The sequence below is a fragment of the Perca fluviatilis genome, chromosome 23 (genome assembly GCF_010015445.1).
Source record: "Perca fluviatilis chromosome 23, GENO_Pfluv_1.0, whole genome shotgun sequence".
NCBI lineage: Eukaryota > Metazoa > Chordata > Actinopteri > Perciformes > Percidae > Perca > Perca fluviatilis.
Window position 1 is genome coordinate 14,178,369 of NC_053134.1, and position 72,089 is coordinate 14,250,457.

Consider the following 72,089-nt stretch of genomic DNA (forward strand, 5'->3'; position numbering starts at 1 on the left):
GCTGCTCTCTCATTGTTTGTACTCCTACCTGACGGGCTCATAAATGAGTCTGCCCTCAGTTTTTTTTATCAAATCCAGTGGGAGATTTGAGTTAAACAGCCTGACTTTCAAGAAAACGCCTCTTGTAAAACTGGAGACCTCATGTTTGCATTAGTGTGTACATTTGGGGCGTGCCTGTGTGTGGCATTTGGAACACACACACACACACACACAAACAACACACACACACACACACACACACACACACACACACAAACCACACACCACACACACACACACACAACACACACACACACACACACACAAACACACACACACACACACACACACACAAAAGCAGTTTGACAGACAAATGAAACAAGAGATATGCAGCAGGTTGAACAGGCGTGATTCATAATTTATTGAGCAGCACTGACGTTACAACAGGGAACAAATGAAGCAGAGAACACAAAAGAGCATTATTTATTACAGAAAGAAAGTGTAGCCTGAGGGCGGTGGATACAGTAGTACAACACTCATACATTAAGCCTACTGTACACAAACACACTACATTATTGCAGCTGTCAGATGAAAAACCCCCATTACTCCAATTCTGATGAATTTCATGATTTTACCTGAACTTGAGGATTATGTGACCTTGTATAACTCCATCAAGTTTCATAACCTGAGGACTCCATTGCATGATTTAAAAAAAAAAAAATGCACGGCTGTCAAAGTCAAAATGAGGCTGTTTTATTTCGCCGAACATTTTGACATTTTGGAAATATGAGGTTTATAGCAGTCAGATCAAAACCGGGGGAACGCAGGAATAAGGCGTATACACCCTCGGGCAAAAAAAACAGAGGATGGCAACAATCTATTCAAACACAACTTCCCCTTCATATGCCAGAGCTGTTTTAAATAATTCAGGCTCTTTCCCACAGATGCCACAATGGTTGATACCCACCTTTAGATTCCCATGGATCCCCGCTGGTCCAGGATCAAATCCTCTCTCAGCCTCCTCCTATGTGTCTCTGCTATTCTCTCAGACCTCCTCATGTCTCTATAAAGAACTCTATGTAGGAGTGAGACCTTGAAAAATAAATTGAACTGATAATGCAAGCAAAAGAAACTTCCCATCCCACCGCGCTGAATATTAGATCATAACAACTTACAGCCTTGAATAAATCATTAAACCTCAGCAGACCATATCTATTGCAATTTCATCTTGAATAATTATCCACCTCATAACAACGCAGAAGTAATGTCACACAATTGCAAGCATGTGTCACATTCTTGTAATATCCCAGGACTACTAAATCAGCTTATGGTTTCCGACAACAGTCCATTTAGGCTTTATTCAGATTCTGCTCAGGAGGAGAAAGTGAGGAGCTTATTTTTTACATAAAAAACAAACAGGAGGTTGACATTTAAAGTCAAACCCCACAGCACCCAACTGGACCCAACAGGAGCAGGATCATTTGAATATCTTGCTTAATTGGTTGACACTGAGTTCAGTTCAGGCATAAAGTTACTGCTGATAAATACCATTATTAGCCATTTGAGCTTGCCTGGATCTAATTTATGAGTAGACAGGAAGTTTAGGGGTTGCACACTGAGCTGAGTTACGCTTCTCAGTCTAGTGCTAAAAGCTTTAAAGAAACAGTGCTGGTCTGAAGAGATCCCTTATATGAGCATTTGCAGCATTTAGCAGCTAAAGGGGTCAGATATTTCTCTCAAGAGTTGGTGGAGACCAAAACAGAGCTAAAAGTTGAGTAAATATTGAACTGAATTGGACACAAACGTGACTACAAAGCTGAAAACTGAACACAGGACAGCAACAGCATGTGGAATTCATATTTCTGATGTGCAATAATTCCAAATATGTCCAAAATGTGACTTTTGTTTGTATGAAATTATTTATGTGAAATGTGTGTCATGTGTAGTAAACTGTGTGCTTTATTTCTAAGAGAGGGTTTATTTTCACACTTCTGTAGGTTGGTAAAAGAGTCAAACGATCCTGTAACAGCTTGCTGTATGTTCTCACCTTCGCTTTATGTGAGACTAGGTAGTCCCTTCAGATTATGGACATTATTAAACAACATTGATGACCTACCTCTGCAAGTTGTTTCATCTCAATTGTGGCATCCACTTCTCCTGATCTCTATTTTGAGAGCTATCCAGCTCCAGTTTTGCACAGCGACCTCGGGGCAGAGGATTGAGTTTGAAATTCAGGGCACGTGCAGCCAGCATGCAGGTGGAAAGTCTTTGTGAAAAAGTATGTCTGTTCACAACTTCAGATTTGCTCAGATTGATTAGTCAGACCACCCGTAGCCTACATCAACATTCTGCTCTATTGTCTTAAAACCAACTGTTCAATGAAGTATAATAACCATTTAATTAAGTCATTCACATAACAAATCTGGTCTGAAACAGTAGCCACTCCCTGCAGTGAATACCCTGGACTATTTTTTAACTGTGTGCATATTCTTGGTAATGGGCAGGGCCATTGATGTGAACATGGCAGCTGTCATAGCCACGGGAAGCTCGCTGTGTGTGTTGGCCAGCGCGTTGAGCACTCACCGCGTGTTTAGTGGCTTCTACTCCTACATGAACCCATCTACCATCACGTAGGAATAAAAAGCCATAAGACACAACAGCAATCTTACAGGAGGGAGGAAAAAGAAGGAAGGAGAAAGGGATATTAACGGAGGAATCCGCATTGTCAAAAAAAAAGAAGGAGGGATTGTGCTGTCATCAGGTAGGTAGAAAGTGTAGAAAATGATCTCCAAAAAGGAAAGGGAACAGGGATAGCATGGTTGTGGAGAAAAGGTGGATTTGAAGAGGAAGGGAACAAGGGAAGGAGAGAGAAAAGGAGATGATTTCACAGTCATTCAATAGTCAGAGGTAACCCAAGTATTGACAAAAACATGCCCTCTGTTTGTCTTTCTCTCTGTTTGATTATGTGCTTCGGAGTGCAGCAGATGAATATGTATATTCCTCTGTGTGTAAACTATATTTAATATGCTCGAAGCAAACTGCTCTGATGAACCTAACCAAACTCCATCTGCTCGGTTTCCAAATACACACATTTTCTTGGTCTTACAGGCAGCCGCACTAGCTTTAATATATAGTTTATGGCAAATGCTAACTCGTCTTTCTTCAGATGTTGCTCAAATAAATATCTATCCTTTAAAACTGGTCGTGCTTCTACAATAGTAACATCCACTTCATAGTGTCTGTTCACAGAACTCCTGCAGCAGAAAGACAGTCACGCCTGTGTGTAAAGGGGTTACAGTATGAGTGTATGCACGTACAAGTCAGGCACGTCCAGATAAATATGTATGCAGCGCGGTAGGTTTCCTGCTTTGTATGCTAATGATCTTATACAAGTTTAATAATGCAACCGCGTTGCACTGAGGGTGGGTGGAGGTGGAGGAGATGGTGGTGGGCCGACACACCGAAGAAAGGACCTCACAAATCCTCCGTGAGGCCTCATGAGACGAGGCGTGAGTAGCGAGGTAACAGATTACATTAAATCTGACTAATTAAATTGCCAAAAGCCTGGATTTTCATGCACGATTTCACGAGTGTAAAGGTTGCAGCTACCCTTATATGTATTTTAGTTTTCAACACCAAAATCATCATTTGAAAGGCTGTTATGGTGCTGTTCAAATATAAGAATTTAATGCAATTAGGTGATTTTTATTCTATGTATATTCAAGAGGATTTTACTAGTAAAATAGTGTAATTCATTGCATCAGTTATGAAAAGTAACAATTAATTTAATGCCTGTCAACTGCACTACATTTCAAGGAAAAATATGGTACTTTTTGGCTCCAACTGTATGTATGTATTTGCCAGCTTAATAACACTATTAAATTAGCTATTCTGGATAAAGAGAACTTTTACTTGTGATACTTGAGTACATTTTGCTGATACTTATGTACATTTACTTCAGTAACATTTTGACTGTGGGATTGTTCTCTTGTAATAGAGTTTCTTGCCACTTTTTCGTGAATAAAGCATGTGAATGCTTCTTCCACCACTTAACTGCTTTACATATTGCAGGTTAAATTTGTAATCTAACCAGCAAATTCTTCTGTAGTTCATCTGGTGATACTATGACTAAGCACTAAGCAGAGGCTGGTCAAGGAGAATAGTGATGGAAAAGATTTTAGTTTGGTTAAATAGAAGGAAGTATGATGATGGTGTATGTTTTATCTGCACACTGTGTTTTCTGAAACACTTCCTCGTGTCAGGTGAACGTGGTCAGCAGCGTTCAGTTTCCCGGTGTTGCAGGTCTCCGCATCAACTCCTGAAGCATCCTGCGACAGAAACAGAAGAGAGGAGACGTGAGGTGTGTTCCCAGAATGAGAGTGAAAAACGTATTACTCCACTGTGGCTGTTTGGTTATTTATTGAGTCAATCTAATGGCTTTGTTATTGTATTAAAGGCCATTATCTTTTGTACCTCCCTGGAAAACATTTCTGATAGTTTCTGCTGTCAATCTTTAAAACTTCTGATGTCTTCCTGAGACAGTGTGAGGTCTTAAAGAGCTCATACAGCGGTTGTGCAGACACACACGCACACACAACTTACAGCTTCAAACAGCGATTAACCACAAACCAATTACGTCCCTTGTTGAGCGGCAACTACTTCTTGATGACTAATGCGGTTTACATTGCCTAATGAAAAGTTAATACTGAGCACATTCCAGCACCTGCTATCGTCTCCACTGAGGTGAAAATTGTTGACAGTGGGTGAATTCAGCATTAAAACTATGAAGCATATGGGTAAAATACTCCAAAATATGCCTCTAAAATACTGTACCTACACATTTTGCAGAAAGGAACTGACCACCCTCATGGACACTTTTTTTTTTGCTTTATAATTTATCATCTAAAAGGCTCTGGAAATTGTTTAGGAAAACACTCCACACAATGAGCTGTGACATCTTCATTGAAAAATGATTGATTGGGCTGCCAGGGAGAGAGGCTGTTTGAGAGACAGATCACTCAAACAGCCAAGCTGTAAAAGCCCAATAATATGATGAATGGTCTATTTACCCAACAGATGAGGAGAGACTTGCATAAAGATTAAATGTGTGGTTTTGGACATGTCCTGGTCACAGAATAGATAGAATTTTGAATAATATGTCTGTGTTCTCTGTCAGGGAGCAAGTTGGAAATGAATTTAAGAAGCGCGTGATTTTCGACTGCGAATAATGCAGCTTGGCTCGTTTATCACCTTGGATCTTCTTGCAGCAGGAAAAAAAATGGGTTTATCGATGATGAAAACACTCGGTATACCTGTGTGGATTTTCACCTGCACAAATCCCTCAAACAAAAGCCACCAAGGGCCCACAAAGAACATGAAAAAGTGTGGATATTTTGGATTTATTCCCTCCACTTTGAACTCTTTTTCTTTGTGCAAAAAGAAAGTTTGAGCCCCTTTAGCATTATGGCAATGCCATGATTAGTTACACATTATTCTCCTTCACTGGAGGCCTTTGTGTCTATTTACTCATGTTTCATAAAAGGACCATTTAACACTTATAAAATGCACAAACTGTAAGTCAAGCAACTAATCACTTAACCAAACAATGTCTCTGAGGATCGAGAGCGCATGTTGCTATAGGGACCCTATTTTTTACACATAGCATCTATAATTGATGTGCAATAGATGTAGCAGCCTCAGATCTGATAAGGACTTGGCTCTGATGGATCTCCAGATAGGCTTTCGTGGGGGGAACAGATGTAGAATCGTGCATCAGAGAGGGATGGGGTTGCCTGTGATCATTTCCACCCTGCAGCGAACAAAATAGCCCTCATATATCCCTGTAATCTGCATTAGCGGCGGAGCACAAGCCAGGAGACAGCACAGAGGGGGATGAGTAATGGGGCTACCACTGATTTGGCAGGCCTATATTACACCTCAAAACTGAGGCATGCCCAACTGGCGAGAATATGAAATGAGGATATCACAAATGAACATCATCCCCCTAGAAGGGCGAATTTATCAGCCTATATTACACCCAAAAACAAAAATACTTTTCCTATGTTCTTCCAGTGGCTTGAGTAACATTTAACTGAAATAGTAGTGCTTCCCTCAGTGGTGAAAATAAAGTAAGTATATTTACTCTACTTAAGTAGGCTACAATTTGACAATCACAATCTCCATTTTATGCTACTTTATTCTGTACTTCTACTCGCTAACATTCAGAGGGAGAAGATGTATTTTTACACCACCACAGGTGTAATTATTATTTTATATATATAAAAAAAAAAAAACCTAACCCTTTGGGACATTTTACAAAAAGTCAGTTCTGCTAACAAGAATGCTTGGGAGGACTTGTTGTCTATGAGTGTAGACAACAAGTCCTACAAATAAAACTACAAAATACATAGTTTGTCCATGTCCTCCAGAACAACACATAGAGCGTTTTCTGATCTGATGCCTCACCAACAGGACATCATTTGTCTGTTTCTTCCCAACAACACCACTATGGTTAAGGTTTGGTCAGGTTCAGGCACAACTTTAGGTTTAAGGAAACACTCTGGTTGGGTTTAAAATAAGTACTTTGTTAAGGTTAGGGAAGCTTTGTCATGGTGACAATAATAAACACTTGATTAAGGTTAGGGATGATTGTGGTCATGCTGTTAGTTGGTTTGTTGAACCATCCATCCACCCTGAACGACTGATGCGGTCATTCTTCTTGGGATGTAAGTCTCAAGCACTGATACCCCCTCTAAACTTCTCAGATGGTTTCATTTAAATAACTGTTTAAGGTCAGAAAGCAAAGATTAGAGAAAAGTCCAAAAAATAAATACAGATTTCTGTAGCAGAACTCCGACCCCTAGGCAGGGAACCCCTGACTAAACTACCTAACTGTATATGAAGTAGTAAAACCAGCTCCACCTCAACCAGCTACAACAATAAAATGTTAATTACACATTTATGTATTGGCATCAGTCTAATAATGTAATATCACAGGTGCCATTTTTCTGCAAAACTAGTGTTTAAACTTTTGTAAACTTTACTTTTAGCTGGCAACACTAAAGTAGTTAAGTATCTTTATATGTTTGTACTTTTAGGGTCTGAGTACATCTGGCTTCTCTTGCCTGGCACATTTCTGCCCGCTTTCTATTTCTGCCCAGTTCTCAGTAGGTTGTGGGATGAGTAATGACCTAACATTGCTTTGGCATCTTCTGTCTGTATTACAACCAAAAAAACAGCCACGAGCAACTCTCTGACTGGCGAGAGCATGAACGTGAGCCCGGAGCCAAGGCAAGAAACAAATGCTTCTGTCCGGCAGCCACAGTGGTGTGCACATCCTAAAAAGAGTCACTTCCAAAATAAAGTGTATTTCACACCAGACCCAGAGGGTAAAAGCAATTAGTTACAACTACTTTATGCCTTTAACAGAGGAGAAAGAAGCAGTGAAGTCATTTTCAACTAAATGTTTTTAATTATGCAAGTAAATTTTGCAAGACAAGAAACTTTAGCTGTAACCCAAATAGTAGAAATCTTTTCATCTCGTCACAAACAGAGCTAAATCCTAAGAAGTGAGGATATAAAATGAGAGCATAACAAACACAGCGCCTGGCATTAAACTCTTGTAATGGCTTGTAACAGGATATGCTTACTTGCTATCTGAAATTAGAGAGTAGATATAACATCCCTTGAGGCCAATCAAGTAGTTATGTGTATATTCTGCTGGGACATTAATGTACTCCTACGAACAGTGTGTTTGTGTGTTCAGTTTCTACATGTTTCTATGTGTGTGTGTGTGTGTGTGTGTGTGTGTGTGAGAGAGAAAGTATTTATATTTTCTCTCATAATTCATGGTTTCCCACATTAATAGATTGATTCTAGTGCACTTGTGTTTCTATTTACAATTAAAATACCTTATAAACAAAACACACAGCTCAGGGACAGAATACAGTATCTCTGCTTATGTTATTAGTTTTGCTCCACTTTGAATAGAAATGTGATTATCAGAAAGAAAGAGAGATAGCGTGCCGCAACGTAAATGTGGCAAACTTTTTACTTCTTCATCAGATACAACGAGCTCATATAATCCAACTAGTCCTCCAAACCATCCGCCCCTAGAGGTGGCCGGAAATATGACCCACAGGAGTGTTTTCCTAACCTGACGCGCCAAATGGTTGGATGGCTTGGAAAGAGCAGGCACTTAGCCGGTGATTGGATGAGCCATCTATCACGTCCGCCATTGTTGTTTTGAATGAACATTCGCGGCCATCACACACACCTGAACCCCTCCTGTAGGTGATATTATGAATCCCACTATAAAGACCCGCCTTTCAATAGCATTTATTGGCCAGGCGTCCATGAGAACGTAAGATAACGTAACCCCATTTGTTCAGGTCCTATCTCCTGACCAATCGGCTATCCTAACCTTAACCACTTGAGGTGAAATGCCTAACCCCAACCAATCGAGCTGTTTCGTAGGGTGGGTCTTGGCGTGGCCATAGTGGGATTCGTAAATTTGCCGCTCGTAGCTGCCAGTAGCTCCTCACCGGACCCCGATTGGTTCGGTCGGCTGCCGTTCGGACACAAACGCATTATTTGAAGCCTGACTAGATGGATTTTCTTGTGATGTGTGATCCCGCGATTTTTCGCAGATCTCATGATACTGCGAGAACCCAGCTGCCGTGCAAGCTAAGCATTTTTCCGTCCTCACATCTTAACCTAGAGAACGTAACGGTTGCGGTTTTAAACTTGTACTTAACGTTGTGAAATGGTTGCAGTTTGGTTAGATTTAAACAAAAAAACTACTTGGTTAAGTTTAGAAAAAGGGCTTTGTGTTAAAATATTCTGTTACATTACTAAACTTCTGTGACGCAGAACGTAGTTCCGTTTGGTCTGTTAAATTACATATTTTTTTTTTTTTCAAACGGGACCTTGTTGAAAGTCCTGTGTTTGTTTGACCCTTCCACCATCACAACCTGCAAATGCTGATTTGGCACTCTCATATTTCATCACCTTACTTCCTGCTTTCTCCAGTAATAAATAGGAGGAGGCCACTAGCGGGCACTGCACTATAAACGTAACTATGAGTCGTAATTGCCGCTTGAACCAATTTATGGGAGCGTTTATTTTTTAATCAACACTGGTGCGGGAAAACATCAGCATATGGTGGCATTAAATTCACATCATGGAGTAATGTGCACATCCACCCACAAGTTTTCTGCAGCATTTACCGGAGGATATGTATGTATGTATGCAGGCTGCTGTTGCGTGACTTTTCATTATCTGAGTGACAAATCAGCAAAATGGAAATGTTGAAGAGCTGAGAATAATCAGAATAATAAGTCCAAACAATAAGAGCAGAAGTGCTGCCTCAGATAATAAGTCCAGGAGGATGAATCGGTATAGCATTAAACCTAATCTTTTGTGCTTTTGATGTTTCAAGGACTTTCATTCGACAACCTGCTTCTACAACAGCAAATTCAGTCTTTATTGAGCTTTATACGTACAACATAGAGGTTTGAGTGTCATTAGGGCATTTTCATTAAGTTATTGTTAATATGTGCACATGTGAGATTCCCTCTCCAGTAACCTTTACTCCCGCTGATAGCCTCTACGTTTCCGCTGCTGCTGTTGTTTTTTTTCCCCCACTGCAGGGGTATTAGAAAATTGCGTTTTCTATTTTCTATGTCTGTACGATAAAAAAAAAAAGTGCTTGTGGAAGCATTTTGTAAGCGAGTAGAAGATTAACTCCAGATTCCCTGTTCGAGTGCAACATCTGACTGACTTGCAAAAGGTGAAAGGTGTTGTTAATGTGTTGCACTACTTTGTGAGATGCCTTTTAATGAGAGCGTAGGTGTAAGCAGCCGTAGCATTGACAGCTAATTGGATTGAGCTATTATCGCTGATTGGATAACTGTATATTGTGTTGATGTAGCTACTGTTACACTAGTCTGTGTTAAAGCAGAGTTTACAAAAGCCTTAACAGTGATGTAAAACATCAAACCTCCCAGAACTTAATTTAAAAAAATTAACCAAATAAAGCCTAAATAAAAAGGATAAGGCTGTCCTTTTTGTATTGCGGTCTTCTGCAATGTAATGACTGCAACTAATAAACTGCGTCACACGTTTTTTGTTTTGTATTAACAGCCATTGTACATTTCTTCCTCTGTTGGTTGCCTTTAACTTTTTTATCCTCTGTCCATCTGCTTCATGTTTCGCCTGCTTTCTCCTGTCGTGATTTTACATTATGTTTGTTTTTATTGTTGTTTTAATGACCAGCTTAACATCTGGCCATGGGAGAATTGTGAAAATGAGCCTTTTGGCGAATACTGGCACATCTACAGTGGCAGTAATATTGATCAGTGTGCAAATAATGGAGAGGATGATTCGCTCCCACAGACAAGATCAGAAAATAAAGATAGACTACTCCGGAGCATTATATAGATCTTGATATAGATGATAAAGGTGTTCTTGAGCTTATGTTCAGGTCACTGAGCAAGATAAAGGCTCACTTTCTTCTTGCCAGTATACGTTCTTCACTGTAAAGAAAGGGTGTTTATTTAGGGCAGCTACATGAAGAAATTATTAATGTTCTAAAAATCAAAACCACCCTCCCAAGTATGCAACAAATCACGCTTATCTGCTCCGTCCTTTCTCTTTTTCTCGCACTTTCATTACTCATTGAAGCCTTTCTCTCTCCCGTTGACTCCAAACTGAGAACATTTTTATGAAGGCAATAAAACGCTCATCAGCAGAGGCCTGAAATTATTTTTTAATATGACGACATTTTAATGAGGACTGAAGGAGATGGCTGGTTTGGCTGATGGCAGCGCCTCTTTATCAATGAGTGGCAGGCAGGAACTAATGGCACTAAGACAGGCAGCTATAGTCTCACACACACACACACACACACACACACACACACACACACACACACACACACACACACACACACACACACACACACACACACACACACACACACACACACACACACACACACACACACACACACACACACACACACACACACTTCTTTATTTGCATAAACTAAATTAAAGTTTGCCAGGATTCAAGTATTAAAAAGATACCATTGTTTCCTCCATTATGCCATCTATCACTATTACTGAGGGAACTGTATTTGGTCATATTTGACCTTTTTTAGACAGTTAAATACTCCAGACTCTTCTCCGTCTGTCCTTTCTCCATCTCCCTCTTCGTCCAAGTGTTTACGTGTTTTGTCATTGATTGGAATTTAATTTGAGGACTTTACAGTTTAGCTGCTCGAGAAGAACGGTCAGATGTGAGTGCTGAGATGGAGTGAGCTGCCAAAAGGTTGTGTTATTGGACTGGAGAGGTTATGATGAAATTGCAGATAGAGCCACACAGGGTTCAGTGTACAAAATACACAAGTCATGAGAAGTCCACATCTACTTGCCAAAGAAAAGAAAACAAGCCTTCTGTGTCATCTGCATTGATATTCAGGTACAAAGTAGCTTTTCGTGTTCAATGCAAATTACATGCCCTTTGTAAGGATGACCCAAGCCTTAAAATTGTAATACAGCTGAGACATATTGTAAATTAATGTCACAAAGTGGTGAAAGTATATATATTACTGCCAAGATGTGCTAAATTACTGTATGACTTTTACTTGAAGCCTTGGACCTAATGAGTTGTCAAGCAAAAGAACAAGTAAAGGCTTTGAAAATGTAGTAAAGTTATGATAAGCAGCAAATTAATGTCAGAATAATGTCACTCACCTAGATGCTTTTCTCATTACATGCTGTTATATAACACAGTGTGATAAATAAAGGGCTTACTACCTATATTACACACTGCGTTGCTTTTACTTTATGATGTCACTCCAGTGAGTGGTCAGACTTGGCTGACTTTGCTGTCCAAGGTCAGGACGAAAGCGGTTTGTGGAGGAGAGCCCCCTTCCCACCAGACGCTAAACTAAACCACTTCTCTGCCTCTTTTACCATACAAGGTCGTCTCATGCTGGCTACGCCTCCGCAATTAGCATGCAGCCTGTGGCGTGGCCTGTCTGGAGGCGTCCTGCTCTCTTAATGAGATGCCAGTCAGTGAAGGTGCCAGAGGGACTGTGAAAGTGAAAGAAAAAATAAAAAACCTCCCGGGGTCTTTGTGCACCACCTCATGGGTGGTAGAGGAGACTACTGAAGTTCACACAGCCGGCCAGGGCAGGGCAGTGCCGACAACTCACGTAACACACACTATTTGGTGGACGCTTTCATCCAAATCGTGTTACTCTACCATGAATGCATGCATTTTCAGCAGGTGTAGCCCCAGAAGGTATTGTAGCCTCAACCCTTGCTTTGCTTTGAGCTTTAGCTAAACAGGACGTCACTGGTCAAAATGTCAGTGGATGCAGCAGCTGTAAGGGCAGGAAAAAAAAAGCCAATAGAGTTGTGAACTCGGAAGGTTTTTCCCCAATTTGAATTCCCATTGCAAATTTGTCTTTAAACAAAATTGTCATTGTAGTCTCCATCTCCTGCTGGTCGTTGTTTTAAGCTCATTGATTGGATATTTCTTGCCGAAAAGCACCTTGGGAGTCGCAGTTAACTTTCATTCCTAACTTTTATTCACAGCCAAGCTATCTGTGAATAGCAGCTGCTAATTAGTTCAGTTATTAAGAACAATTTATTAATTTATAATAACTACAGTAGAGGTGATAGGTAAAACTGTAAGAATATGGAATACATTTTGTTGGTGCATCTCAAAGAATCAACAGGCTTCTTCAAAATTAGAACAGGTCGATGGCATTTGACAGCGTTTTCCCCCCACAATCAAAAGAAATATGGAGGAAACATCAATGGACCCTATGGTAATAAAATATGAATCCCACCACTGGCTAAGTTAGCTTTTTACTGCATGGCGCTTCTGTGCAGATTTAACTACTTACATACAGTGCATACTGCTCCTCAACACAGCATGAGGCATAAAAATCACATCGCACATTTTCCTACAGTGAGGAAGTCATTTTAATGCAGCTAGTCTCAAAAAAAGAAGCTTTTAGGATATGTATCTGTTTAAAAACTTAATGTCACAACAAAACTGCTCTAAATAGCTGCAATTAGGTTCCATATAAACCCACAATATGAACAACATTACCTCTACAGTATATGGAACATTAAGAGCAGTCTTTCTTCACAAAAGGCAAACAGAAAGGTTTTGTTTCTGACTCAGATCTGGGTCTGATCCTCTGAGGCATTGTGTATACACAGAGTGTGCCATGTTTTGACCCAAATTGCTTCTTTTTGCAAAGGGGATTGATGTAACTAGGCATTTGGAGAGATCTGTACTAGTTGTTTTACCTTGTTACATGACATTTTTCTTTAAGTGCTAGATTTTTTTGCGGATGGATGAAAAGCTCATCCTAAATGCCAACACTCCCCGATCCGTCCGTCTGTTTGTCTGGATGAGCAGTGTACAGCTGATCATACACATCTTAAAACAGCCCTGGGGGTCAAAGGCGTGAAGCAGCGACATGCCTCACCAAGCCTCGGTGCCTGCTAATGGCCCCCTGTTTGTAATGGCATCCGTATAGCACCGCTTGACGAGCTGCCAAAGGGGGTGTTCTGTTATTGCGGAGCCAATCACCCACTAAGTATTTGCTGGCTCCTATTTCCTCTCTGCTAATGTGTGAGCCTCCCCAATGCCGCAGCTAAATCGACTCTTTACGCCTGACTTGTCACCCTGCAGCGACGCACAGAGAATCCCAAAGATGCATCGTCGGAGGGCTGCCCGACGTCTCTGTTGCCATGGATACGTCCATGGGCAGGGATGTGGTTGGGCGGGTTATGATGCTTTGCTGCAGCCCTAAATCACTGAAAGTGATGGTGTTCTATGATTAGGATGATAAAGCTGACATGACCTTTGCAAGGGTGTTGTTGGCGGTGATTGCTCACTTTAATGTGTCTTTGGATCCACTGTGTCAGATGGCGTGTAGGACATGGGTGTGTATTTGTAAACTGTGGATTTTGAAGAAGTCCGGCGTGGAAAGAGCAAAAATAGCAACTAAATAACATTCTGTTGCCAGCCTGTCCAATGTGAAGATTTGCTTTGCTGCATTTCTTTGTCTTAAAAGACATGCATCATTTTCGGGTTCATGTAGTTTGGGTTTTTACTGGAACATGTTTACATGCTGTAATGGTGTTAAAAAAAAAACACACATTCTTTTTCTCATACTGTGTGTCTAAATATATACCTGTAATCATGCCTGCCATTGTAAGACTTAACTTTTAGCTAAAATTGATATTATTAAATTAAGTAACAAATTCTTTCATGGACGACTTCATTATGTTGTCAGAGCTACTGGCCGAAAACTGCATCACGTTAAACAAATTTATCCATTTAGTTTTGATTTAAGTTGTTTTCTTCTTTTTTTTTCGGAAGTGGTAGCTAAGTTTTTTTGACGGGAGCAGCTGCCAACTTGCTGCTTGTACTTAGGTATTCTCCACCTCTGTAGAAAGCCATTGTTGTTCATGCTGCTTGGTTATCTTTATAATTATATAAAGCTTAATCAGTATAAGTATAATGAAAATATATTTACTGACTATTACAGTTCTGTGAGAAACCCAACAGACATCCAATAAGACAAAGCACTAATGAGGATAACAAAAAAAATGAAAGCCACTTAATTAAAGTTAAATTCCAACATACAACAGTTCTGGATAACTTTCTGTTAAAGTTTCTGTGTAAGCACAGACTTTGTAGCCTGACGGCCTCATTATAGCTACAGTTAATCTAATTCTGTGATGATTAATGACCAGCATTTTTTTTTCAAATGGGGTATATCTCATGCTGAAAGGAAAGTTTGTATAGATTTTTCCAGTCAGGTAGCAATGTCAAACTCAAAAATGCACCTGCACGGTAAACAGAAAGGTGCCCTGCTGATAAGAGCAGCAAAAGGCAAAGCTATGAAAGTGAGAGGCAAATAAACCCAGAGAGATGGGAGTCCTCAAGAGGTCTGTGAGGGAATGAGTAATATGTGAAAGCAAGTCGACGGCTAGAAATCCCAGACATACTTTGCCCCCCGTTATCGGCATGGGCAGATGTGCCTCAGTCTTCTCTGCAGCGCTCCCATTCGCCACATCCATCACAGAAGTGCACCTTGGGAGATTGAGAGGATGGTGCAAGCGCCAAGCCCACCATCTGCCGTCGTTTAGAAATAAATGACAGGCCCAAACCTAGTGGGAGACTGTCTCATTCCACTGCCAGCGCGGGTGCGATGACGGGTCTGCCCAAGCTTCCCTTTTCCCTGAAATCGATGTGTGAGACCCCTGCCAGTCATGCTGGATTGTGCCTCGGAGAGAGACTTGGAGTGGATTTGGTCGGTGAAGCACAGCCCTTTACTCAGGGGAGCGGGCAGGTGGAACAGCGTGGTGAAACCAGCTGTCTCCCCACTGATTACAGCAGCCAACGTGGAGAGTTGGAGAGCTCCTAGACTCGAGGTGGCTCCGACTGGAAAGCAGCTCATGCTCGGCTTTATTTGATGAGAGGTTTATTGATGATCTACAGATAAAGACACTCTGACTTACAACAAGCTAGGCGTTTTATGGGCTGTCTGCAGGTAGCCCTTTTATTCCAACATATTCCTACTAATTGATATTGCACAAACACACGTGCAAAGTCCACTGCAGAGGGAAACAAAACTGTGCAATTTAGCGGTTCTCCCAAGGTGAAGATTAAGGGAAATGAAGTAGTCAAATGAAGCAAATGGACAATCCAGCTACTCTGCGAATGATAAATTAAGCCAGAAAAATCATAAAACTAACACACAGTTATAACCCTCATCAGGAAGAAAAACTGCAGCCCAAATATCATTTGCCTAAAAGACAAAAAAGCCTCCCCCTCCTTGTCTTTAATCTCCTAGAGGATGATTTCCTCAAGCTTTTCTTTGCCAACACTATAAGAACCGGCAAAGAATTACTTCACTTAGTTCTCGTACGTGACAGCTAATATAAGTTTGGCCCTAGAACTGAGAAGGGAGGTAGACTTTATTAATTTCATGGATTTGGAAATGAGCCGTGGTGATAAGGCTATCACTCTCTTATCTGGGGATGGCGGGGGCGTAATTAAGCCGATAGCCGGCGATGATGAGGAAGTGGTGTGAAAAAAAGCCTTGGGGATATGAGGGCGGAATCTTCAGGGCTCGTTTACCAGAGGGATGATTAGATTGGCACTTAATTGCCAACCTTTTCTATTTTTAGGGTGGGAGGTTTTCTTATGAGGAGCCCTCCCCCACTTCTTCGATTTTTGCCTGTCTTCGTGTGGTCAAGGTCAGTTTAAAGAATAGTTTGAGTGCTAAATGGGCTGAGGCTAAGTCAAAGGGGTTTGCAGTGGGTTAGATTGAGGAGGGGGAACGTGTCTACCTTCCTCGCCTGTGTGGCTATCTGGGAGATTGGGGTCAAGAGTAGTTGGACTGCAGTGTAATAGCACAACACAAGAATGTTTGCTAGAAATGGTTAAGTTTCATGTATTGAACTTTACCAAGAGCCTCAAACTCTGATAATTGTTTTGCAGCAACAAAACAGGCTTACCTATCAGTTTTTATTGATTCCTCGCCTCACTGTCTCACTATACTAAAAGTCCCAACTCAAAGCCTGGACATCTTCTGAATCCTATTTCATGTCTGATAATAACCAGGTACATCGGACCAGACCTACAGAAAATAGTTTCAATATTCTCTTTGCAGTGGCGGAGGTATAAAATATAATATATACTTCATTCCAATCAGAATCTGCAGCACGGAGAGTTTAAACGGCTCTACTCTTCACTAACAATTACTGTCAGGGTAATCAAGATCGAGGCGGAGGAGCTGTACAGCGAAAGTGGATGCACTGCCCAGCTCTCAGGCATGAAAATGTTTAGCTGTCAGAAAGTGTGAAACCACAACTGAAACCAAAAGTGGTTAAAAAAAAAAATCATCAAAAACAATTAAATCCCTGCTGTAACTCCAAAGTCCAGTGAAGTCCAGTCACCTTTAGCATTTTGCACTTCAGTAATTTCATGTTTCTCACTGAATTCAAGGTTTGACGGTTTGTCTTGATTACGCACCATTCCTAATCTCATGTAGCAAAGGCGCCCATTTAGACATACAAGAATCACACTGAACAGCATCATAACCCTATTCTCTCGTACGGGTTATTCGATCCCAACAATACCCAACAACGCATTAGTCTGTCTCTCCATACTTTCCGACTTCCCCACCCTGTCCTCGTTCCATCTTTCCTATCAAAGATGTAAATCTTCAAAAACATGAATCATGAATATCTACTTTTATTTAAAAAAAAAAAAAAAAAAAAGGCTTACAATTTCTTCAAACACCTGGGCACCGTTGTTTTTAGCAAATGTTTCTCAAACAGGAGGAAATAGCGAATTTGTGGGGGACTACTTTCAGCTGAAGTTTGATACATATTTGGAGCTTTCGTGAGTATTTACAGCAGCAATACAGTGTATTTGACATCCAGTCAAATTTAACTTGTAATAAAGGAAAATGTCAGCCAGTGCAACAGTGTGGCTCATTGTTGTGTTTTTGGAAAACAATGGAGCTCTAGGGCGCAGAGGAATAAGCTGCATCACGCACTCAGACTTGTTAGCAGGTTAAATCCATTGTTGGTTGTGTTTTTCATGGGATTTGTTGACATTTGCCAAATTATAGTGTTTCTAATTCCGGCTGTGATGTAGTTGTACAACACCTTTGAGCTTCTGGACACAAAGGTGTCTGAAAACAAATTATACATGGCATTTCTTTGGGATTTGTTTTGTATCCTTGGAGTGCAGAAAACTTTGATAGGGTGACTTTAAATTACCTGTCCACTAAGATATGATTGCACAACAAGAAGCAATGCTCAAATCTAATGAAGACCTTTGTGCGAGACAGATGTGAGAATATCCCTCTGGTGCCCCCTGACACCTTCCAGTGTAAACATCTCAGTCTGCAGAAAGGGGTCTGCAAATCGGCAAAGCCTGCCTGTAAAACCATAATCCCTGCTCCTCCGACAGATGCACGGGAGAATAGAGTGTTATCACCCTGGTTGACACACTCCTGTGTTTTCTCCCAGCATCCTCGGGGGTTTATCATTCCAGCATTCATTCCATTATCCCCAGCACACCGGGGCTGTCCTCGGAGCAGGGGAACAAGACGACTTGTCAGGGTCGCAGAACAAAGAGGGAGCATGTCGAGTAGTGGATTAAACTGGGAGAGGAAGTGTGGGGCTTCAGGGGAGGGAAATCAAGGAAAAAGTGATGCAGGAGGAGAGGGAACGTGAGGAATGTACGAAGTAAAAGAAAGGAGGGAAATAGAGACTTTTTTCTTCTTTTAAAGCTATGATGTTGATTTTCCCCCTATGCTGCTTCTGCCTGATCAAACTTCCTGTTTTGTATTTAGAAAACCTCCTACGTTCTTTTTTTCTTCACATTTATATGTTAGATAAAAAAAAACATGAGATAAAGTGGTATTGTTCTGTTAATTCTGTTCTTCTGCAGTGGATGCTGCTTGCTGTGATTTGTGCACCACAAGAGTAAGGCTGACATTGTGCAAAGGAAGAAGATGTACTGACCTATAAAAGGAGGTCTGCAAGAATGACAAGAGCACAGGGGAGTTTTATGTTGTTAGAATGGAAACTTTTTGCCTTTTGTTAAGCATAATTTTCCCTCCTCTTAGAGATCTACTTCCTGTCTCACCTAAAAGGTCTGCTTCGTTCTTATTTTTTTTTGCTCATTATAGCTTAATATTCTACAGAAACAATAATATGTTTAGCTATATAGTAAATATATAGTAGTTGTCTAAAGGTGTTTACACTTTGCAACATCAAGGGCCGCAACAAATTATTATTTTCATTATCGATTCATCTGCCGATTATTTTCTCTATCGTCAGCATCAAAGTAATGTCTTCAAAAGTCTTGTTTTGTCCAATCAAAAGTCCAAAACCCAAAGACATTCAGTTTATTATCATAGAAGATTTAGAAAATCAGCAAATATTCAAAAGTGGAACCAGAACAAAGCTGTAGCTGGTGAATTTCTGACATTTTCAGATCGTTTCAGCTCTCATAATATTTACTATCTGTACTATAATGCTGCAGATACATAAACGTGAGATTATAACTCTTTCACTGACTATAAATGCCTCAAGTTTGATGTAATTCAGTTGTGGGCGGATAGATAATGATTACAAATGCATTCATTTTAGTGTTGAACTTGACTACAGCTAATATGCAACCTGATACTCTAAATTTAAATTAATATGTTTTTGGTATTAATGTGTTCAACCTGAATTTAAAAACAGGACTTTGGGGTTTTTTGTTTGTTTGAAATTTGAAGATGTTCTTTGAGGTTAAGATACAAGACCACATTGCAAAACTACAATGAATATCTTCAACATATACTGTAATTCCGGGGTTACTTATAGGGAGTGTAAATACTGTAATCCATCTGTAGGTTTTGTCGGGTTTTTTCTTATAGTCAATCGATTACGCATTCAAGTGAAGCTTCCTGGAGACAAAGACCTAATTTTGTGTTTAACCACAGCAGACTGGACCTTACCATCTGCATGTAACACACATACACACACGCAGGTGACACATCATCCCACGTTACATCCAAAAAGCTATAAGGCGCAGACAAGCGCACGCGGCAACCCCTAGATCCCACACTTCATTACACGTCCAGCCAACCCTGACTGGAGTAAATCGATGCAGGATAATAGCCAACTCCCTCACCCCTCCATCACTCTCTCTCACGTCTCTCCCTCCTCCATCCCTCTATCCCTCGACCCATCCACCCCTTCATACCACTGCTCATCCATTCATCTTGCCGTTTCTACATCCATTCATTTTCCTCTATTTCTTCCATCCCTCTTTTTCTTTCTACTCCCTCCATTTAACTCCATATCACCCCACCATCCTCTCGCTAACAACCACTCTACATACCTCTGTTTTCCCTCCACCCATCCCTTCTTTCCTCTCTATCTCACCTGTCGGTTTTCATCACCACTGTGGATCATTCCTCTTATCAGGTGCGGCTCCTGTAATACCGCCGTCGTATATAACATGTCTGTTGTAATCACTGACAGCTTGGCCGTGCTGGATTGACAGTAACAGGGATAATAAGCTCATTTTGTATGCGTTGCTGTGTCACTTCTGTCTGTCTGGGCTGCTTCCTATAATTTAGGTCTGCTGCATCTCTGGGGAAAGAGGCGTTATTAGTCTGCTGAGGATTGGCCGGGGTGTTTAAAAATTCCATTTTGTTAGGGGTGTTGATTTACACGCAAACAAAGAAGTTGCACTTTGTAATGGCTAAATTACCTTCATTTAACAAACTAAATTGATACTGGCTGCCAGTGGAGGGGTATAAAAGCTGCTGGAATGGTCAAAGTTTTTACAATTCTTCAAACTAGCCTTGGAAATAATTTATTGGTTAATGGCTCTCTGCAGGCGTGTTGCATACAATTAAAGCTGTGATCCATTATCGCTAAAACCAACAAAATGGCCTGTCATGCTTGCTTTGTTCACATTCATGAGGTCCAGAAATGAGGACCCTTAATCACTGTCCTTGGACTGTAATCTGCAAAAAGTACAAAATTAATTTGTATTTTTGTATTTTCAAGCATATTAAGCCACTTTAAAAACATGTTTAAAAGGCCCAAGTATAGAACGATTACCTTAAAAGGCCATGTTAATCCATATTTAAGGCTTTATAACCACAAAAGGTAATTTTTAAATGTGACAGCAGTATTATATATGCATTATGAACTATTACAAAATGTGAAAATGCTCAGTTCATGTCTATATCATTCACAGCAGGCGAGCTACAACTTCACTTTTCTCTGTCAGTCAAACCAAGTACTCAAAAACACTGAATAATTAATAATTAAGCTTTAAACAAGGACTTGATTTGTGAGACACAAGATTTTCTGGTGACTAAACAATGACAGTGGTTTGAAAGGGGAGGAAAAAAAGAAGATGCATGAAATATTCAAGAGAACTGTGATAAAGCGAGGCTCGAGCAAAAGGCGGAAGACAGCTCTCTGAGAAAAATCTGACATCAAAGACCTCAAACCTCCCCTGCAATATTTCACACATTCAGGGTGCAAAACATTCCTGTGGCCTGAATCAAAATCACTGCTCACGAAGTGCAATACGTTTGCAGAAATTGGTGTTGATGCACCGTGCAGCACGCACAACAGAGAATGGAGAGATCATCCAATTGAAAAAATGGACACGTTAGCAAATGTCTGAAATCTCTAAAGTAAATGTCAGTCTTGAGTTATTAATGACCTTTGCTCAGTAATAATTATGTGGTTGGAATCTAGATCATGAAATAATGAGTGTCGATACTAGTACTTAAAAAGTTTTTTTCCCACTCAATCTTAAAACTGTTGTATGTCAGTCTGAAAGCACATTTGTTCAATGTGTTATTGTCTCTTTTACAGCAGACAATTTAACTTGTCATCGTAGTTAAAGCACAGGTGTTACTAGTAACATTAACGATGGCTCTGTTCTATTCAAGTGCAATACCAGGACCCTGAAACTGAAGCAGCTAAATGTCCAATATTCACTCTCTTTTATTGGTTTTTGGTCTCCACCAACTCCTGAGGGAAATATCTGTTTCTTTAGCTGCTAAATGCTGCACTATGTTCACCAGCTAGTGTACAGTGGGCTTTTACAGTTTTTTCGCGGTAAGAGCGGTGAGAGTGAACCAAAAGTTGCATGGAGGACAGCTAAACAATAAGCTGAAACTGGCTAGAAAGATCTGAGGGCTGCTGCAGCTTCAGGTGCGATATGCCCTTTTATATTGTCACATTGTTTTCCCATTGTTGTGATACATTTAGGCCTATACCATAAAAATATAGCCACTTTAACAATGGAAAGAGTCTTTTAAATTTGCTGAATCAATTGTGTGTGATATTGGCAGAAATTGTGACTTTGCATAATTTTGTCACAGGTTTGTTGACACATGTGTAGTTTTTTTTTTCCACAAACTGGGAGATATTGCAACTGTCAGAAGTTGACATGGCCAGATTGGACAGATAGTCTAGCTAGCTGTCTCAATTAACCCTGCAGAGATCTGAGAAGCAGCTAACCATAGTCCTCATAAATCAAACGGAGTTTAAAATTCCAACACAAAGAAAGCGGAAGGAAACGGACATCGGCGAAAAGACATGCATCCGGCGGAATTTCCTGCGGCACCGGAGCAATCCCGGAAGTGAAACGTCGTGGATATAGACTAAAAATAATGTAAAATTTGGTTAAACAGCATTATACCCACGTACAGACTGTGCCAGAGTTGAGTCTAAATAAGTGGAATTTTTCATCCTAAGTGCCAACACTCAAATATTTACTTACTTACTCCCTCAGGGTGTGTGTGCCTGAACTTAAACCATCTGTTCACATAACCGAGGCTCATGCTATCACACACTGGGTCTCTATGTGCTCCAGCCAATTTTAGGTGACACTATTAGAAGCCACACGTAAGTGTGTGTGTACCAGCTACCGTGGGTCTACCAATCTGAAAAAGTCCATTAATTTTCCACACCTGGACTAGATGATGGGTACAAGAGGTATCACAAGCAGACATCATATTTGGAAAGGAAAAGTTGTCTGTAGCTTAACTATTGGGCAACATTTCCCATCAGTTCATCATGTGATGAGCCGTACACATGCGTTACCTCATTTACCGCCTGGAGTCCGCAGCAACACTGGCTTCTACAGCGGGCAGCTATCAGCCAGCAGGTTATACAACAGTGTGAACACCACTAGATGTCTGGAGGAGAAGACACATTAAAGTTTACAGTTGAAAGTCTTTAAAGAATAGCAGGTGGACAAAGTGACAAGAACGTTTCTAGGAATGAATGAAGGCAGATATGGATGCACAAACTCCACGCTCAACTCTGGTGTTGACAGTATTTTGTGATTTATTTGGAATCGCTTGTCGGCTCTGAGACACATTTTCAAAGCAAACAGACTACATGATGACACTGATGTCCACATTTCCAAAATCTATACATCTCAGCTGTCTTAAGATTGAAAAGCAGCCGCCTTCTTGTCAAGACTGAAGCGAATAAATAAAAACTATGTGTGACTCTTCATTTCAAGAATTCTTCTTCTTCATCTGACCAAAGGATGTAGTGAGAAAGGCCTGTGGACCAGTATAAGATAACACAACAACCTCTTTAACTATAAATGTCAATAACAATCTCAATACTCATGCCAAAACTTAAAATGAACTTCAAACATGTCGACCTGAAGCGTACTGAGAATCAAATATTCATGATCTCACCATAAGAGCAACTACGGATCAGTCACACTGATGCTAACAAGGGGGGTATGAAGTAGATGTAACAGACGGTGGGTGAGGCAGAGCAAACACTGCGGCAGCAGCTGCTCTCTGCAGTACAACCATTAAGATGGGAGGAGGCGACCCTCCTAGGAGGAGGCGCATAATGAATGTGCATTGGTGGCGCGCCTCAACATCTGTGCACCCCAAAGCCCCGCCATACCTTCACCTTTTTGTAGATACACCCATCTTCTGCTTCTTTTTTTATTTGTTCAACTTTCATGTTCTTTTTAACTGCATTTTATGTGAAACCGACGGCGACATGAAAAAGGTGGTAGAAAGTTAAAACACTAAAGAGATAGAGACAGAGAGGGGGGAAGTGTTAGGCGGAGGAGGAAGAGCGTTCCCCCCCCCCCCCCCTCACAACTTTTCTTTGGGGGCTTCTTATAAACCAACCATCTATCTCCATTATGCCCCCAAAATTGCTATTTGTCGCTTTGCGGGGAAGAAATAATCAATATGTCTTGTGGGGGCAGCGAGCGCATTAGAGGAAGCAAATTGATGTCTCTCGCCCCAGCGCTCCTCACCCAGCACACTGCACCACAGCTAATGGGAAGCCTCGCTGGCTGGCAGACAGGGAGCCAGCATGTGTGTGCGTATGTGTGTCTCAATGCACATGAGTGAATGAATGAGCGAGTGGTCAGGCAATAGGGAATTTGTTAATGCAAAGTGAATGCCAGTGTTTGGCTTTGTGTTTGTGTGCTCATGTGTTTGTGTGTGTGGGCAAGTACACCAGCATCCAGTGAGTGTGTGTGTGTGTGTGTGTGTGTGTGTGTGTGTGTGTGTGTGTGTGTGTGTGTGTGTCCTGTCTGTTTGTGTGTGTCCAGTGCCGACACAGCCTTATCTCTCCCAGCCATCCGGTTTTAGGTCTTTGGGCTGTCAGAGGCAGATAGCCCTGTCACTACCGCAGCATCCCCTTCCCCCGAGAGCCTTGAAGGCTTCCTATACCGACTGACACTTGCAGAAAATCCTCACCTGATAAGTGCATTGCAGACGGACGTGACTGGCCCAGTAGTCTATCTCCTCTGCCCGGCTTTTATTTCATTACACTTCTCTATCATTCTCGACCACAGGCAAGAGAAAGTTAAACATCCTTTTCTTGATTTCGAAAACATCTGTTTTTCATCCAACAACTGCAATTTGTTTAATCTGCTGTCTCGATGTTGTTGGTTTGACCCTCGTCAGTATTGGCTGAGTGTTAGAAGAATTTTATTTGCAGAAAAATGTATAAAACTTAAAAGGTGAATGCAGGGGCTGAGACTCGTGTGCTGGGTATTAGTGATGAGTTACCCCAGTCATTTTTGCATTTTATATTTTTGCATTTAACTGCATTTTATTGCATTGCACCCACAAATCTATATTTAGTCTCTGGATTACACAAAGCACCTTTTTCTAATCAACGGCTGCAAACTGCAACAAGTATTATTCCGTTTGAGATTTTTCTCTTCATCTATGAAGGACAAACCTCTCTTGTTCTATCAAATTTGGGCATAGGTACTGAGAAGGCCTAAATACCAGGGTTTCCAAGCTATGGGGTATAGCTTTATATCTGTAGGAAGCACTGTGAGCTACAGTACTGGATACTGTTTGGAGACAACTTGGTCAATTGCTCATTTTGACTTCTATTAGTGTTTTTCTGAGTTTTTTTTTTATCCATTTATCTTTTCAATTTCTTTGTTCATTTTCTAAAAGGTTTAAGTGAGATTCAAATCTTGTGCGTCCCTGCTTGTTCTTTAGAGGTCCACTGTAAATGCAAAAAGCACAAATGCAAAACTGATGCAACAGAATAACATCACTGTCACTGCATTATGATATGAAAAATGAATATGTAAATAGTGTGACTGATACTATGAAAGTCAGAGAATACATTAATCTTTCTGTCACACACACACACACACACACACACACACACACACACACACACACACACACACACACACACACACACACACACACACACACACACACACACACACACACACACACACACACACTCTCTATCTCTGGCTGTGTCATCGAAGTGCTCAGATGGCTATGTGTCGCATTTCAGACAGAGGACGGGGGGCATCACAACAGGATTCTCGATTATCCATTTATTCGCTGCAGAGGGCATTAGGGGCCTGTCAATCCTCATTTACCCAGGCTGCACTTGCACAAAATTAGAGCCATGACCACACACAAATTCGGCATTGGCTGATTTTGTGATTTCTTTAACACAGTTTAATATTTTTATGTTCTTTTCCTTATGTGTTAAATCCAAATGTATTCTGATTAAGAATTAAATTAAAGGATACTAATCCCATGAAAAAACCAACAATGTTTTAGTCTGTCTCTCAATACTTTCAGACTCAGCCCCAAGATGTAAATATTTAAAATTGGATGACAAATGTAAATTTCTATATTTAAAAATAGTCATAGCTTACTAACACTGCTGGGCACTATAGTTTTTGGCAAACATTACTCAAACTGGAGGAAATAGTGTATTTGTTGGGGACTGTTTACAGTTGCAGATTAATAATGTATTTGAAGCATCATATTTTGAAGCATCAGGACGTTGGGACTGACTTAAATTACAGTGCCCATGTTCATTATAGTCACCCAAGTCAACATTGTCAACACTAAGTTCCCACTATTATTCAGAAAAGGACAAATATTTGGTTTGAAAATTCCAAATTTTTCCCATTAAGACATGTGGGATATGCCGGTAGGAGTATGCGTCACAATTTGGTTTGTTCCCGCAGTTTACGACCTCCTGCCAGTTTACAACTTACGGTCAGCTATGTGCGTTGCTATGGTTGTTGTACACAAACCAACCAGCCAACAGTTCGCAAGGCTTGGGTAATGATGAGTGCCTAAAAGAAAAGAAGGAGAGACGCACCTACATTTAAACATTATGAAAGACTTTGATATTAACAGGCTTTTGCATATGCGCAAATTTCGCAATGCCGACCTGTTCAAGAAGGTGGTTAAAGGAATGAAAGAGGGAGGCTGTGTTCGCACGGTCCAATAAGTCCGGACAGCTACGTTGCACGGCTGCATGGAAACGGGAATATTAGTGGTATATTCATTTTCATTAGCCATGTGAACAGCTCAGTAGAATAATATTGTCTTTTTCAGAACAAGTGCAAAACCCCGAATATTTTCAGCAAGCAAACGTAGTCAGTGTGACTTGATGTGTTTTTGGACAACAATGGAAGTCTGAAATACATTCGCTGGCATTAGAAAATGTTACTGGTGTGTATTTTTGGGACCATTAAGCTCGGCAGCATCCAGCGTTTTGCTTTGTTGCAATATCTTTGTTGTGGTGTCTTTTCACTGCACTTCCCAGAGTTCACCTGTCATTCAGTTTCTCTTAAAATTTTCTTTTGATTAACTTTCTGTGTAGAGTTTGCCTACTAGGTTTCCTCCTGGTGCTCCTGGTTTTCTCCCACAGTCCAAAGACATGCTGATTAGGTTAACTGCTTATAGGTGTGAATGAAGGTGTGAATGGGCCTTTTTCTACAAAATGTCTGCCATTTTGACTTGTCATAGTAGATAAAGCACAGGTGTTAATAACATTAACGGTCACTCTGTTCTATTCAAGCGCTAAATTGAATCCAGTCAGCGCTTTTCCTCCTGGACATGTCAAAATGTATTTTCTGCCTCTAAAAAAAAGGCCTATGGCTTGTCTATATATGTCAATTCTGTGATAGAGTGATGACTTGGCCAAAGTGTATAAGGTATAGATACTGGCTAGATGTAACTTGTTGATGAGTTTCGGTGGGTTCTAAGGCACTGTTTTCATTTCAGATGCGTTTTCTGCAGGTGAGAGGAAGCTGCTCACTGTTCAGAAATTCTCCGTCCTACTGTAAAACTTACTACATTGTCTCCTACAATGTAACAAAAAAGTGTTAGAAGAATCATTCCACTACCAGCTGCATATGACAAACACAACAATTGTGCGTCGCTGCAGGTAATTCATGGCTTTGACGGATACCGAATCAAGGCTGTCACTGCACAGAAGAAACCATGGCAATTAGAAAAGCCCTGTGTGTGAGTTGGCTGCTGCATGCACCGCTGGGCATAAATGAGTCTAGCAGCCCAGGCAACGTAGGCAGAGCTTTAACACAACCACGGCAGACACGCCTAAGACTCCCATTGTGCCTCTCGCTAATCCATTTCCACCCTAACAAGCTGCTGCCTTCGAACCCAGCCATCCAACCGCAAGCCTGTCCACCGTCTGCTGGGCTTGGTACAGCTCCAGTATTCTGACTTTCAGCAGCCATTTTAAGCTCTCTCTGGCAACACTCGCCCTCCTCTGTGTTGAAACAAAGCTGTAATGGTTTAGCATTGAAGTGCTGCTACTGTACTTGTTTAGAATGCATGTGTTGAAAGTGGCTGGCCGTGAGTGTGTCTTATTAATCTGTTTATTTTTAGTCAGTGTATCAAAAGTGAAATTCTGGCATGTAATAGAGGAAATCGGTGTCACATTTACAAAAGATTTAGTCTCATAGAAACGTACATTTGAAGATTGGCTGAAATAAAATGGTCAGAAAATGCAGACAGCAGTATTATACTGTATTGTCAAGCCAGAATAGAAAGCTGTCCTCTGCATTACCTTAAAGTCTTATATATTTTTCTCCCTTCAAGACTGCATGTTGATTACTTCACTCTGTGTGGAGCTCAGGAGACTGTTGTCACCAATAGAGGTACAAACGGAAAGAAAAAAAAAATAATAAAGCAGTGGAGACACCACAGAGAAATGAACAGTGCATTTTCTCTATTGAGCTGAAAATTGTGGAGGCACTTGAACATCACTATTTATTGTCCTCGCAGCCGAGAATGTCACCTCAGCTGAAAAGAGCGGAGCAGCGAACAAATAAACAAAATGAATACGAGCATTCAAACCCTTTCTGTGTGTGTGACTGCTTTAAATAAGGTTGTTATTGAAAATCTCGGAAGAAATTAAGGAGAGTTTTGTTTAATTCTTTTTAATACTTTGTGGTTTGGTAGGCGTTTTGTGTCTTAGCCTGACTGCACTTCTTATCCCACCTGTTATCAAAGTGACAAACTTCCCTTTGGGCTTGAGCACCGGCATACTCCCACACAGAGACACTGGATGTGATGAGATAAAATGAGATGGGAGAGATGATACAATACGTTACAGGGGGAAGCAGCATCAGGTGACTCAGCTTACTGAGGAGTCGCTGTCTACTCTGTAAATGCAAAGTCTTAAAAGTAAAACTTTTTTGTTGTTAGTTCTGCTCTCTTTCATCTTTGTAATAAAGTACAAATACCATTCAACTAATCTCAGGGCAGTTTCCTAGAAATGTTAGTGTGTAGGGGGATTTCTTTTTCTGAACCCTCTCTAATGAATCTGTAACTCTTAACGTGTAAACTAAATTTTAAATAGTGAATGAAAGTCAGTGAAACAGGAGCCACAGTAAAATGTGTGTTAAACAAGATTGCTAATGGAAAATAGGGTTCAACAAAAATGTGTTTCTTCAAGCAACTGACTTTCATAATTTGTCTTTTTTTAAAAAGGCATTTTGCCTTCATTTAGATGGATAGAGGTGACAAGAACTAAGAGAAGATGGATAGCACGCAACAAAAGGCCTCTTGTTGGAATCAAACCAGGGACATTGCACACATGGTCAGCATCTAAAGCCACCAGGAAACCCCAACTTTCACTTAAATTTTCTTTATTGAGAGAGATGACCGTACAGTACAAAGGTGACAGGAAATGCGGGAAGAGAGAGGAAGCAGCAAAGGTTGGGCCTAAACCAGTAGATATTGCATTTACATAAGCGTCTTAAGATTTTTGCCCCCCTAGGGCACCTTGAATTTAACATTTCAAACACAACATGGTCTTTTATATAAGATTAGGCCTGTTGTATCGCCACAACGCAACAGGACATACTTCTTTTTCCAGCCACAAGCAGCAAAGCAGTTCAAAGCAGTGTGATATTTTTCAAATGAAGATGAAAGTCAGTGGTTGTTTATTTCACCTGCAGTTTGACTGTCTGCATGTACGGTAAGACTAAAGCAATGTTTTTTTGTTTTTTTACAATGTTTGAATTAATAGTCACACAAAATAGAAATTCCATATAAACCTAGCCTACTCTGCTGCTGAAAACAAACAAAGAGGCGTTTAAGATCAGTATAGTAAGGATTTTCTGTCCTGCTACTGCTAGTTTAAAAAAAAAAATCTACTCATATTCAGACTGATAGTAATATACAGTACATTATTTTAAAATGAGATATTTCTCTTTCATTCAAATGAGCTGCAAATATTCCATACCACACATGAAAGAAAGAGAAGAGTGTTTTATAAATTTATGGAGAAGATGTAAATACAAGTGTTGGTCAAATGCTCACAGCTGACCATTATAAGGTGTAGAGAAGAGGTAAGAAGAAGCTGAAATATGGTTGTATAAATGCCCTTTCAGATTGGTTTTGAGTCCCTATAGCTTGAAACTTTTGTTAGTGACCGGTTGCAAGGTGTGTGTAAGTTTTTCAATCTGAAAAATACACCTCAAATGTGTTTCCTTGTGAAATATTACTTTGCAAAGTTTTAAAGCAATCGAAGAATTCAAGATAATGTTTGAGTACTAAACAGACAGAGCATTAATGTGATTTCTACAACATATTTTTTGCCTCAAATTTGCACAGCTGCACCCGTGTCTCGGAGCCCTTCAGTGTCAGTCTGTTCAAAGTAACTGCTTCTTAGCACAAAGGCAGACACAGTGAATATGAACAGAATAAGCTTCCAGACAATAAAAAGGCAGCACATCAATAACTGCTGGGCTGGGCTTAGTGGGGGGGCTTATTGGTTTAATTCTCAAAATACACTGAGATGGGAGACTGCATAAGAACAAACAACTGAAGGGGGTGTAAGCTTGTGCTCAAAATCCAATCTAGCATCTTTTTCAGCACGTACAACAGGCCTAGTACAAATATTAGCACTACTATTGGGAAGCAATCTGGCTGTCACCATATTGCTGTTGTTTTTTTTAGCAGAAGCGTCAGTAAACAGAGCTGAACAGACACTGAATTCTGTTTTGCTGCTCTAGGAGAGGTTGTACTGGTAATGAGCAGTAAGTTCAATGGCTTCCATCCTTACTGCCGCTGTGCCTCGGCTGGCTTGTGCAGCGCCCTGGAACAATGGCATTGTTTGTGTGTTATTTCAGTTGAATGTCATATTGTCTAGAGTGTTAGCACACTGAGCAGAACGGCGTGGAGGGTGGCATGTTAGAGTAATCCCATTACTTCTGTGTGGCAGCTAATCGTCCTCTATAGCCATGTTTCCATCCACCGGATTTTGTTTTTAGTTACATTTCTGAATTGAAATGCAATTGCTTCAGTTTTCCTCACATTCGTTACATTTAGCAAACACATGTTTTATCATGAGAGACTTTGTTCAGTATTTATTTCAGATAACATCAGAACATGGAGAGATGTTTGTTGGTAGAATTGAAACAGAACCTGTGATGTGTCCTCCAAACACTGGAGAAGTAAACACTAAGACAAATAACACTGGGAGTCAGCCAGAAAGAAAAGCAGACAATCCGACACTGAACAAGAGAACACATACAGGTGGTAACGAGGGACAGGTGACATTAGGGCTGACGAGGAACACATCAGGGCGGGGCAGACAATCAAAGGCGGGAAAACACACAAGGCAGGTAGACAAACAAGACATAAATAAAACAGGAAACTAAAGCCTACCTCACACTAGAAGACTTTGAAAAGAGTAAAGTCTGACACCATCTCACATCTAAAGACAATCATCTCACATCTAACGTTAAAGACTATCATAAAATCTACGATAATATCATAAAACCTACGATAATATCATAAACGTTTGATTTTGTCGGAACGTCAAGATGGGAAAAAGACTGACTCGGACTGAGTTTTATGACCACCTCACACCAAACGATTGACGATGGGAGCGCTTCCCAACTTTAGCAAGACTCTCATGATTTAATTCCGATATTGGCAATACTGCAAATCTGCAACAGTGGAACCACTTAAAAAGTAATTTGGTGTCAGGTCGGCATAACAAAACCCAGGATCATGACAGATCTAGCTTTGGATTTTAAAGCAATAAGCAAACACCACATTGGCAGGGCTGTAGCTACCACTGAGGAGTCATGTACTCTGTGATATCCATTTTATTGTGTATAATGACATAGGATACAGATATTATATGTTATGGATTTTTAAGGTTCATTTAAAAAAAAATTTTAAACATAATTTGACTGTTTTTAGGTGCAAAACTAATGTAGAATTTAGGAATCTCCACCAGAATTACACAGTTGGAATCAGACAACGCGTTCTCACTCCCAACTCGTCATATACGGCAGCTTGGTCAGTGGCGCTCAGCGTCTGTACAGACGCACAAGGAACCCTCAACTGCTCGACTGTGTGAGATAGCTGAGTTTGGTTGGTAGTCAAACTTTTTTTTTTTATACTGAATGGGTTCTTTTGGGAGAATTTGACCATACTATTTCTAAAATCTTGGCTATGGTCCAGCACAGTTGGCAGCACAGGATTACAACCACTTGTTACTTTTTAAAAATGTTATATATTTGTTACTCCCAAAGTGGCACTGGTGAGACTGAGAGCAGTTTTGTGTTGGTAAACCTGCCATTTGGGGGAAGCAGAACAACCTGCAAACAAAACAAAAATTATAGGCAAACGTTTTCGTTAACAATTGCCTAATTAAACATCCAGCAGATAGGGAGCAACTTCAGCATTTATTTGGAGTTGTGTTTTTGACCACCTCATGAATCTAAGTCCAATATTCACTCTCCTACTCCTAATATCTGTTTAAGTGGGCCATAGGCTCAATTACCATTATGTTACCTCATTCGGCAATAGATAGGGACTTAACAGAATTTTTTTTTTAATTAAATTATTTGATATCATTACTTTTAAAAAGTAACTTTCCCCAACACTGGGGACATATTGTTAATAATCTGAATATCTATTTCTAATGCAAACACACACCCATACTGATGTGTACACACAGGGACATCTTGGTAAACATGTCTCTGGATTCTTGCCCTGGATAAAACCGACGAATTTCCCTCAGTGATAATTTAAAGCCTCTCTCTTAGGCAGGAGCACTGACGTCTATTAGATCTATAAATCATGTCGGGCGAGAGGGGTAGTAGTGGGGGGTGTGCAGTGAGAGCTCAGGGTCGTAAATCTCATTACCTGAGACTGCTGCCGACCCCCACCCCCTGTCCTCAATCTCTCCTATTATCAGCTGACCTTGACCGCCGAGGCAGACACTTACACTCAATCAGGGCTGCAGAGGGTGCGCGTTTGGCGCTGTGTGTGCGTGTGTTTACCTGTCACATTTTTGTCGTGATATTTGGAGCCCCCACGTCCCCCTCCCTATCTTAAATGAGGTCCCAGGAATTTTTTAAATGGAAATATCTGTTTATTTTTGCTCCTGTCATTGGCTTCTTTCCATCGAGCTTGCCCCTCACTGGCTCTTTGAGACACACACACACACACACACACACACACACACACACACACACACACACACACACACACACACACACACACACACACACACACACACACACACACACACACACACACACACACACACACACACAAATATTTTAGGACTGTACAATCAGAACTTCTGTTGAATTGAAAAATATGCCTCATTCGCTCAATTTAATTATTTAAACATTATTAAAACAAAATAAATGAGAGCACCTGTAAAGGCTAGTAGTCCTTGATAAAATGATAATTTATCATCACAAATGGCCTATATGGTGAACTTCAGCTTATGAGTTTTTTCTTTTGTGAAATAGGTTCAATTTCTCCCAAAAGCCCAAAAAATAGAGCAGGCTCAGACTTTTTACTCTGGTTACTGGACAGATTGAGTCTGTCCTCAGTTCTGGATTGCTGAGTCACTTTCCGAACTGCTGTAAAACGGCTAATAAACGCACACCTGTAAGCACACCATGGTTCATTTAAAGTCTAATGATCTGATGTTAAAACACAGTGTAACACTCATGCTTTACCTGTCTGTCAGAGAAGAACAGCAGAATATGATAATGTATCCTTATAGCATCATGCATTTATTTTCTATCTATTACTTTTGACTTTTCAGAAGCAAAAATCAGCATTATTTTTTAGCCATGCTTGTGGCATGGCTTTACGGATGGCAATATCGGTCTGTCAGTTGGTCGGCCGACCACTTTGATCCAGACTCAAATATCTCAACACAATGTTTGAAATTTTGTAAAGACATTCATGGCCCCCAGAGGAAGAATCCATGTGACTTCGGTGACTTTTCCTTGTGCTACCAGCAGGTTGACATCTGTGGTTTTAAGTGAAATACCATGCTAACTATTGGATGAATTGCAATGGCATTCCCCATCAGCCTTTTTATGATTTAAAATCAGGTCTACTGACATAGCTTTAACATAAGCATTGTTTTCTTGTAAAACTCTGAGCTTGTCTGTTGAGCAACGCATTTTTCAAAATGAAAATCTAAAATGATACTTTGCTAGTATATTTTCTAACAATGGTTGTGTCTATTGGTTGAAAAGCCTAATATGTAGTCAATTTTTGTACAACCTGCTTTGGCAGTACTGTATCAACATACTTGTTGAAGCCAAAAAAAGCATTCAAACCACAAATATTGTAATTACATAGCGTGTGCTTTGCCAGCTGTGTGCTGCTGTTCTGTCTTTCATTACAAAGTGGTATATTACGGTTTATAAAAGCAATTATTCAGTTGAACTTGCCGTGGTTTTCTGCTTTTTCGCAACGCCAAGCAACACTTCTGCTACTACTAGAAATACGTCAACCCTCGGCTTCTCACTGCAACTTTAGTTAAGTTCATAACTTGACACCTGCTCACATCACAAGTTGGATCTCTAATCACCACAGATGGAACGAGCGCAGGTATATGTACGACGGCCAGCAATCACAGCTCCTGCTACAGGAATATTTACCTTTGGCTGCAGCAGTTACATAAACTTGGCAAAACTTCGACAAATGAGAACAATAGTCCTGTCCTGGTCACATAGGGTGAAATTTCTTTTTGTTGTGTAAATCAAGCCTCTGGCAGCGCCCTTGGTTTCTGTGCTGCCTGGCTGAGATCTCCTACTGCGTTTTGACTACCAGCACCAGTGAAACAGACATAATGAATGTTAGACTTCCAAACAGAGTCTGGCGCTGCTTGCCGTCTCCATATTTCTCCCACTTTCTGTCAGTTGTTTGTTTGTTTCTCTCCCTCCTCCTCCTCTTTTGCTTTCTCTCTTTCTTTTGTGTTTTCTTGCTAACCCTGTGCACCTAAGCCTCTCACTTCCTCTCTAAAAGCACACATTGCTGTGATTTTGTGCCATTAAAAAAATCATTCCGCATAATACCACGTGTCTCCTTAGGAACATGGCAGTATGTCCTCAGTATGTAATCAACTGTAGTCTTTCAAAGAAACAGAAACGATTAAGCTGCTGACAAAAATCATTTAATTAGAATTCATCAAATTAAAAGTAACCTCATGTAGAAGTGGAGATAATTCAGTTTGCAGCCTCTTCCTCCTTACATCATATCTTCAACTCCGCTTCCTCCAATGCATCTTAATGGGTTTTCATGCCTGGAGCAGATTGAAGGCTGGAGTTGGAATCTGCAGTATTGTGGTATATATCTGGCTGTTTCAATAATAACTCATATGACAACACTCTGGGCTATCACACAACCCCCAAACTGTCACTGTTCTACCAATGTGCCTTTGGGTCGACTCACCCTGAATAATTTAGCCACAGTAGTCAGCGAGTGAGTTTGCCCAGAGGAAGTTCCTGAAAAGTACATCATGTCTGGCCCGAGGCACGGTTCATGGGATGGAGACAGCTTCAGTGAAGTTTGCTGGCTGAGGATGTGCCCAGCACTAATCACTAGTAAATCCAGATATATCAGGACATAGTCTATATCCATGACATTACACTTCTGGGATTCTTCAGGAAATTCCGCCAGATGAATGTATTTTGCGTTTTCTTCCGCTTTCTTTGTGTTGGAATTTTAAATTCGGTGGATTTATGAGGATTATTGTTGACTGCTCCTCAGATCTCTGCAGGGTAAATTGAGACAGCTAGCTAGACTATGTGTCTGATCTGAGTTTTCTCTCGCACGACTATTTTGCAGCTGCTCTGTGTGGAGCTTAGCACCGTCCATGACAATTCGGATTGGTTTAAATAAATGCCATTAAACCAGAGCAAGTTTTCATCCCATCCCCAAATGCTATGTGGAGTAGCCAGACCCTCCTTCAGCGTGCTTTGTAGGAGGGTCTGGCAAAGCGAGACTAATCAGGACATGACCCGGGGCGAGTGTCTGTGTGTTCGCAAACACTAACATGGAGATAGATTCTGAAATAATCATTCTACCTGGATGGAAACGTCTCAATATGTCTCATTAATGCTGATAGAAACATGTAAGGTTATTTAGGCTGGAATTATCGTTCACACACAAACATCTTTGTGGGTCTATGCAGAGAAGGGTGTTATGGGTAAAAGTAGCTAATAACGCATCATACTTGTTCTTTTAGAATCAAATGTTTTTATTAAATGTAATTTAAAGCGCCCATGGGTTGAATTGGAAAATTGACTGTCTGAAAAAAAAGACACTGAGGTTCACACCAAGGTTATTATAGTTTAGCATTTTTCATAAATTTTTATTATGTTTTGACTTTGTTTTCAAATCCAGTTTAGTTTTAATTAGTTTTTAAAGCGGGTTTGCAAGTTTAGTTTAATTTTTCTTTTTAGAAAATGCTTAGTTTTAGTTTAGTTTTTATTAGTTTTAGACTTTTGTAATATGGGTTATTTGTCAGGGGCAAGATTCAAAAAGGTCAGAAAAAGTACTGTGTAATAATAACTCAACAAAAACATACAAATTTAGAAATATGTATTCACAATGTATTCAACATAACACAAGTACATAAAATGTACATTTGATGAGTACAAATATGTAAACAGTCTACACAAGATGCTGCAGTAAGAGAAAAATGTGTAAGTGACGTGTGCCAGGAAAAAACCTAAATAGCCAATAGACTAAAGAAGACGTACATGAACAGGTGTTTTGAACTTTGGTTCGAGTAAAGTGGCGAACTTTTTGAAGTCAATCGACTCACACAGTTGTGTAGACATCCCAGTATCAATACACATATTAACCCACGCTTCCTCCCGCTTTTGGTGTTCCTGCGTATTTACTAACCAGCAGCTATCGGGTCGACTCACCGGTGAAAGCCCTCCTGTAGTGTTCTCTGTCCTACGGGTGTCTCCGTCATGCTGCCTGGTCCTGTACCCATACATCCATGCCCTGTACCGGGGTTAGCTTCTGTTTTGGGGAAAGGGGGCTTTGCGTTCTCCTTTACCTTGTTTATCTTGCTTCGCAAATGTACTTTAAAATTCGTAAGATTTTTCCGTTTAATAAATTGTCCACATATTTTACCACCTTCCACTGTAAGGCACTTGCTTTTATCTGACACACATAAGTCTATGGTCGGAAATGTCAACTCTGAAAGATATAACGTTATTTGCGCTATGAAAGACATTGACAAAGACGAAAACTAAGGACATTTACTTTTGTTTATTTTATTTTAGTTAGTTTTGCAAACAGTTTTGCCTTGTTTTATTTCAGTTAACGACAATGTTTTGTCCTACCTAGTTTTCGTTATTTCGTTTTGTTTTCGTTAACGATTATAACCTTGGTTCACATCAATTCCCCCTTCCACATAAATCAAACAAAAATGAAATGGAACAAACCAATTTCCACCTGGATCGTCTAATTTTTTTCTATAAACAAAAGAAATCCTATCTTATCAGAATAATTTTAAAGATGCAACAATCACATGAAGAGCTCTATGTGATTACTCAACACAAGAGCGCCACCCTTGTCAGAACATTCATATCTGGAGACTGCAATTTTGGACTACTGTATCATCCTGTACACATACCCGAATAGTCAATAATGAAGTGTCTTACGCGAAGCTCAAGGCTTTGTTATGTCCTGTAGGAGTCAACTACAACATTGGTAAGAATTAGTCTTGCATTGCCAGACCTATCTCTGCGTTTAGCTTTCTAGCTCGAAGTTTGTTGTTTCCTGAGGTGACCAGAGTTTGAGAACGCAACACACAGAGAGCGGATGGCGATGGACATCTGGCGCATGATGTCACGCAATTATCCTGGAAATGTACTTCCATTGATCCAGACTAGGTAAGAACTAAATGATAATATTTTACTGTGAAAAAGTCATATACGGCTTTTAAGTCTGTCTTCAGTGCTATACCACCTGTACATTCCATTTTAAAGCCAAATACATAGTTTTTTTTTATTACATCGTTTTCACGGTCTTGCACATTGATCATTACATGTAGTCAACTTTTCCATCAATTAATCTATTTGTTATATTTGCCTGTTCAGTGTCACTGGGGCCTTTAGCCAATCCCAGCATGCATTGGGAAAAAGGCAGGACACACACACACACAACACACACAACCACACACAACCACACACAACCACACACACACACACAACACACAACACACACACACAGCGTCCTGTTCCGCTCTGCCAGGCTCTCAGGACCACCTGAGGGTACCACATCACAGGTTTGTTTTTCCTGTATCTGCTCCATCAGAGAGGAGCAAGCCTCATTAGTGTGTGGCCCCTGTAGGGTCCTAGGGCCCCAAAACCCAAACAGCCAACCTACAGTGGCCCCTTGGGCCCTGAGCCCAAAACACAACAAATCACTGAAACAAAAACGTGTGCTAGCATCCCTAATGCCCAAATCTTTACACTTCAAAAACACAATTATGCTAATGCCAGGAATCATTTGCCATTCCAACTCTGATTTAATGCGGCCTTTTAGTGGGGAAAGCTAATTAGAGGCTTTAATTAACATGTGCGACACAAACTGAAGAGCAGTGCGAAGGAGCCTGTCGATCATGGAGGAGCACAGCGAGAGCGGTGAAAGAGGGAGAGCGAGAAAGGGAAGTCTGAAAGCTATGCAAATGAGTCGAGGGAGCGCCACAGGGAGGCGTGGATATCTGCCGCTACAACGGTTTCTGTAAATATCACCGTGACCCGTAGACAGAGTGGAGCTAGCTCATTAACACAGATTGGAAGGTGTCACCAGAATTCAGGCCACGAGGGTCAGCGCTGATACAATGCAACCTGAGCTGAGGGTACCATCATTAAACCTGGGACAAAACACAGGATATAAGCTCATGCACTGTAATGCAGATATTCCATTGCAGTCACATCATCCTTTACTGTATACAGTAAGGACCTCAGGGTGGATGGCCCAGTGCACTGCTGGAAACTCACTATACCGCTATATTGTGCCTCTGTAGCTGCAGATATATTTGCTGCCCAAATGCACACTGTGATTGCATTTATAGGCTTCTCATTAACACAGATTGGAAGGTGAATTCTACACAACTCTGCATTATTGTTGCACAACTTGAGCTCAGGATATCATCATCATTACAACAGGTAGCTACGAGCAGAAAGTGAAAATAATCACCTTGGGTTTTTGCAGCGCTGCAGTTTTCCCCCTGAATATAAACTAGGCCACAGAAAATAGGAAATTGAAAAAGAAGATTGGAGCTGAAAATAGAAAAAGTCAAGGAAATGTGGCTGTTAACGCCTAAGCTTTTACTCTGTTTTCACTTAGATTGACATTTTCACAAAGTTCTGCTGCACAAGGAATGCACTTAAATATTTAATAGAAAGATGGTTTAGGGCTTTCTTCATTTCTCATTTTTATTGGTGAAAGTACATTTTGTGCCACCAGTTTAAAGTGGTTCTTTTGGGGGGTTTCATTAAAACACATTAGTAATTTCCATACTTGATCTATGTGGTTCTATGTGATCTAATAGTTCTGCTTAAACTATTACCTCCTGATTAGTAGATCATATTTCTTAGCAATCTTAACCATTTTCCATGTTTTACATTTTTCAAAAACAGTACCATTTACGCGAGGTATGGAGTGTTTTAATGTACATTTAATCAAGTGAATGGTTTCTTTCTATTGCAGTTTATGTTGTAGTTTTCAAAGCCACATTGTCGTTTAGTTGATTCAGACTTAACTGTAATGCTCATTCTGTTTTATGCTTTCAATTTAGACTTTGTCTGTAAAAGGTTATATACTGTAGGAAATAGTCATTATTGCTGCAGTGTGAGTCTCTGCAGGCAGAAGTCACTTTGCTTCTACATTGCTGAAGCTCTCAGTGTAGAAATCTGACTGCATACTGTAATGTATGGGCACTACAGGGTTTCCTCTTGGGGATCAATGCAGCGGCAGGGGAGTGAAAGTGAAATGTGCAGCTTGTCTGATGGTTACATGTGTAACCACTTTAAAATTCATAGAAAGAGCAGTCCAGCTAAGTCCTCGGTGAGGATTACAGTTTTGAAGTATTGAGCGTTATTCTCTGAGATCCTGACCTTTTTTCATTCACACTGTAGACTTTCCAAATGTACAGATAAAGACAATAAATAGTAAATGTATTATTAGAATTAAAGTTGCACATTTCAAGAAATCAATCCCGGTTATTGACATTATTTGTGTTCTGTATATATTTTTTAGCAATAGCCATTTAAGGTAATGTAACGCAATGGGTTTGTCATCGCCAACATTAATAACAAATGTGTGTACAAGACATTGTTTTGCATTTTTTGCCAGCAGGTCAGTTTGACATATTTCAGGGAGTAATGAAAGAAGGAGCAGCCACAGTGAACCTCCAACTCCTCATCAAGGTAATCAGGTTATCTATGTCCTGCTGTTGTGCTGAAAACTACATCCGCCGTATGCAGCATGAAATTAGATTGTGGCTGCCGCTTTTATTGACTGACCCCTTTTATTAAAACAACATGAGTCTGTAAGCAGATACACCAGCTGCTCTTCTGTTGTGTTTCCAAGTGTCTGCTTAAAGTGTTAAATCACACAGTGTTACACACTACCACACTTGCTGTCGATATAAATCAAGTGGGACTGAAATCTTGAAGGATTTAACATTTCATTCAGTCTTTCTTCTGCAGTAGATCATGTTTAATAAGTAGTGAATGGAAACCTTGAAGCTATGACCAGAACACTACTTATGAAACCCCATAAATACACTGAGGGATCACTTGTCTTGTCATTCTGAACAAATCGAATACTGCTCACACTTTATAATGGCTGATCTAAACTTTCGGCTACCATCCGTCATTTCAAGGATCTTTGTTATTAATCCTTGACAGAAGACAGTGAGAGTATAGTGAGGCTCACCTCTGTGTTCGGTCTTCTGAGGTTCAGTCACAGCCAACAGTCTTCATGGAACATCATGTCCTCTTCACCTGAAGACAAGCTGTACAAAAGGAAAACAAGAAATTCAGTGTTGTAGTAACATCCATCTCATTCCAGCCAAACTAAATGATGATGATGTTTTCACCCTGGAGGTAGAAATATTTGCAAGGCTGCAGTTTCAAAGTTTGAACAAACATGTCCTTAATCCAATGAAATGTTTGGGTAGACTATGAGCTAGTTTACGGTTAAGGGTTTACTCACACCGCTCTCATGCTGTAATATTTGGTTGCAGCAGGCGAAACAGCAGCTTCAATGTACTTTACCTGGCCAGCAGGAAACGGCAGACAGACGCAGTTAGCCACTAGCATGTCAACATAGCAGAATAGCATTTAGCAGCTCAGTCAGATTTGTTTTCTTCAGAAGTTGGTGGAGACTTAAAACTAGCTAAAAAGTGAAAGTGAATATTTGACTTTTGGCAAGAAAAGCAACTTCCAAATGAATGCTTGTGATGCTCCGTGTCAGCTGGATGTGCAAATAGGCAGCAGTTTGCTAACATGTTTGCCTTATCAACCTGAAGGGTGATGTGGCCATGTTGTGTTCACGGCTTGATTCTACTGCCCCTAGGTGGCCCAAAAAGTCAGACACTAATTTGCCTGATCTGAACTTAACAGGGCACAGCTGCCACACTTTTGATCTGACAGTTTTCAGTGTCGGTTATTGGCCTGTGTTCTGTTGATTCAACTCAAAAATATAATTGAACATTAGGGAAACATGTATTTTAACGCCTCACTGCTGCATTGTTATGTTAGCTACAGTACTTTTCTGCAGATGTTTTGCACAAGGAGCTCTTTTTGAGTCACTGAATGAACAATGCAGCAGTGTGACATGTATATCAGAGAATCACTCTCAGTGACCATTAAGTGCTTATAAAATGTTTTTTAATAATATAATACAGCAGGAACATATTTGCCTGAGGACAACAGGGATAAATGGCAGTGCATGAGGTGAGCCCATGCTGAGCCTACAAAAAAAACTACAAATCCCACCTGTTTTGAAAAGAACAAGCTTTAAGCAAGTGGTGGAATGTATCTAACTGCATTTACTCAAGTACAATTTAGAGCCATGTGTACTTCACTTGCTTTCTTTTTGTTGTGTTTTTGCATTTGCTGGTTTTAATGTCTCAAATGAGGATTTAACGCTTTTCTTCATAATTTATTAGTTACTTTTGCATTGCTAGACCTAGCTCTACAGTGTTGTGTCAGCACTGGAGTAAGGTCGGGCTACACCGCTTATCTATTTTGGGATAGGGGAAAAAAACCCACTCTGGCTTGTTTGTACTTCTTAAAACCAATCACAACCCCAGATGCAGCGACGGTGCCCTTGCTAAATAAATAGCAGAGATAGCTGAAAGGGACAGGAGGGAGGGACATCTGATGTCAGGCTTTAACCCAGCAATGAACATCCAGAATATTTAATAGTTAATGAAATATCTTGGAGTTTTGGACTGATGGTTTGAACAAATCAAGTTTTTTTCTAGAAACTGGGCTGTGGGACATTTTCATGGGTGTTTTCCACTACTTTGTCATTTCATAGACTAAATGTTTAAATCGGTTAGTCCAGAAAATAATCTTCAGATTCATTGATGATTAATAATGGTTAGTCCCAGCCCTAATATACTTTTTGAAACAAAAAGTTATATTTTGCTGATTAAAGCCTACTTCTGTACTTTTAGTAAGATTTTGAATGCAGGACTGTTATGTTGTTTGTTTTTTTACATGTACTGGTACTTTTACTCAAGTAAAGATTGGAGTAGTTCTTCACTACTGAGTTTAAGGAAAACCATGGTAGAAAACCATGTCCAGATTAGGGCCATTGACCTGCAGTGCAGCAATTGTGGTTCTTTTAAAAAAAACCTTGTGGCCCAGAAGTAGATGCAGATATTTGAATAATGAGGCCTCCACTTACGAGCGCACCAAGATTTGTTTCTGTCCTGGAAGAGCAATAAACTCAAAGAGAATTCTCATTATGTCAGTAAACTGTATTTCATACCACTCATGAAGATATCAATATAATGTAGAGAGATACGCAGCTCAAAAAACAAAATGGTAGTGTTGCTGAGGTTGGCATCAGAAGGGCATTTGTAGTGAACTTGATTAAAATAAAATTGCTTTCAAGAGCTCTCAGCAGGCTGGAAGGTTGAGTGGGAGTGCTCTCGTGTGCAGCGCTGGTGGAGTTTCACAAACTCGGCTTTCAGAGTGAGGAAACAAGATGAAGAAATGCTTTGAAAGTGCCTGAGGACAAAGAATGAGGAGGCACTAGTGACATGGTGGTGCAATACTACCACTATTATTATTTTCAATACATTTTCATTTACATATCTGAGGCTGGTGAGATGAAATCCATATATGTCTTAAATGTGATCTTTTTTGTGATCTGTGATTAAAGGAGTTTAGGTTGCTATGTAAAATAGATTTTGTGTTTGACATTTAACCCTTGTCGTTTGTAATTACAAAAACTACACTTTTCCATGCCATAAATCAGATAACAGCATTTACAATACATGTGTTACTCCTGACTGTAACTACATGAAAATGAAGCAGAGGAAAGAATATATGTGTGGGCATGCATGTGGAAATAACCCAGGGGTGGAATGTTTCTTGTTAAGTATTCACCTGACAGGATTGTCAGATGGATTGCGATATTGGGAACTGTCAAATTTGTGTAATTTATTCCCTCTTGAATTCAAAAATGACATCAGGAGATCAAATACCGTCCCTGATTTCCATGAAACGTTCACCTAATTGGCTTTTAAAGGGTGGAGCGAGTGCTGGTGTATAATTGAACTACTTGGTTTTAAAAGTAGTCTGACTTTGGTAAGAATACTATTGGAAATCCATTATTGTGCAGGGTTAAACTTGACTTTTTATAGTCCCATTATCCAGAAATGTAATTTGCATTTGATTTCAATTTCAATTTTTCATCCAGGATGTCATTAAAACATCTTGTCAATATAGTCATGTGTGAACCCAGAAGCAACACCAGCAGAAAGACTCTAACATACATGCCATATCATTGTGTTTAAGGTTTTCTTAAAACATATCCGTCTTCGTGTAGTTGCTTTACAGGTCAAACAGATCAAAGAATCTGCAAATAATGACAATTATTCAAAAGTTCACCTCTCTGCATCGGGTTTACTTTGATTCACACTAACGTTGTAGCAAACTCTGTAAACATATTCACTGGTATTTGAACATCATCCAAAATGCATTTGCATATGCATCGTAGTGTAGCATAGTAAACAACAGACCCAGAGATTAAACTACAAGTAATCTATTGTTACATGATAAATGAGCTTGTCATCACAAATGTATACAAACATGTCTTTCTTTTGTAATTTTTGCTTTTGTGTTATTTTCTTATTTTATTTTTAATAAAAAAATATTTTTACTAAACTATAATGTGCCTATATTGTGCATTGGAAATATGCTTATTTGCTTTCTTGCCAACAAAAAAAGATGAGGTGATTGAGTGGTATCAATCATTCATCTCCCAATTTCCCAAAATGTCCAACTGTTCTTTTAAATTTACATTTCTATACCAACTTATTTCTGTTTAGTGTCACTTGGGTCTTAAACCAATCCCAGCATGCACTGGATGTAAGGCAGGGAAACACCATGGATTAGTAACCAGTAGTTTTTGCAGACTCAAGTCATTAGATTTAAAAGATAGAGTTTATAAAATGTTATATTTTATCCAAACAGCCACCCTCTCTTTTGAGTTTGTGAATCACTTATTTGGACTCTCAGAGATCTTATTTTGGAAAGAAACTCTGTGAGATGTAGCTGACAGTAGCTGGTAGTGAATTGGCGTAAAAGACAGAACATGTAGCCCACAGACAGACACGGAGACAAGACGGGACACTTCAGTGACCACGCTCAGATGGGTAAAATCCCCCGGTCAGACAAACTCATCCCACACGATCGATAGCTGCTGTGACAACAGCCCCTCTCGTCACAGACTGGAGAACAAGCTGTTGTGAAGGTCTGAGAATGGAAGATAGGCCCCTGGAGGGGAGGCTTGATTTACGAGCCCAAGTCAAGATAGAGGCACAGTCGCCCACGTACTGTGGATGGCCTTCCTGCCGCATCAGTCTCTCTGCCTGCCTGCTGCTGTACTTGTCCTCCTCCCAGTGTCTATTTCCCTGCCTGTTGACAGCTGTAATGGGCTGAAATGACATACCACCCAGAAAAACAATTCATTCCTGTTCTTTACCTTCAGTTGGATCTGTTGGATAGTTAAATATTAATGTCACCTTTAGCTTGTTTTAGTTATTTTTTGCAAACTTAACCAGACGGGGAATGGCGCTTGTCGATGTTTAGATAGATAATGCCAGAGAAAGTGCTGATTTTAACATGTCATGTGGCTGTCGACTACAGGGAGAAACAAACTGATGACATCGGGAGGTTAACTGTGTGTTAGACAATACAACGACCCTGAGGGAAGAAACACAGTGCATTATTTTGTGGGGGACATATCACCTTTGTAAACTCAGTGGTATCTGTTGTAGCAGACATTAGGCAGAGAAGAAGACAAATATTGGATTCTAATGGTACAGAATTGATTCGCTTCGGTTACTGACTGCAGTAGCATTGACTGAAATGAGTGAAAACATGTTGGCCATTAAAAGAGGGCCAGTGGAACATTTGAATGTGGACTGTGTGCGTTTGTATGCAAATCTTAGATTTGCAGGCTTGTGCATTCCTTCAGACACAAAATTTGTCTTAGTTGACTATAGGGCTAAAAGTAGCAAATGTTTTCATTATTAATTAATTCGCCAATTCTTTTTTAGATTAATCTTTTTATCCACATACTGTCCAAAGATATTCCATTTACAAATGGTACAAAACAGAGAAAGGCAGTAAATCCTCACATTTTAAAAGGCCCTGAACACCAACTTTCCAATCAGCTTCTTACCAATGGGTTGCGACATGAAAACATTTTCTGCCAACATTTGAACATATATGGTTGTTTCAGAAATTTTAGTATTTATTTTTATTGGGCAGGGCTCAGCTGGAAAAAGATGATGTCAAATATTTCTGTGCACCAATCAGGATTTAGGGACATTTGAATCCGAATCGGACGACAGTTGGTGGGTTGTTTGGTCACTGTAAATCCAATTTGATCACAACCAATACAGTCTAGATAGGGCAGATAAGATGAATTTTTAAGGTGTTAATAAATTATATTTAAAAATCAAGATAAAAAAACTTAAATTGTTGCATGTCATGAATTTTTAAGGTTTAGAGAAATACTTTTGACTTAAAGTTTTCAGGGGCTTTAAAACATGATAGAAATGTATAGCCAACTAATGTGGTAACTGATTGTCAATCGGTTAATCGACTAATCGTTTCAGCTCTATTTCATTTAAAATCCAACAAGATTTTACGTATCAGTTTTTGAACTTGGTTGTTAGTGTGGGAGTTTAAAAATATTGTAGTGTTGCACTCACTGCACAGTAAGTTGATGTAAGTAATAGCGCCAGCTAGCATCTTGAAGGTAAAATATAGATAGAGACAAGATATTTGAAACAGCTTAAAGAAATCTAAGTGAGATCTGCCAGCCCTTTAGCAGTGACCACACATTCTGGCGATATATGTTAAACCCCAAAATCCTTCCACAATACATGTTGCACCCCCCTCCTCCTCTTTAATTTATCGGGCTGCTGTTGAGCGAGTGAAGACACCCTGCCTCCATCGCTCTCCTGAGCCGTATCAATATTCATGGCTCTGCCGAGTGCGTTTGTGCAATGGCTGTCTCATTAGCCTTTGATCCCCTTGCGCGAGGCCTGTCGGAGCGTTGATGCGCCAACAACAGAGCAGCGTTTGAAGTGCAGAGAGAACAGCTGCTTGCATTGATCTCCATATACTTTCTTTGCCATCCACCCGCACGTCCACACATACACAGATGCTGCCCACAGGCACATGAATACATGCATCTACTGTAGGTCTACTTAGTACAGTCTGACCTCAACACTGCAAGCCTATCATGCTTATACTATAGTTTGTACAGGTCATGTAAAATAGGGAGCTGAAACAAGATGTCGACAGAGAATTAATCAGCAACTATTTTGATATTCGATGAATATATGATCAATTTCTAAGCAAAACCTTTGATTAAAACCTAAAATTCAATGCTTCAAGCTTATTCAATGTCAATGTTGTCGGTTTCTTTTAGTCTCCTGTAATAGTAAAGTGAATACTGTGGGTTTGGGATGTTTGGTCAGACGTCACTTTGAGCTCTGGAAACTTGTAATGGACATTTTTTTACTAGTTTCTGGCATTTTATAGACTAAAAGATTAATCAAGAAAACAATCTGCAGGTTAATTGATAATAAAAATTAAAAGTAATTGTTAGTCGCAGCTCAAGTAATATATATTAAAATCTGTATCTGTTAATCCTCAATAATACGATTAATAAGTGGCAGGATAATGTCTGTAATCTGTAAAATGACGGGCTGAATATCAATTATGTCGTCTCAATCAAGACATGTAGCAGGATAGTCTTGTACTTAATTATCTTATCAACAGGTATTATGCAAAACACACCATCCTAGAAATTTTCATTGACGGATCAAATAAAAAAAAAAAAAACACAGTTTGAGCTAAAATCACACAAAGAATATGATTCATACTGAAGATTAATAATAGGGTACTTTCTCTAACAAGATAGGAATGCTAAACTACTGAATTATACTGCAAGCTGGAACAAAGCAGTGAAAAGCCCCGTAAAAAGCTCTTATTTGCTTCCAGGAGGCTGTTGAAATTACAGAATTACTTGCTGAAATCAGGGGGATTTTGGTGAATCCCACAAACATAATCAAGTGTACTGTTTTTTATTGCATGTTATATAATATAATAATCCACATTCCCTTCATAAATTACCAACAGTAATTGTATGAGAAATCAGTACAAGCAGCCAAAAAGGACATGACATCATACGTTATGCAGCCAAAGCACAACTACTGCTCTACCACAACGCCACTGAAAGACACAGGCTCTGCTCAGTTCTTGAATTTTACTTTAAATTATACCGTATTATACTATAAATTGCCACCAATGTTCTTTGTTATTACAGGACAGTTCACGTCCTATAATGTTAAGACATTTTTCGACTGTGCAGCAGGAAGGAGAGGGTCCAGTTAGTATGACATCATGACATCTGCACAAAGACAGTCCCTGCGCTAGTCCACTCAATAATTCTCCACTCTGTTCTGAAATCTGCTGTATCTGAGGAGTACAGTTAAAGATGAAGACTTGGAGCTTGTCTGGGCTATTGCCCCACTGGGAACAGGTTAGCAGATCAATACGGCCAATGTGCCTGATAACATTAGACCGTGCTTAATGGCACTAATGAAGAGAGTAGTTGACAGATACTCAGGGAGACTTAGGTCAGAGAAACAGTCTGTTAGCCGCAGAGCCAGTTTAGTACATAAAATGGGGTTTGGGGTATTTTAATGACTGTAGTTGCACTGGAAACTGTATTAATTCATTGTTCCTTAACACTTAAGGATTGGTATAAGATATTTTAAATGATAATGTCCATTTTTCTTACAATAGATTAAGATCACAAGAATTGATTCATGAAGGAAATGTGGAGAAAATCGTAAAAAAGAAAAAAGGTCAAAAATAGTTCCAAATAATCACTGGGACCATTTTGAAACTAATCATTCACTGTAAAATCTCACACGTAACAATAATGGGAGTTAGGACAAGCTTTGAACTGCACATGCAAGTGAGTCATTTTTAAGGTCTCAGTGATGTGTGCTGTTCTGTACACCAACTGTGAGTAAAAGGACAAGAAGAATAGAAACAATGTCAGTGCCAAGTGTTTGAGGTGATCAGCTCTTTTCAGTGTCCTTTGTAACATCAGGTCACACTATGCTGAGAGTGAGTCTGATTGCACAAAATGTTATCAGTCTTCAAATGTCAAAGAAACTGCATCTCAGCAGAATCGCTGCTGACATTTTGATAAATCAGATCCCTTTTTTGCTCCATTTCCTCACACATCCACACACACACACACACACACACACACACACACACACACACACACACACACACACACACACACACACACACACACACACACACACACACACACACACACAGCAACCTGCTGCTGAAAAGCCTCAGCAGGATCTTTGCACACACAAACACACACACACACACACACACACACACACACACTAAACACCTCCAGCGCCCGACTGCTGCTAATCCACAGTCCTGATAAAGACGAGGAGAGATTAAAAGAAGTAGAGGCACAAAGAAAACGTACCTCACAGCGGATGTTTTGGTTTGAACTTCAGGAGCTGCTGGGATGCACCGCTGAGGCGGGACTGTCTTCTCCGATCTTCTCCGGTCTTCTACCTCTCGGTCTTCTGTGGGATGGAGACTCAGGAGGAGAGCTGCTCCTTCGCTGCCTCCTCCCTGCCTCTGGCTCGCTCTGCTACTGTCTCAGCCCTTCTCACTATCATACCTCCCTCCCATGCTGCTCCCCCTCCTCCTTTTCCACTCCTCTTTTTACTCCTCCCCTTTCCTATAACCTGCTACCTCCTGTCTCTCGTCTCTCCTACACCACCCTACTCCTCAAACTCGAGGGTGACAAAGGGAATCAAGGCTTCTATCATTAGTTTTTAATGCTAATATTGCACTGTGGACTAGAGCTGTAACTAATGATTATTTACATTATCTAATTATTTTTCCAATTAATAGATTAGGGGAAAGATGCCCATTATAATTTCCAAGTCCAACTTCACGTATCCACATTCCTTGTTTTATCCAACCAACAGTCCGAAACCCAAACATTCAGTTTACTGTCATATGATGAAGAAAAGCAGCACGATTTTAAAACGCAAACCAGCAAATGTGTGACATTATTAATTAATCGATTAGTCGTTTCAGCTCGCCTCAAATGATGGTCCAGTGTTGCTGAGATGTTGCATGTACATGAGGTAAATTAAGGCAAAAGACTTGTAATTTATTGATTTCCCTTATTAAAATGATACAGCTCCCAGAAGAAGAGATGTAAATTAAGAGAAGCAGATGAGTTAGTAAATTATTTTTTAGATTTCACATAATTTATGCAGGATAGGGATTGTGCAAAAGGGGCTGAAACTCAATAAAAAAAAGGCCGTTGGTCATGTTTTGTAGTACTTTCAGTGATCGTATCGAACATCTGGTGCGTTCATAGCTTTCCCACCGTCTAAATGAAAAGAAACGACTGGACTTAATGCAGAAAGGGAAAAAAAAGAGGCACTCATGGCTCAGTAAGGTGCTTTGGTGAAATGATATCTCCCCCAGCTGTGTGTTTCCACCTCTAACAGGTGAATAAGATTCATTTGTTACCTAGGGTTTTTTAAATCAGATGACCGTTCTTGGATTCCTCAGCACTCGCCAGTTCTCGGTCTTTTTCACTCTCCGTCTCTTTTCCCCTCTCTCCAATAGAGAGCCCTCCACTGCCTCTGCCCCTGTTTCCATAGTGACACTTTCCCCGACTCTGGCTCAACATAATCAAGTGAACGGGATAGGGGTGGGGGTTGGGGGCGACAGAGGGAAGAGGGAGTGGGTAGAAGGAATGGCCAAGATGAGAATGATAGAAAAATAGGCAAACAGCGAGAGATAAAGAAGCAAATAATGAATAAAGAGAATATCCATAAAGATGGTTTGTCAGTGGCAAACAGTGTCTTCGGCTCGAGTCCATCTATGCCTGATGTTGGGTTCAGATCAGGTGCTTTGGAAAGCCTTGGCATATGGTTGAAATAATTATCATGCTCATCAAACAACTGGATGGCCACTTGTGCTTTGTGACAATGCTCCCACCAGAGCAGAAATGAATTATGGGATAGAGTTGATCAATCAGAATTTTAATGTGAGTGGTGTGCTCATCATGAGTCCACTGCATGATGCCAGGCGGAGATGGTGTAAACCGCCTCGATTGCTGGAATAAAATAATGTTCAATGTTTAGACCAAATGTGATAGTTAAGCCATTCTGCTGCAGCTTTTTAGCCATGCTAGTGACAGGTCTCTACTCTGGAGGGTCGATTGGTCCGTCGGTCAGTCCACCACTTTGATCCAGACTAAAATATCTCAACATCTTTTGGGTGTATTGCCAAGAAATTGTGTAGAGACATTCACGTTCCCCACAGGATGAATACTACTAATTTTCATTTACGGTCAAAAATGTTGCAAATCCAGTGAAATATCTCTACATCTACTAGATAGATTGGCACTAATTGGTACAGACATTCATGAATTTCCCACAGGATGAATTGTAATAACTTTGATTATGCTGCTGTTCCATTTGCCTCAGTAGTCAAAGGCCGCAACTTAAAATGACATAACACTTGAGTTGACCGTGTTCAAGTAACAAGTTGGAAAAACAATATATTTAGCCATTGTTAGCAATACCATTTGATAACCACGCAGTTTTTGCGCATACAAACACCGTAGCAACATGTCCACAGATGGACAGTACTGAGTGTACGACTGATTTAATGAGACACAAATAAGACAGAGGTGCTAATAAACAGCATATTCATTCAGCTTTCTCTACTGTTGCGGCTCAAAGAAGTCTTGTTGGATTGTGATGTTGGGGTTCTCCCGACTTTACGAGTCAGGAATCCGACTTCAGGGCACATACCAGCTAAAATGTCCGACTGGGAACTGGGAAAATTCCAACTTCCCTGTTCAACTGGAACACACAAACATTCATTAAAATACTTGATTGGAATGTTCTGGAACGCATAAGAGGAGAAACGTGCCTCCCAGTAACTCCATGTAGTCTTGTTACATGTGTCTTCTCAGCTGATAGCTAATTACTTTCGATGCCCAACACTAGGGATGTAACGGTATGAAAATTTAACCTCACGGTTATAGGGACCAAAATTATCACAGTTTTCGGTATTATTGTGGTATTTTTAAAAGTGTGTTCAATATGTTCAGAAAGCACTGATAGGCCTACACAAGCTGAAATATATATGAATATATGAAAAATATAAACTTTTAACATCAAATGTCCGCCATGATTTCAACTTATGTTATTATAACCAATAAAACGCACTTTGTAGGCTAAGCAGTGCGCCTGCATGGCAACTTCAGGAGACTCGGATGAAGCTGGGAAGGATTAAACACACAGTTTCCACACCGTGGTAATCCACCGTGATGATAATGATATTTTAAATAAAAACGGTAATCGTCAACATTTTTATCGTGGTTTACCGTTACACTGGTATTCGTTACATCCCTACCCAACACTGATTAGCATGTTAGCTTTGTCATTGTGACACTAACACTATTACAACATATTGGACACAGATACATTGCTGCATGCTGATAATTGCCCTGGACATTACTCACTATGAGAGATTTTTAACAGTTGGTATGTTCAATAAACAAATATAAAGAAATAAATGTGTGCTCATGCTACCATTGCTTACTTTAAAAATAGCAGCAAGAGTCCCCATGAGGCATAAGAATGATTGCGTTGGTGCAGATCATTATTTTGCTACGTTGATTACCATTGAATGGGATACTGTTAGTCTATATCCTTGACATTCCACTTCCGGGATTGCTCCATTGCTGATGGAAATTCTGCCGGATTTCACTCATTTAGGCCGGATAGCCGTTGCCTTGGGCTTCCTTTGGGTTGGCATTTTAAACTCCGGTCGATTTATGAGGACTATGTTTAACTGCTCCTCAGATCTCTGCGGGGTAATCAGAGTTTTCTGTTGCACCACTAAAACAACTTTTGAACCTTTACATGTTCCTCCGCAGCGCCGCGGTGGAGGAAGGTCTGGCAAAGCGAGACTAGATTACTGTGGACTGCTTTTCGTATTGTGTGATTAACGAATGGCATCAAAATGCCTTGTGAACTTACTAATTCTCTATCGATCCCCAAGCTGTTGTGTTGCTGCCTGCCTCCCTCCACCAGAAGGTCAGATGGCAGGGTCAGCCACTCGAGAACCCAGTACAGATTTAGAGTTGTGATTAAAAGGACACTTCTTCAGGGTGGACGCCAGGGGTCATGAGGATCGAATGTGGGACTTTATGGCTTATAGGATGATTTCTCTGACCATGAGGCTTCTCTGCTGTTGTTGTGCTCAAGGAAACACAGTGGTGTACATTCATACCTCCACCACCAAGAGAAAATAAATTGCTTTTTATTTGTGCTCTGAGAAGCTGAGCTGGATATTGTGCTACAAATTATATAGAATATCTGGGTCCCACCCACAATTTTTTTAATCTATTTTTATTCTTTTCTTTGTGCACAGACAACAAAAAACAATACATTTCTTTCTCAACAACAGTTCTTTTTAATTATGAGCATTTGCCAAAAGGTAGAGATTAACATTTACAGCAAAAGTGCATTTCCAATAATCTGCATACACTTTTCTCTATTAAAGTGATATAAAGGATATTGTACCACCTTAAAAGGTCTGGTTCTGGAGATTCTTTTTGAGTCTAACATACTTAAACTGGTGCCAGAGATGACTCAATAAGATTGAGTTACGTGCAACTAAGACATCACAAATCAAAATGTGCTCTATCATACAATTGAGAGAACCATTAACCATTTGTTTTGATTTGTATATGAACCAGAGCTGAGCATCTATTCAGTATTCTTATTAGGGCTGTCTCAGTGTCATTTTTACGTATATGGGACAAGAAAATTGCCCATCCTGTCTCCCTGTAAAAACCAAATTGGATGTTGGGCTTCCCCCTAAGTTCCATATGGACAACATCCCTATCATCCAATTTGGTGATAGCCCTGTCTATAAGAGTACTACCTGGCCGAGCACAAACTTGTCGGAAAGATTTATGTCTCTCTAACTCTAAATTCCAATCTCAGCCTGTTAGTTATCCCCGGCTTTAGTTTAGTTGGCAGAATGATTGACAGCCGGCTGATTGGGGAGCTGTGGATTTCTGTGCCCTCAAGTCAGATTCTGGAGGGATTCAACCAATTACCGCTCAAGGGCATCAAGACAAGGTGCAGAGGGTTGACGCGAGTGCAGGTTGTACTCTAACCCCTCGTGGCGCTTGTGCACGCCAGAGGGTACAGTAGGATGCAGAGACAAGGAACTGCAGAGATTACAGAAACACAATCAGACCTGGCAGGTTATGTCTCTTGTAATTGGAAGAAAAAGACTGTTTCTATTACTTGTGAGAGAAACCTTGAAACAAAGGAAGAAACAGGAGGTAGATGACAAGCTTGTGTCACTGTCAGTGATTGTGTGTGACCTTGCCTAGAATATGGGCTTTCCTCTGAACAGCATTCAGACTTTCACCTATTTATGATGATAACTGCCAACAGGTTAAAAATATTTATCGTAGTATAGAACACCAAATCATCTACTTTTACTGTAAATATATTGGTGACACTTTACTGTACTTTACAGGCCCATCATTTCCTAATCATTTGCTAATACTTTCCAAGGAAGTTTCCAGTCAAGACATGATGTAATTAGGTGGTAAATAGGAATTTCCTTGAAAGGAAAACTTTATTTGAAGTACATATGTATCATGTATTCATGTATTATTGGAAACTACATTCTTCATTCATATGTGGAACTGTATGCATGACTTTTGACACATTTCACATTTTTGTCTGTTGTAAATGACCTGCTGTTGTGAGTTCTGCATCCTGGTCCGAAACTGACAAGTCCCAACAAGTGTTGGGGTTTAGGTTAGGTTTGATTATTTTCATATTTGATTAAAATTTAATTTAATTTAGTAAGAAAAAGGCAGAGTATAGCTAATGTAAGACAAGCTAACCGTGAGTAATGGCTAACATATAGAAAGAACATGGCTTCAGATGTAGGAACTCTTCAGAACTCTTCTGTGTTATGGCTAAAAGACTAAAGGGTTATATAGCAATTAATTGAAATACATTTCAATACAGTTCAATCACAACTGAAAATATGCCTCATTGTGTGTGAATAGAGTTGAATAAATATATTTGTTTGTGTTGCAGCGAAGTGTCAGTTCCGTTTCATACGTAAAACATTTGGCTTGGGGGTTGTTGTTCGGACAGACCTGCCCCCACTGCTAAAAAAAAAAAAGGAAACACTGATCTTGAATTATTAACATCCATTTAGAGCATTTGCCAGTAGTCAGCGAACATTTACAATACTTGTGATACTTATGATTTATGCATTTATTGTAACAGGTGTTCCAATCTCAAATCCAGTGAAATAAGAAATGAATCACAGCTGAAAATGAACGAAATTAAAAAAAAGAAAGAAATGTTTATAAAATATTTTATGGTTTTATTGGTAGCCTATAAGTCAGGGGTTCACCTTTTTTGTGCCAGGGACAGGTAGGCCCCTATATTCATAAATTTGAATGGCCTAATTTTAAGATGCATCGTTTTTAAACATAGGCTGTTACTGTTTTACACTGCTTAATCTACAGTGGTTTTATTTGCCTAACAATCTATTTCAACCCTCAGACCAGTTCACAAAAAGTTTCCCTTTACAAATCAGGTCTATTTCAAAAGCAACTCACACAGCACTCATTCACTCACCAGCAGGTGGCAGGAATGGCAAATTGTATGAAAATACCAGCCTGTCAAATCTCTCCAGAGCCACTAAAGACAATCATTTCAACAGCAACTCAGTGTTTCACTCACCAACAGGTGACAACAAAGGCTAAATGTATGAACATAGGCGTACATAATAAGAGCCTATTTCAACAGGCAGTTTCAGAACTACAATAGCAACTCACAGTCATTTCAGACAATCATTTCTAAAAGTGTAAAATTTGAGATTGAGCTTTAACCACAACCAGAAAATACCAGACCAACAAGAACAAAACGATTTCAATGTGAGCATGAACTGTTTAGTGATATTACTGTATTTTTAGATGTGCACAAGACAAGCTGTTCTTCCTGGGCTTCGATAAAAAAGCACAGGCCTATATTCCATTTTTCAATTCAATTCAATTTTATTTATAGTATAAAATCATAACAAGAGTTATCTCAGGACACTTTACAGATAGAGTAGGTCTAGACCACATTCTATAATTTACAAAGACCCAACAATTCCAGTAATAAGAGCAAGCATTTAGTGCGTCCAAAACAATGCATCCAAAACAATACACACAACTTCCAGGATATGATAAAACGAAATAAAACAATGCACACAACTTGATATGATAAAACGAAATAAAAAAAAGGACCACTTCACAAATATAAATGAAAACTAACTTACAGTCTGATATCCATATCAGTGAGACCCCAGGATTGGCAGCCACAAGAACAGATAGCAAATAGAAGATATCAAAACTTACCGCTGAGCGTCCAACTCACGTTTCTTTCTTTCTTTCGAAAAACTCTGTGCCTCTGAAGTTTTGATGGCTTCATTGCTTCATCACGTAGGCCTATTTCACCACAAAAAAACACACAATGGATTTGGCGCTAATAAATCCATAGCCTACATGAGGGAAATGTATACGATTTAAGCATGACTTGCTTTTCTTTTCCCGCTATTTTCTGGTTGATAATCGCCCTTTCTTTTACTGGAACAGTGCGCTATTAAATGGGCCATGGACGTTTGCTGGGCCCTGCTCACCAGTGCACCTGTGCTGCACCCATAGGACTGCACCCATAGGCACCTGCCACTTCACGTGCACCGCGCTCTGCGGTCCGGTCAGATACATAGGCTACGTCCAGAACCAATGAGCTGCTAAGCATCACAAGGCTGCAGCTTAATGGTACACTTTTTGATCCAGGCTATTTATTGTTTAGGCTATCTTTTGGATGAAATAGCATGACTGTTATAGCACTTAAAGCATTTAAAAAAAGACAATTATAATAGGAAAAAACTAAAAGAACACCATTATTCTGGGAATATTTCAAGGCCCGGTACTAACAGGCCCACAGATCCGGTCCAGGGTTTGGGAATCGCTAATTCAAGTGATGCCTCGGTTCATTGCTGTATTTACTGTGTCATACACTGTGTGTGTGTGTGTGTGTGTGTGTGTGTGTGTGTGTGTGTGTGTGTGTGTGTGTGTGTGTGTGTGTGTGTGTGTGTGTGTGTGTGTGTGTGTGTGTGTGTGTGTGTGTGTGTGTGTGAGTGGGAAAGACACACAGAGGGAGAGCAGACACCGACTTGTAAATGATGTCTTTCATCTCTTGACTTCAGATGTGGCTGTCACCCACTTCCATTATACAGCAGGATGAAGTGGGACACACAAGACAGACTGTAAGATGGGAGTATGAGAACAAAGGAAGCTGAGAAACGTGCGTGTGCTCACACACACCCACAGCCTGGACAGGTTGGACTCGTATAATCACAGAAACCGAGAAAGGAATTATTCTTCTTACTTGAACTTTCAATGTAAGATTTTGGGGCAGATAATCTTGGGGATATCTAGGTGTGGAAAATGAATGAGCAACACTCTCAGCTCCCTCAACAAACACCACTGTGGTGCCCTTGAGGAGGCCACTTAAACCTCAAATCGCTCCAATGGAGCTGCTCAGTGGCCAACAGCCTCAGACTGTGGCTGCACTGAGTGAATGTCTGCATGAATTTGAAGCACAAAGCTGAATAATGCAGCCAGCAAAACCCCACTCGGGATATATTTTAAAAGAAATCTGAGGAAGTGCCCAGGGGAATATCAATTCCTTTAAGCCAAGGCTACAATGTGTAAAATAAAAGTCCCCTGGGAGAAATTAAAGTGTGATAAAACAGGACATCCACATATTACAGTAATGCAGCTAGCCGTGTTCACCTTGGATTTCCCAGATCCCAGTGTAATTAACTTTACTCTTTCCTATCAGAATCACTTCTTGTGTTTTCAGTGACAGCTTGGACAGCAGTCAGCAGTGAGGAGAAATTGAAATTGCTTTTCAGTGTCGCCAAACTCCTATTTCCAGGTAGATTTCCTTTTTAGAAGAATAATCCATGGCTGGATTTCATGAGGAAGTCTCACTTGTCAGATGCAGAACATATCTTGTGTCCTCGCTGAGACACAGGCTATAAGAATGTATTTACAGTATTTATTCATTTATTGTTGCACCAAGAGTTCAAGTAATTCATTCTCACTATTGAAGTGCCCAGTGAAGCCCTGTGAGGTCTATCTATGTTATACTGGAGCTCAACCTGACCTTTGACCTCCCATGTCAAAAACCAATGATGTCAATAGTTTAGGGCTTTTCTCAAAGACTCCAGCTGACATTATGTCCAATGGATATTTCTTTTGTTAGCTGTATATTCTCATTTTCCAGATCAACTTAAAAAAACAAAAGACTTAATGTGTTTGTCCCTGATAGATAGTACTGACTGATAGTAAAGACTAGAAAGAAAGACAGGACAGGACAGGGGATGGGCTGTCCATGATTCTCTAAACATGGAGAATCTAATACATTTTAATCCAAGAGTGCAATTTATTTTGCTGTGACTATGCCCCCTATTAATGCTTGTTGGTCATCATATGAAAAACTCCTTGACGCCTAAAATTTACCCAAGATTGCTAAGAACAGATCTGGTTATATGTCTTACCCTAGAACAGTGGATCCTAAAGTTTTTTTGTCTTATGTACCTGCAGTGGTATCCCTGTATAGGAATCTGAATATTTTAAGACAATAATCACATAAAATAGGAACAATGATATTAATAATAATAATAATAATAATAATAATAATAATAATAATAATAATAATAATAATAATAATAATAATTAATGAGAGAGTGACCTTTCAGCTGATTCACACCTGTGACATGATGGATAGAGTTTACTGAGTTTGGTTTAAACTGTATTCATTTGTATCTGCAGTTTATAATCTACCTCTGTGATATAAACAGTCCCACAGTACAAATCTCTTCTGGTACATCATGATTTAAATCAGGAGCTTATGACCAGTGGATATATTTGTTACAGACCAAAATAATGTCAATGTGATGACATTTTTTTTTACGGGTGTTTGTTTTGCTTTGTTTTTATCAAGGACCCTATTTGTTAATGCCAAAGGCAATCACTGCTCCTCCTCGGAGGGAGCTGAGCTGAAAACACAATTAGATAAACCTAAAGTACAGCAACAATTCACATGGCATTGGGGCAGCAGTGTTAAATAAGTTTAGCAGACATTTGCTCGAGGACAGAGACAGAAGAAAAGTGGGGGCTGTTACTATTCACCAGCAAAACGGATCCTAATGAGAGCTGCATGCAGAAGAGGATGAGCAGCACTCTTCACCTTACATACCAAGACCCTGGCTGCCGAGACGGCTTCATTAAGTCCAGCAGACTATGGGCTGTCACTCCTAAAAACGGGCAAGGCGGCCAAAGGAATGGGAAACAACAACACAGTAATAACGTTGACATTTACAATAGGCGTCGGATATCATATCCAATTTCTCCCTGCACACCCTTAATTCTTTTTTAATTGCTTTTCCGTGTTGGTTCCGGGATAAGGCTGTCTCTCTTCATTTATGAAAGTGAAGCGATGGGGACAGTTGTGTGTGGGGGGACGGCTGAGAGTGTATGTGTGTGTGGGTGTGTGGGGAGGGGGAGTATCAAATGCAAAAGGGGGGGTGGGGTTGGTTGCAGGCAAGTTGGAAGGCCAATACTGAGATAATTGGTGCCTGTTTCAAACAAATCAAATACTTTTTAAAAGAGCTTTGATTAAACACTTTAGAAATCTGACTTAATTTGATGAAAATAACTGAAGAATTAAATGATTATGGTATACATGATTAAATATCCTGCAGCATGCTACTGAATGAATATGTTCAGAGTTTCAAAGACTCATCCTTAAAGAGTGGATTATGGTACAAATGAGAAACAAGAAGCCAAATGTTGTCCCTGTTGTCATGAAAATATATTTCTAAAACTGGACATATGGGACCCTTAATAATACAACATTATTCTATGTTATTGTGCCAAAACGTTAAACAGGATGCACCAATAAATTTAAAATGGGAATGGCCACCTAAAGAAATACTTTAACATTTGGGGAAATATGCTAATTAGCTTTCTTGACAAAAGTTAGATGATAAAATGGAGAACATTTGAATGTCTGCACGTTAAGTGGAAAGCTGAAGCCAGCAGCCAGTTAGCTTAGCTTAGCATAAAGAGTGGAAAGCAGTAGGGAATCTTCTAATTAGCGAGCTTTAGAGGTGCTGGTAGGCAGTTTTTTAAATTTGGGCAGTCGGGCTATGCTAAACTAAACTAAGCTAATCGGTTATATTTCACGCATTGAAATGAGAGTGGTATCAAACTTCTCATCTAACTCTCGGCACGATAGTGAATACTTTCATTTCCCAAAATGTCAAACTGCTCCTTTACCTTGGACCAAACTTAACAGGAAATACATGAAAAATACAGAAGTTTTGTTGTACACTTTATAAGATTAATCAGTAAGCAACATCAATCAAGCATCAGGTCCATCACACTGCTTCCTGACTGACGGCACAGCCCAGTGCAACACATAACTTGGCAACCCTGTAGTTACTTTTATCCAGCAGAGTGTGTGGTGGTTAATCAAAGCCCATAATTTCCATAATTCATGGATGCCCATCTGTTTGCCACCTCCTCCCATGCCCAGTGCAGAATAAACAAATTCAGGAAGGGGGCCAAGGGGCTATTTAATGACAGCATCAGCCCTGGCTTGTGCAAATATCTACTCATCACAGCACACACAGACACACACACACACACACACACACACACACACACACACACACACACACACACACACACACACACACACACACACACACACACACACACACAAATGTAGTCTAATCAATCTTCCAGCACAACTATAATTCATTTTAAACACAATTGTTTAATCCGTCTAAGGTGCAACATTTGCATCATAATTCATTCACGAACTGAGGTTAACTAATTAGGCTTTATGAGTGTAAGAATATTACTCATCCCCATCGCACTGTGCCTTTTAGAAGACTTTCAGATAACTCACATAAAATCTCTGATCTCCATGCGGTTTCTCACAAAAGTCTTGTCACACTACCGCATCGTACAGATTTCCTTCTGATAAAATCAAACTGATGTTATTGCAAGCCCTGGGACGGCTTTGTGATTGAATCAGCAGAGCTCAGGATAGAGAAAGGAGCCAATAATAACTCAGAGGGAAATGGATTTATTGTGTGAATCTAAACCTAACAAACATTTTAGAGGTAAAGCAGCCAATAAAGAGCTAAATCTGACTCTTCCTCTGACTCAGGGAGCGGTAAGATGAGAACTATTAAAGCGGTAATTTAGAAAACTATTTTGATTGACAACATTTGGTAACACTTTAGATTACAGCTCCCAAATTACATTGTTCATTTTGTACATATAGGGTGTATCAATAAAATACTCAGTGGGTACATAATAAGTATACCAGGACAAATATGCGGGGCAGAACATAATAGGGAATAGGAATGTAACAACTTTGTGTTTAAGAGGGACTTGCAGTGTTGATATTGTAATGAAAAAGGGGTTGTGGTATCATTTTACATCCAATCATATTTCTTCCACAAGCCTCCATTTAAAACATTACACTGATGTAGAAGAATAACATTTTGAACTAGTGGTTTAATTGCTGGAAGCTTGGCTGGTGCCTGCATACTGAGAGCAGCTGTCACTTACTCAGGAGTTTTATCCCCTAATGAGAGATAGGATGCTATATGATACATCACCAAAAGGTATGCCTGCTAAGAAACTATTAAATCTAAGGATGGCACCTTATAATCAACAGGAGACAATGATGGTAATAAAAAAGAAAAGGTTGGATGAATTTAAAGCTTTAGTGCGTAATTTTTGATATTAATAAACGTCCGTTACATTCATGCCATTGCCAAATGAGTTGCTACAAAGCTAATTAAGACTATCAGCTCCACACAACTCTCTCTGTATTTCTCAGTATGGCTGTGTTCAGAAGATTGTGTCATCCGGTGACATTCGCGCGCAGAAATTCAAGTGAAGATCTCTTCTGAAGAGTCTATCCTGTTTTTTTAATCCTCCGTGTCCACCTTGGCTACTAGCAACTGCGTGGAGGGGGGGGCGCGTGCGTGATCACGTAAGGCTTCTATCATGTGGACGCGCAGACAGTGTTGTTGTCATTACTTGGAGACAGAAACTACGCATTATAGCTTTAACAGCATTTAATGCTAAAAATCTTCAAGTATCGTATGGTGTGAGAGGGTCAAAAATGTAATAAGAGCCCCTCTGACCCAGCTGTTGAGCTCCATTTAAAGCATTAAAGCACTAATACACTTGTGGAGAGACAAATGACTTTTCCCTCAAAAACACCTGGTGTGAAGTTCTCCAACTCTGTCAAGTATCAAAAGTTGAAAATGAATCTGAAACTAGTTGTTTGGGGAAACTTTTATTCCAGTCGATCTTGGCAATAGTCTGTCTTGTCTGTCTGTCTTTGAACACAAAGGCGGCTGACCAGAGAGCACAAAGTCATTCTGACACTTACTTGACTTCTTAAGTGCAGGTACAGTAAGGAGGCTGCTGAGACTCCTGCTTTCTGCAATTCAGAAACATATTACAAATTAAGTTGTTTTTATCCTGCGCAGATTTAGAGAAGGTCATCCGTGCTTTTATCTCATCTAGTTTAGACAACTGCAAAAGCCACCCTCACGTCTCCAGCTCGTTCAGGTTGCAGCAGCGGCTTTTCTTTGCTATAAGTGCGAGAGCCAATTTTTGGCAGCCCAAAAAATAGATCTACGTGTCACTAACATTTCCTGATATCACTAGTGCTTGATATGGTATTAATAGTAAGTAGTAGTAATACGTATTTTGATTTTAGGGATACAATACTGGAAGACAACACACATTCTTTGCTAACTCATTTCTTCTGTCTAACTGAGGTTTGTGGTTGCCTTTATCCTGTCCAAAACTGAAAAATACAACCAGATATGTAACAGCTGGTAAGTCACTGGTTGCAATAGCAGTACTATTTAAAAATTTTCTCCACACTGCAATGCAAGAACCATGCTGTATCTTTATTTCCATGCTTCAACATGAATCATTAACTGGTGAGGAAGCAGATATTTTGCCTGGGAGCTTTAGTCTCAGCCTTTTAGCACAATATCCTCTCATCAAATTCTTGTTTAAGTCCCATTTACATGGTTCTTGTTTTAAAACAATTTGGTTTGGGAACACTAAAAGACAGTTGTCATCAGCTGGCAAAATTGACAGTCATCTGTTTTTGTCTACATTTTTGTGAAATAAAAGACCCTGTTTATTTTTTTTAAATACTAAGAATTTCATAAGTAAAATCAAGCACCATTATCGTTGTAAATTCCATCATTTGTGCAATAGCGTAAAGCTTGAAATGCATATCAACAGTAGCTAAGGGTGGTGGGGCTTAGCTAACAGTCAATTTGTAGAAGTTTTATAATTTATATTAAATCAAATTTTAAGATTTTAATAATTTTTTGCACTTTCTTTTGCCCCTAATAGGTTACTGGTCATATAGTCTATGTCCACAATGTTCCACTTCCGGGATTGCCAAATTGCCCCAGGAAATTCTGCCGGATTTTCACTCTTTTCAGCCGGATGTCCATTACCTTCCGCTTTCTTTGTGTTGGAATTTTAAACTCTGGTCGATTTACGAGGACTATGGTTAACTGCTCCTCAGATCTCTGCAGGGTAAATCCAGACAGCTAGCTAGACTATCGGTCCAATGAGCTTTCTATTACACGACTAAAATAACCTCTGAACATACACGTTCCACCAAAACAAGTTCCTTCCCGAGGCTATTTTGCAGCGGCACCATGGCTTTGCCCGGTGCTCAGTGCCGCCCAAGACGATTTTGATTTGTTTAAAGAAATGCCAATAAACCAGAGCATGTTTGTCTCCCATCCCGGAATGCTGTGTGGACGAGATTACTGGTCACATGTCTAGAGAATCCTGTAGATTTTCTATCTGAGAAATATAAAACGCAATCAAAAATAATACACCACCTTTCTACCACAGTTCTCAGCACTGTATAGCAGTTTATTCATTTCTGGCATGTTTTTAAATATATTTTATTAATTTATTTATATATTTTACATTAGTCTTGAATGTTATTTCCATGTCTTTCGAACATTGGTGGCTAAATGAAGACCCCAAAAAGAAAATGTGATAAATTCAGAAAGCCAAAAAATACAGTATGTGAATTTGTGAGTAAACAATACCAAATCATAACATTTTTACTATACAATAATTAGTCTAAATGTTGTGTTAATGCAAGTCAGTGACGTTAGCCAAGCACAGTTCATCTAGCCTAAACATGAATCATGAGCCAACCGAAACACTTTACTTTTCAAATAAAGCTACATCTCTCTCACAACCAAATCATTCCTTCAGTTACATTTGACGTGTTGTATCTAGGAGCCAATGCTACATGTTAAAATTGTCAAAAACCTGCTCAAGTCCCCATGAGAGCAAATACATGATGATTGAACTTGTCGAATGGCTTGAGACATCATGAACAGCATTCATCCATAATTGCTTTCTGCCCATTCTTGTCTGGGTTATTCTGTGTCTTGAAATATCCCTAAGCTGCAGCGTTTCTACATTAGCTTTCGAAACCCCTTGATGGCAGTCTCCATAATGGCTCCATCTTATTTGTATATGCTCTTTTATTGAAAAGCTCCATTGATGGCACAAGATAAACCAATCATTGGCAATGTCTGTAAACTTATTGGCTTGTTATAATGAAACACAAATCTCTTTTACATCCATGAGATTTTGTCTTTGCCAGAATGAATGTAAATGAAAAGGCAAGAATATAATGTGCATGTTTTTGCCATTTTTATGCTAGTACACACTGAGCTGTCTGCTCTTTACCAAAGCTCGAATCTCCACCAGTGTAAATGTCAACAAGGCAAGAAGGGACACAACAAACCAAAAGTAAACTTATTCTCAGATGAATTGTTGCCTCCTTGTTAGCCACTAATTGGAAATCCAAATAAACCAATCACACATTATTGCATGCACACAGAGCTGCCTATTGAACAGCAGCATTAAAAGCTAACCTCTCTAGCACTCTGCATATTTCAGACTTCAAACTACTTTTAAAATAGTCCGTAGACTGATGTGATATGTAGACACTATTTACATTTTTTTTCCCAGTAAGGCATGCCATTATTCAAGACTTTTATTCAACGAGAGCTATGATTCTTTTCTATTAGCGGGTTACAGGCTCTGTGTCACAGCTGAAGTTGTTGCCATGACGATAATACTGCATACTGAGGGAGGAAAAAAACAACTTCTGTCACTGAACAACTTCTGAGAATAGTTTGCCAAGTTGTGATGTAAATTCCTCCGGTTACATTTGCAAAGCAGATCACACAACGAAGATCCCTCACACCGGAGGGAGGAATTCACTTTGTTATCTTATACGCTCACAGCACAAATACAAGCTTCTTCTCATGGGCTCCAACGTGGGTCAATGAGATATTGAGCTAGTGAAATGGTTTCAAAGCCTGTGGTTCTTTAAACCTGTGGAAAAAAAAACGGCATGCAAAATTAAAGTTTGTAAAAGGGTAGCAAAAAGATTTGGAGATGTTGAAAAAGACCAAAATGAGAATGTGTACACACACTTTGTCAGTGGTGGATGAAGTACTCAGATTTAGATTTTGAATTGTGCTCCAAATTCCCACACTGTGTGTGACTGTGTTAAGTTACACATGCATGCATACATTTAAGTTACAAGTACAAATTTTAGTCCCGTTCTTGCAGCCCAAAGCAGGGCCAAAATGCATTTGTCTTCATGTAGTGCTGATATAATTTATCCAAACATATTTTTTAGACATTCTCACGACTGCAATTCTTTTCTCCAAAGTCACAATTCTGAGTTTTTTCACAGGTTTCACATACAACCACAGACTTTGAAATTATTTCACGTTCAAAAGCGTACTGACCCTTATTTGAGCACATACATTTTCACACAGTTTGCATCAGTTTTATCCCAGAAACCCAGCGAGAAATCAACTAGAAATAGGTAAATGCAAACGACCAGACTTTTGTGGAATTGGAATAGCAACAGCAAACCTTTAAAACTGAAAACACGACTATTTGACTCAAGTTGGTATACTTCACGGGCATAAGTTGCACGTATATAAAAAAAAGTACATTCATCTAAATATTATAGATTTTAACACTAGCTTTGGTTCATATGAGACATCTTTAGTATCATTGAAAATCAGATGGTAATACTGTTTTTAGATGTGTGTCCCTGCTTGATGAACACAGTGAAACAATCTAAGTGGAACCTCAGATTATACACTGGAAGTGCTGAGGCTTTGTAACAAAAGCAATATGCACAGTCATGTCTGACCCGTGAAAATGAATATAGACAGATAACATCAGATCTGAAGTAGCTTTAACACAGTTAACTTTCACCCATCTGAATAATATATGTTATGTCGCCACCTGGTGGTCAGATGGGGCATGATGTATTTCCAAGATGGATTTACACTGCAGGCACAAAGGCCTCTGTCATCACTCATCACTGCTTCCACATTTCAGAGCTTTTGGAGAAAGTGATCGAGTGAAACAAAGATGAGATTAATGGCTCTGCACCAGATAGGACATAAAAATGAACCTAGAGCCAAACTATTTCACCAAAAATTGTCCAATAGTTGATGAGGTTACACAATCTATTTTCTCCTCTTTATTATTTACGTTATATGATAGGCAAACGTTTTTTTTTCATTTTTGTCAAACAGAAAATATGAAGCAAATGTATTCCAGGTTAAAAACAATAAAATAATTTTCAAACTTATGTGAAAGAAAAGGATTGAGCCACTAACTCTGAGTTAAACTGACATCAGTTGCCTAGACTATCACCTGAATTGATGCCAAGTATGTTTGTATGTATGTTCAAATTTATATGGCGCATAGTTCAGTAGCTACCTTGAGTTCGGTTTGAACATTATTGACGTCTGGTTTTAAAACACCAGAGTAAGGCAATCAGATATGGCTATGGTTATAGCACAGGTACGGTGTCAGTGTTTGTGCATGCTCGTGCAGGGATTATGTTTACATGTCCGATGTGTCCAAACTTTGCATCCTACAGTTCATGACTTACAACATAAAAATAAAGTTTATCTGCACTGTTTGGCTGAAGCCTTCTCACACAACAGAAATGCATCTGCTGGCTTGAAGTTAGTTTGTTTTTAGTCCGAGAAAATTAGAATTTTAGTAGACTGCTCACCCACTGGAGTACTAACAGATTAAATGTTAGTTTGCAAATGGATCTTGACATCAGTGCAAGTCCCAGTCCTGATCAAAGAGGAGGCAGAGCAGGAAAGATGCAAAACAGATGCAAGAACTGGTTCTTTGTGATATCCCACTCATCCTCCCTGTAATGGCTTTGCCAACATCCTCCACACTTTCTTTCAGTGCTTTGCTCAAGAGCATTTCAGCAGTTTGGGGAGTCAATTATTGGGGCCTTCCAGTCATATGAACAGTCCTACTAACATCGTGCCGACCCTGCTGTTAAAATAATGTCTCCCGCACAGTTTAAGGGGTCAAACGTAGATGCCTTCAGGGTTGAGGCTGGAGGACACGGTGCTTTGAAGAGTGCGAAGGTTGCTGGGTAAGAGCCGAGAAGAGCCAAGTCGTTTCAGAGAGCCAGAGTCCACATCTGTAACAAGCAACAAAACAAAAACACAAAAAAGGGACACAATTTAAATTTAACAATCTGACACAACATTCTTGTAATCTAGGACAATGATGTAGGATCTACTAGCTACTGAGCTTACTGGTAATCCTTTTCAGTACCTTTGTGCAAATGTTATGCATTTGATAATACAAAACAGTTGATGGGGGGGATTTTTCTTTTTCTTTTGAGAAAGAAAACAGGGATTTTCCTTTTGACAGCTGTGAAAGTCTAGCAGCATTTCAGGGCTGCTCGTGATTTGGTCCATGTAATGGGGTTACAGACTAAGCTGTTATGGCACAGCAGCTCAAGTCTACAGTCTAATGTACCATTCTCAGGATGACCACAAGGTGGCACTGTGTACACACACGTGAAGACAATGCTGCATGTAAAGCACTTCAGTTTCATAGCTAACCTCATTTTGACTGAACTTTTTGACATGGTGTTGGTAATGTGGCAAATCATGAAGGCTCTGTTGCTGTGAGTGAGTGAGTGAGTGAGTGAGTGAGTGAGTGAGTGAGTGAGTGAGTGAGTGAGTGAGTGAGTGAGTGAGTGAGTGAGTGAGTGAGTGAGTGAGTGAGTGAGTGTGTGTGTGTGTGTGTGTGTGTGTGTGTGTGTGTGTGTGTGTGTGTGTGTGTGTGTGTGTGTGTGTGTGTGTGTGTACGTGCCGTTGTTTTCTCCTGTAGGTTGAGCAGGCAGCACGGTGACCTTGGTACCAGTCTGCTGAATGAACTGCTGCAGGTTGACCTGCCGTAGCTCTTTTGTCAGCTGCTCCAGCTCCTGCTCCTTCTCCTGTGATGGAAAAAAAAACCCACCATGACAGCTAAATTAGGTGTTTGCCAAGGCTGTTAAATAATCACTCAATGTGCACTGTGAAAAATGAGGACTACTTTTAAAATACAGAGAAATTACCACAGAAATTGGTCTGATAATACTGATAACATAAATGTATTCAGCTGCTCCATCCAAATTTGGATCCTTTTTCTACCTTCACATGACTACATTTACATATTTGCATTGTGACTGAGTCAGATTTCATACGTGAAAATCAATAAGGGATCACGCTCAGGATATCTGCAGAAGTCATAACCCAGTTGAGACAGCGAAAGAGAAGAGCTAGCTCTGAGATGGTTATACAACTACAGGTGAGGGATTGTGTACTTATTCAGGCCCCTCTCTAATCAGGCGAAGAATGTTAAAATACCCTCTCTCCCTTCCCCTTCTCATTACCTCATGCTTCCCCCAGCCTACTGGACCTCGCCTGTACATAGAGCACTTTGCTTCATACAGGGATGCACAGAGCCAAGGATCCTCTGCACATCGCTGCAGGCCAGAGATTAAACTTCGCTTCACTGCCCACAACTTAATGAGCTTAGATTTCTATGGCTCCACCTGTGTGCAGAAGTTCCACACACTGCAACGTTTTTAAAACATTTTAAAATAAAATAAAAAAAAAATTTAACATCTTTCGCACGTATTTTGAACTGCCAAGGGTGCTTTAAATTCCTGACAGTTTTGAGGCTTGGGTGTTAAAAAACAAAATAAAAAATACGTAACAGTAGAATCTGAGCTGACCTGTAATCTCTTGCTGGACTGGCCTAGCGAGCGTTCCAACACCCTGCAGCTGCTCTCTAGCCGCGCTGTGTGTTGGCTCTGCATTTCAAGCTCGGCCCTCACTTTCTCCAGCTGGTCTTGCACCTGAAATGAGTGGAAGTGAAGAGAGAAAGCTCATCACAACTTTTTTGCAGAAATGGGCAAAAGTAACTAATCCTCATAGTAAAGATGTAGGAGGGCTCTTTCATGCTTCAGTGTGTTTAGAACTTCAGAATTTGAGTTCCTTCACTGTGAAAAACAAAGCAGCGTTATGAGTTGTATTCATCTATGTGAAGAATAACATGGTCAGAGATCTTCAACAGTGATCTTCTTCCGCGACCCCCTAGGGGGTCCTCAGAGTTACCGCAGGAGGGTCTCCAATATTTTGTTTGATTTTTTTTTTTAAGTTTATTTTTCTTGTAAAATCTAAAAACATACAGTACATTAACATTAATCCAACATATTATTAGCAAAGATGAATTGACCTATTCATAAAAACAAAACATTTCATTTACACAACTTTAATGATAGGGCTTAGGGTCTATATAGGGACTATAGGTAAGGTAGCCACTATGGTAGCCATCCAAAGATACAGTTAAGCTTAAGGATTCACTGTGACTTCATCATATACAGCATGTTTAACATCAAAACATGATGTATAAATAATACATACATATCTATCCATTTTCGTCCATCTGACCCAGTTTAATATGCAACTAAATTATATAAAATAGGGGGTCCCTACTCCATCTCTCTTTCAGCTAAGGGGTCCTTGGTCTAAAAACCCTTACATATGTTAAAAATAAATGTTTGTATGACCGAAACTGAGAGGTTTCTTAGCTGTTATGTTCCTCTCTGTTTGCATGCTGTTGTGAGTGTTTTGGATCGGTTGGTACCTCCTCCTCATTGACTCTCTGGTTAAGCTCGGCCTCCTGCTGCAGCCGCTCCTGCTCTAGGCCTCCCTCCATGCTCTGCAGAACATGACAGATAATAAACAATATGGAAAAACTGGCATGAAAATAGTCGTCATAGAAAACCAAAGTAATTCCAAGTTTTCATGCTGTCCCAGAAAATCCAATTAGACACCATCCAGTCGAACCAGGTAGCTTCTCTATGATGCCGAGCTCACCTGTATGTGTGCCAGGTACTCTGAAAGCTTGGCCTCGCTGTCGCGTACGCGGCCCTGCAGCTCCACTAGCTGTTGCCGCAGATGACGCTCACTCTCGTGTTCGATCTGTAGCTCGTTCTGCCAGAATTCCTCCTCCTCCATCTCTGCATCGTTCCTCCTCACCTGCTGCTCTAAAAGTAGCAGCTCCCCCTCCAAGTTTTCTCCCTGGTAAGAGAAAAATTATTAAACTTGAAAACTCTCTAGCCCCAATGTAAAATACGTATATAAAAAAAAAAACATTGGTAAAAGGAATAAAAGATGATGCAGGAATGTTAAGGGGACATTCACACACACAGACTCAAGAGCTGGGACAGTGATAAATTGCTATTAATTGTGAATAGGACTTGGCGTGTAGCTCAGCACCACCTGCTGAGCTACAGAGAATTAAAAATGAACATCGAAAATGCAGGAAAATGCAGGTGTTATGGATCTGCACACATAATCTTTTCCTGTAAGTAACAGCACTGGCAGCTGTGGCTTTACTCACTTCATCAGCCATGTCGGTGGCCTCATCCCAGTCTTGCAGCTCGGCCTCGCAGCCCAGCAGACGGCTCTCCAGGGCCTGGAGTTTGTCTCTCTGCAGCTGCACCAGCCGGCTCAGCTCTCTGGCTGGACTTCCAGGTACAGAAGTTACTCCAACACCTCCAACCCTGCTCAGGTTCAAACTCACACCCCGCTGCTGGGGCTGTTTGGCTGGATGGATGAACGGGTGGGTGGGAGATGAAAGGATGGGGATTGGATGACAGTATGTACACAACTAATAACACAACTATCACTGACAACAATAAGTTGGATATACTGACTAAACTAAAAACACACACTACCTTCAGCATCTCTGCTTTTCCCAAATATTTCCCGCAGACCCTTAGGCCCTCCAGTGAAGGTCAGAGACTTGCGTTTGGGTTCCTTTCGTTTAAGCGAGCGGTCTGTCCCTGACGGGCGGAGCTTTGCCAGTGGTGGCAGACTCTGCCGGTAGAAGCCACGCTCTGGGACGCGAGCCTGCACGTCAAAAGTGGGCCGCTCGCTAACAGACGGGCCAGTTCGTTGGAGGATGAGCTGGACATCGCTGGCATACTGACCCCACTTGTTAAGGGACACTACAGGGTTTTCATGTGGAGCCAGGTGACGTTCTGTCTCACGCCATTTCTCGATTAAAGTATACCTGCCGGTGCGTCCTGGGACAAAACAAGAACATTTTTGCATGTGGAGCTTAATTACAAGGTACTATTGCAACCCTACTGGGCAGCACATTTTCTCAATCAGGTTCTTACTAAGAGTGGAATCCTACGTGAACACAAAATAATCTTAAAAATGGTTTGAATAATTCATGAGAGATTTTCTGTATTTCCTTTTTTTTCTCAGTCCCTGTTTTGAAGTGGGCGGGGCTCAGTTTGGAAACAGGTAGTGTCATAAACTTCCATGCACCAATCAGGATTTAGCATAATTTTAATCAAAACATGATGACAGCTGTAGGGTTGTTGTTTTATTTATTTCAGCTGTGCTTTTGATTATTGCTTATAAAATGGGTTTCAACCATAGATTGTACAGTATATAAAGATGGACGACACGTCTCCACTTCCTCCAACTGTACAAAAGTGGAGCCAAAATATCCCAGATACAGGCGCTGCCATCTTGTAATTTTAGAGCCAGAGTCTGTGGAGTAGTGATCAGGCAGTGGATAAGCGTATCGAAGTCCTGCCTATAAACCCGCCTGACCAATCACAGCTATCAATCATGATGTTTCACCCCGTTTTTATAGCATCAAATAACTAATAAAAATAAAAATAATCAGAAAAATGAACACTTGAACAACCTAAAATGACAGAAACCATCTTTGAGAACAATGTATTTTGACATGTACTTAAGATTATTTAGTTTGGCCCTTGTCCCATCCGCTAACATGGAAGGGATGGGATTTATGTCCTATACTGCAGCCAGCCACCAGGGGGCCATCAAGATGTTTTGGCTTCACTTATACAGTCTATGTATCAACCCCTGGTTTCAACAGGGATGATGCCTTCGCCTGA

General features: G+C 40.1%; 1 protein-coding gene and 1 long non-coding RNA gene across 2 annotated transcripts in view; both read right to left on the reverse strand.

The window, feature by feature from the left end:
* Window positions 1-376: 376 nt before the first annotated feature.
* LOC120553016 lies at window positions 377-41,230 on the reverse strand. The gene is made up of 3 exons (XR_005638083.1): window positions 40,957-41,230; window positions 40,616-40,694; window positions 377-4,307 (listed from the first exon to the last, which is right to left on the reverse strand). It is a non-coding gene; the product is annotated as an uncharacterized LOC120553016 (long non-coding RNA).
* A 22,398-nt stretch (window positions 41,231-63,628) lies between these two features.
* Window positions 63,629-72,089, reverse strand: part of rassf8b (Ras association domain family member 8b) — a 20,264-nt gene continuing 11,803 nt past the window's right edge. Inside the window, exons 3-9 of the mRNA XM_039792054.1 lie at window positions 70,887-71,237; window positions 70,550-70,755; window positions 70,024-70,227; window positions 69,791-69,865; window positions 68,877-68,999; window positions 67,970-68,093; window positions 63,629-67,286 (exon numbers count right to left, since the gene is read on the reverse strand). Of these exons, the coding sequence (XP_039647988.1) occupies window positions 67,171-67,286; window positions 67,970-68,093; window positions 68,877-68,999; window positions 69,791-69,865; window positions 70,024-70,227; window positions 70,550-70,755; window positions 70,887-71,237 (1,199 nt within the window). The 3' untranslated portion in view covers window positions 63,629-67,170. The remainder of the gene's footprint in view (window positions 67,287-67,969; window positions 68,094-68,876; window positions 69,000-69,790; window positions 69,866-70,023; window positions 70,228-70,549; window positions 70,756-70,886; window positions 71,238-72,089) is intronic.